The 57213-nt window shown below is 46.0% G+C and overlaps 1 protein-coding gene and 1 long non-coding RNA gene across 5 annotated transcripts; one reads left to right on the top strand and one right to left on the bottom strand.

Moving 5' to 3' along the window:
- The first annotated feature begins 10916 nt into the window (after positions 1-10916).
- Positions 10917-56297, top strand: BNIP5 (BCL2 interacting protein 5). 3 transcript variants are annotated; one of them, XM_061398008.1, is made up of 11 exons: positions 10917-11966; positions 40932-41557; positions 44160-44224; positions 44458-44698; positions 45750-45881; positions 47399-47460; positions 47758-47995; positions 48818-48949; positions 49764-49828; positions 51429-51671; positions 53397-56297. In XM_061398008.1, the coding sequence occupies exons 2-11, from the start codon at positions 40936-40938 to the stop codon at positions 53430-53432; spliced, it is 1836 nt and encodes a 611-aa protein (XP_061253992.1). In that variant the 5' UTR covers positions 10917-11966; positions 40932-40935; the 3' UTR covers positions 53433-56297. The 3 variants fall into 3 exon arrangements, with proteins under 3 accessions (XP_061253992.1, XP_061253991.1, XP_061253990.1); XM_061398007.1 differs by lacking the exon at positions 10917-11966 and adding an exon at positions 33549-34018 and having other exon boundaries at positions 53397-56296; XM_061398006.1 differs by lacking the exon at positions 10917-11966 and having other exon boundaries at positions 40852-41557.
- On the bottom strand, positions 37226-43844 carry LOC133236162 (uncharacterized). 2 transcript variants are annotated; one of them, XR_009732761.1, is made up of 5 exons: positions 43673-43844; positions 42999-43083; positions 40836-40998; positions 40196-40246; positions 37226-37498 (listed from the first exon to the last, which is right to left on the bottom strand). It is a non-coding gene; the product is annotated as an uncharacterized LOC133236162 (long non-coding RNA). The 2 variants fall into 2 exon arrangements; XR_009732762.1 differs by lacking the exons at positions 42999-43083; positions 43673-43844 and adding an exon at positions 42277-42757.
- Positions 56298-57213: the final 916 nt, after the last annotated feature.

Below are 57213 nucleotides of genomic sequence, written 5' to 3'. Positions count from 1 at the left end.
TCACATGAGAAATGCTGGGCTGGAAGAAGCACAAGCTGGAATCAAGATTGCTGGGAGAAATATCAATAACCTCAGATATGCAGATGACACCACCCTTATGGCAGAAAGTGAAGAGGAACTAAAAAGCCTCTTGATGAAAGTGAAAGAGGAGAGTGAAAAAGTTGGGTTAAACCTCAACATTCAGAAAACGAAGATCATGGGATCTGGTCCCATCACTTCATGGGAAATAGATTGGGAAACAGTGGAAACAGTGTCAGACTTTATTTTTTGGGGCTCCAAAATCACTGCAGATGCTGACTGCAGCCATGAAATTAGAAGACACTTATTCCTTGGAAGGAAAGTTATGACCAACCTAGGCAGCATATTCAAAAGCAGAGACATTACTTTGCCAACAAAGGTCTGTCTAGTCAAGGCTATGGTTTTTCCAGTGGTCATGTATGGATGTGAGAGTTGGGTTGTGAAGAAAGCTGAGCGCCGAAGAATTGATGCTTTTGAGCTGTGGTGTTGGAGAAGACTCTTGAGAGTCCCTTGGACTGCAAGGAGATCCAACCAGTCCATTCTGAAGGAGATCAGCCCTGGGATTTCTTTGGAAGGAATGATGCTAAAGCTGAAACTCCACTACTTTGGCCACCTCATGTGAAGAGTTGACTCATTGGAAGAGACTCTGATGCTGGGAGGGATTGGGGGCAGGAGGAAGAGGAGACGACAGAGGATGAGATGGCTGGATGGCATCACCGACTTGATGGACGTGAGTCTGAGTGAACTCTGGGAGTTGGTGATGGACAGGGAAGCCTGGCGTGCTGCGATTCATGGGGTCGCAAAGAGTCGGACATGACTGAGCGACTGAACTGAACTGAACTGAATTGATTCACAGCAGCATTATTTGTAAAGCAAAAAAAAACAAAAAACAAAAAACCCAACCCAAAGAAACAAATAATGGAAGAATGGATAAACAAACATGGCATATCCATACAGTGGAATGTTATTTGGCCATAAAAAGGAAGAAAGTTCTGATACACGCTATAACATGGATGAAGGTGGAAAACATTGTGCCAAGTAAGAGAAGTCAAATACAAAGGTTACCTATTGTATGATTCCTTTTACATGAAATGTCCCGAACTGGCAGATCCGTAGAAATAGAGGGCAGATTGGTGGCTGCCAGGGGCTGGAGGGAAAAGGGAACGGGGAGCGATGATTAATGGCTATGGGACTTCTTTTCAGGGTGATGAGGACCTGAATGTCTTCTTCTCATGAATATTTAATTCTTATGGAATCAGATGGTATTTCTTTGCAACTTTTCTGTCATTTTCAAATTTCTTTCAGGGATGAGCTATCTGATTAAAGTGCTCTTAGGAAAGTCATAATAAGCATGATTCACGGCTGCACTGCCCTTTGCCTACCCTTTTCTTTCTTGTATCTCACATGGGCCTGTCAAGTATAATATTTGTGAGTTTTATCAGTCTGGCTTTAGTTGGAGGAAAACAGAAAGTCCATCAGCTAATTTTAGCAGAAAAGGAAGCAGGGGTTTACAAAGTCATTGAAAGGGCTGGAGGAGTAGGTTCCAGGTGGGACCTCTAGGAATGTTCCAGAACACCACCACCAGACAGCAACATGCTGGAATCTTGCTGCTACAAAGAACACAGGTTCTCTTTAACCCTGCTTTGTTCCAGCAGCATCTTCATCCACAGAAATTTGCCCTTATCTAACTTGCTACTTCCAAATCATGGGCCAGGGCATGTGAACTGTCAGATCTGAACTCAAACCGGAAACTCATAACTGTAAGTCTGGGAAATGTACTCTTCAGTTTTCCAGCCTATGAGGTAGAGGAAGAGACCTTGGAGGAGGTTGGGATACATGTGAATGGGGTCAATCCATCAGGACAATCAAGATCTTAACATTTAGGGACTTCCCTGGTGGTCCAGTGGTTAAAAATCTGCCACAGGGCACATGGGTTTAATCCCTGGTTAGGGAACTAAGATTCCAAATGTCACGGGGTAACTAAGCCCAGGAACCACAACGACAAAACTCATGAGCCACAAACTAGAGAGAAGCCCACAGGCTGCAACTGAAGAGTCCACAGGCCGCAATGAATGCCGCGATTAGGACCTGACGCAGCTAAATAAATATTTTTTAAAAGACCTTCACATTTACTAAAATTTAAATAAATTTAACATTTAATACATTAAATTATATTTAACAAGGTTCAGTACTTACTTGAGCTAAATAACGGATGATCCTTTTTGTGTGTATCTGTAAAATTTGTATTTGTTTTGTGAAATGACTTTTTCCCATCTGTGGAATCTAGAGATTGACCCCTGAAGCGGGTCCTTGGAATCTGGAGAAGTGGTTTCCTTTGCGAAGTGCTCATATCTGACTCTGAGTGCTTTGCATGGCTGACACTGAAGTGAATAACTGCTTTCTCTACAGGAAGTGAGACACTCCTGTGCATAATATATGGGAAGCAAGAGCTTCCTTGTATTCTCTTGAGCATAATGAGCACTTCCTGGAGGAAACAATACAACTTGATAAATTGAATATTTTTTTCAATTAAAGAACCAGCTGCTCATGAATAAACTCAAAAGCCTAGAAGTATTTGAGAAGATGCTTAATTTCATTAATAATTGAATAGTTCAAATGAGAGTGGCTTATGGATCGACAGCAATGAACAGGCTCAGAGGTGTCAGGAGTGGGAAGAAGCAGCCATTCACAAACCACAGCTGGAGATGTGAAGAAGTGCAAAGTTTTGGAAGAGAATTTGGTAGTCTACCAAAGTTTTAAACATGTCTTCCTTGTAACCCAGCCATTCTATTTCTAAGGATATACCTTTCAGAAATATTCTCACATAGTACAAACATATATTCAAGGAGATATTCTCTGAAGCACTGTGTTATTGTCACAAAAGCTTAGGAAAAATCCAAATGACCAGCAATGGGGTTTGGATAAATAAATACAATGAAATACCACACAGCTAATGTAAAGATGCTGGGCTGGATGAAGCACAAGCTGGAATCAGGATTGCTGGGAGAAATATCAATAACCTCAGATATGCAGATGACACCACCCTTTATGGCAGAAAGTGAAGAGGAACTCAAAAGCCTCTTGATGAAAGTGAAAGTGGAGAGTGAAAAAGTTGGCTTAGAGCTCAACATTCAGAAAACAAAGATCATGGCATCCGGTCCCATCACTTCATGGCAAGTAGATGGGGAAACAGTGGAAACAGTGTCAAACTTTATTTTTTGGGCTCCAAAATCACTGCAGATGGTGATTGCAGCCATGAAATTAAGAGATGCTTGCTCCTTGGAAGGAAGGTTGTGACCAACCTGGATAGCATGTTAAAAAGCAGAGACATTGCTTTGCCAACAAAGGTCCGTCTAGTCAAGGCTATGGTTTTTCTAGTAGTCATGTATGGATGTGACAGTTGGACTGTGAAGAAAGCTGAGAAAGCTGAGCATTGAAGAATTGATGCTTTTGAACTGTGATGTTGGAGAAGACTCTTGAGAGTCTCTTGGACTGCAAGGAGATCCAACCAGTCCATTCTAAAGGAGATCAGCCCTGGGTGTTCTTTGGAAGGACTGATGCTAAAGCTGAAACTCCAATACTTTGGCCACCTCATGCAAAGAGTTGACTCATTGGAAAAGACTCTGATGCTGGGAGGGATCAGGGGCAGGAGGAGAAGGGGACAACAGAGGATGAGATGGCTGGATGGCATCACGGACTCCATGGAGTGAACTCTGGGAGTTGGTGATGGACAGGGAGGCCTGGCGTGCTGCGATTCATGGGGTCACAAAGAGTCAGACACGACTGAGCGACTGAACTGAACTGAATGTAAAGAAAAGTAGATTCATAAGTAGTGACGTGAATGGATATGTGGACACTTCTGCAGGCACAGGGCTGAGGGTCTTGGTCTTTTGTCAAATGGAGACGCTATCCTGGTCTATGAATATTTGGAACTGGTGAAACCCTGATTCAGAAAACATGGCACAGCAAGGCTTGGGTTGATTTTGTTATATAAGATAGTTTATAAAAACTGTATCAAGGAATTAAACTGAAAGCATGGGATATTCACTAGTCTTTATGTCTTCCAAGGAATTAAACTGAAAGCATGGGATATTCACTAGTCTTTATTTCTTCCACTAAGCCATGAGAATTTTACTTACTTCTCAGAATCTCAAGTGAGAAAGGAAATGTTCAACTTGGATCTCCTTATTGTCAACCATCTTGGGTTAAAAGCGGAGGGAGTGTTACCTTTGGAAGGGAGGGAGGGACCCAGCTGTGGACAAGCTGATGTAAGCCCACCTCCTGGTCTCCTCCCCTCTCCTCTGCCTGCCTAAGTTGAGCTGGGAGTTCCAACTTTTTAAAGTTTCAAGGAGAAAAGTCATCCACAGAAGGCTGAGGAGCCAGTGTGGGTAAAATGTAATTTTCTTCATGTCACCTTGAACAGGAAATACAGGGACACTGCTGAACACCCCTCCTGAGTACTGACTGCTTCTTGGAGTTCTGAACATTTTCACACACTAAGTTTAAAAAAAAAATCATCTGTGGTTTAGAAGGCAGAAAGGAGTCTTCTTTTCTCTTTGGCCAAAAACTCCTTTAAGATAGTTTATTTGTCTTTGTGTTTATTGTGGAACCACCAAAAGAACATCTTTAAAAAAAAAAAGCAACTTGTGGAACAGTATATGATGAACGTTCCCGTCTGTGACAATAAAAACAACAACAATGAATCACAGAAAACAGCATATACTTTTTGCTATTAAAAGTACCCCATTCTGGAGAAGAAAATGGCAACCCTCTACAGTATTTGTGCCTAGAAAATCTCACGGACAGAGGAGCCTGGTGGGCTACAGTCCATGAGGTTGCAAAAAAGTTGGACACAACTTAGCAACTAAACAACAAAATAATAAAAATTGGTTCATTAATTGTAACAAATTAGTATTGTGTCATATTAATGTGATATGTTAATAGAGGAGACTGAGTGTGAGGTATATGGGAACTCTGTACTATCTTCCCAACTTCTCTGTAAACCTAAAACTTCTAAAAAAATTAACTCTAGAAAAATTGAAAAAAAAGTCCCAGAAGAATATATTCAAAACAGTGACTCTCTCCCACATGTGGGGGTGTTATGGGGTCCTGGTATTTTAGGTCATACACAGATAAGTATTACACAGTGCAACGGCTCTGCTCCCAGCAGTTGGCCCAACAGGCCTGCCTGTCAGTATGGCTTTTGTTTTGATAAGACCTTCAAATTCTGTTCTGGATAGCTTCCTGGTGAGTGGAGTGACCTTCCTTATCAACGGAGAGTGCAGTCACCTGCTAATACTAAGGTCCGCCTATTCCTTGAAACATAGCTCCTTCTTGGTTTGGACCCTGGTACCTGAAATCCCACCATCTGATAACTTTCCCAGGGGAATTTCAGAACCGTCAGGAAGAGGCTGGCTCTCAAGTTTCACCTTGTGGGCAACCTCTGCAGGTGGAAACCTGCTCCTACCCCAGACTTCTATAGAAAGTCAGTGCTAAGAACAAAAGTCACTAAGGACAGAAAAGCCTGTGAGTAATGCTTTCAGTTCAGTTCAGTTCAGTCGCTCAATCGTGTCTGACTCTCCGCAGAGAGAGAGTAATGCTTTGGGGATCAACCTTAGCTTCACTGTTTTCGATGTTGGTTTTGCATTTTTTATTTCAAGATGAACTATTTTCTCTTTTATTTCATTTTATTTGCTCATTTTTTAGAGTCCATGATGGGAACACTTTGAAAGTAACAGGATGGTACTATCATCTACCTGGCATGCACTCCTTCTACTGGACAGTCAGGCTAATAAAGTCAGTGCTCCTGAGGGCTTCCTCGAGGAGGAGGGGGAATCTCAGTGGGTTTGTGACTCAGAGAAGACAGACAGCTGAGTCGTGAACCTGGACTTGAGTTAGCTGGGTAGGGGTGCCCAGACCTGGAGACCTAGACTGCTGAATGACTGTGTGTGAAAGTCTGTATTAGTTCCCTGTAGCTACCATAAGAAATTGCTACAAATCTAGGGGCTTAAAATAACAGAAATTTATTCTTGCACAGGAGATCAGAGGTCCAAAATCAAGTTATCAACAGGGCTGTTTCCCTTTGGAGGTTCTGAGGGAGATCCCATTCCATGCCTTTCTCCTAGATTCCAATGGCAATCTTTGGCATCCCTTGGTTTATAGATGCTTCACGCCAATCTCAACGTCCATTTTTACATGGCTGTCTTCCCTCTATGTGTCTCAAACAGCCTTTTGCTTTTCTCTTATAAGGAGATCTGTCATTGGGTTTAGGGCCCACTCTCAATCCAGATAATCTCATCTTGAGGTCCTTAACTACACCCCAAGACTTTTTCCAATAATGTCACATTGCATAGACTCCAGGGGTTTAGACTTGGACACAGCCTTTTGGGGGTCATCACTCAGCCCACTAAAGAGAGGGACACATTGGAACGGAAGATAGTTGCTACTCTCAATGCCCTTCAAGCTACTGCAATTATTCATGGCATGTTGCAAAACTCTCTTTGCCTAGTAATTTGCATAACCTCCTATCTGTAAAAGAGGTCCCAGCTCCCAGGGACTAAATTGCATTGTTTCAGCCAGTTCAGACCTGGCAGGAATATGGGTGTAATGAAGCCCATTTGCAGAGGAAGAAGGGATGCTGAATAGAAGGAGAAATAGACAAGCATTTGCGGGTAGGTGGCCAGCTCCTGAAGAATAGGGCCTTCTTGAAACCCCTCTCCTCCCTTCTGCTTGTTGTCAGTCCCAGGCCCTTCTGCTGGTGGGGATCTCTCTCCTTACCAACCCTCCCAAATGGGAAGCTTTGATTTGGGTTTGTTCAGTGGCCAGAAAGCCAGAGCCACTGCTTGGCATTCTTTTTGGGAGGGAGGTAGTGACAGAGAGGGCCTGGCCCGCAGCCAGAATTTCTCTGTGAAACTGAAGCCCTGGGTGACATGTTTGAGGTGCCAAGTGAACAGGAAGGAAGGTTTCTGTGAGACACAGCAAACTGGAAGCTGTCATTGGCGGAGATACTCCAGGAATCCTCCCTTTGAACCCCCATTGATAAGGGCGCAGGCCATTTTCTCATTATTGCTGGTTTTTGTTTTTATGTCAACATTCCTTTATCGAACCATGTATACTACTGAAATATAAAGAAATCACAAGAGTTTACAGGAAGATTACCAAGACTAATGTCATTAATTCAACACAAGGCTTCATGTACTGAAACAATTCACCTTCATTATCAGCACAGAAATGTAAAACTTTGAAAAGCTAAATAAAACAGTCTCAGTTCAGTTCAGTCGCTCAGTCGTGTCCGACTCTTTGCGACCCCATGAATTGCAGCATGCCAGGCCTCCCTGTCCACCACCAACTCCTGGAGTTCACTCAGACTCCCATCCATTGAGTCGGTGATGTCATCCAGCCATCTCATCCTCTGTCGTCCCCTTCTCCTCCTGCCCCCAATCCCTCCCAGCATCAGAGTCTTTTCCAATGAGTCAACTCTTCACATGAGGTGGCCAAAGTACTGGAGTTTCAGCTTTAGCATCATTCCTTCCAAAGAAATCCCAGGGCTAATCTCCTTCAGAATGGACTGGTTGGATCTCTTTGCAGTCCAAGGGACTTTCAAGAGTCTTCTCCAACTCCACAGTTCAAAAGCATCAAAACAGCCTACTTAACTTCAAATCCTGTTCCATGAACATCTTTAACAATTATTTGACATAATTTTAGGTGCTATATGAATAGCAAATAATTTAACAATAACTTTAACAAAACGATTTAACTAAAATAAAAGTATAAAATTCTGGTCAGTCATACTTTTTTTTTTAAAGTCAGATGGTAAAAGCTATAAATTATTGAGTTCCCTGCCCCCTAAACATCTGGAGTAACCCTGTATACAATGAAAAAATGTAAGTATAAAATATTATTGTTAAACTATTAATTGCATAAGGAAAAAATGTAGACTTCACCATAGCAAAGATGACTACTAGCTTTGGTTACTATTAGATTCAACCACCATTCAGTCACTGAGTTTTCTGAGTACCCACAACAAGCCTGGCACTATTCTAGGCACTGGGAGACAATGAACAACAAAAATTAATAGTTTTTAATCATCATGGGACTTTTATTCTGCTGTGGGAAATAGACAAAAACAAACACAAAATAATAAGAATCGTAAGTGTGGTAAATTCTAGTAAGGAGACAAACAAGACTTTGCCAAAACCTTGAAAGCTGAACTGTGGAATTCTAAAACCTAAAAATAAAAAATTCATGAAGAGTTACATCAAGATGACATAGATTCTGGACCTTTGCTAACATATTAGAAAACTATAGATACCGGGGTCCAGCCCCGGTGGAGTCAGGGGTTTTGAAGGTGAGACGGCTTTGGCGATCAGGATACGGTAGAATTAAAGATATAGTGATCAAATAAGGATAGCTCAGTGAGAAAATTCAGTGGAGAAAAGAGGCTGAATAACTTGGTTTACGTGGAAAGCTAATAAAATTCCAAGATAAGGAATTTACGTCACCTACGTAGGCCGCAGGCGTCCTCCCGTTCTCCCAAAGGAGAGGAGACACTAAGGCCTCCCCAGTCAGATCTTAGAAGCCCAGGCATAGTTAGTAGGCTTGACAAGCCTCCACATTCCAGATGGGAATTCAGCCAGAAGGTGAGAGAAAGAACGACATGGGGACACCAAGTTTCGGTGAACAAGGCCCGCACTTTATTTTCCAAAGTAGTTTTTATACCTTAAGTTGTGCATAGAGGATAATGGGGGAAGGGGGTAGAGTCAACAGTAAGCCAGGCTTTCTTCCTGCAAACTTATCATATGCAAAAGTTTAGGTGAATTACATCATCTTCTGGCCAAGAGGCCTGTTAACATTTTAAGATCCTTTCTTCAGAAAACTTATTTTTCTCTAAAGGTGATTATTCTAAAGTCAGGCGCCACCCTCCAAAAGCATTAGATAAAGTTACATTCCTATAGGGCAAAGGTGTGGTGGGCTATAACAAGAAAAGAATTAACTCAAGGGTCCAAGGTTACAAACATTAAAGCTACTACTTACATTCCTATACACCAATTATATTAATCAATACACTGCCAGGGACACAGTAGGTAAGGGCTATGGAAACTTAGCAGCAAACATTGGCCCAACAAGTGAAAAACCCTTCACTAATACAATTTCTAATCAATCTTTTAACTGCTCAAAGGAATCTGTATTAAGACAGTTTAGAACATCTCATGCCTTTCATGGTTGGGAGGCTGTGAACAATCACATATGGCCGGAAGAACCTATTCAGGCAGGCTAGAGGACTTCCAAAGGAGTTTGTAGGTTGAAACACTCTTGTCACGCCCAGGAACTTTATTAACTGGAGCTGTAAGTTAACTCTTTTTCAGAGAGAGGTGGTGGGGGACAGCCCCCCATAAAGTCAGAGGTATAGGTGAGAGCACAAAGTAGTAAAGTAGGCAGACTCTGGTTTTGGGGGTAGATGCTCGAGAATTGCCAGGGGGACTCTGGAGGCTCATCTGCGCGTATGCCGAGCCTCCTTCCTCATGACCTTTGTCACGGGTGGAGTTCCTCACGCTGGCTCCCAGCATATAGACACTGCCAGTGGAGAGAGAGATCAATCTTTCACTGTCAAAGCTATGAATGGCATTACTCAGCAATATAGTAGCCTCTTAAGATAATTAACCTCACAGTTCCACAGAGTTAAAAAGTTTGTAAACACAATTAAAAAAAAAAATAAAATTAACAGGTGCCTAAGGAGATAGGACAACCAAGTGTAACGTGGCATCCTAAATGGAGGGACTTCCTTGGTCGTCCAGTGGTTAAGACTCCATGCTCCTAGTGCAGGAGGCCCAGGTTCCATCCCTGGTTAAGAAACTATATCCCACAAGCCACAACTAGAGACCACGAATACCACAGCTAAGACCTTGTGCAGCCAAATAAATAAATGTTTTTAAAAAGAAGAGTAAAAAATATCCTGAATGGAATACTGAAACAGGAAAAAAAAAAAAAAGAAGGAAATCTGAATAGGCTACAGACTTTAGTTAATAATGTATCAAGACTGGTTCATTCATTGTAACAACTGTACCATACCAATGTAAGATGTTAATCACGGGGGATACTGGGTGGGGGTATCTGCATGATCTTAATTTTTTTGTAAATCTAAAACTGTTTTAAACAAAACCAAGTATACTTTTAAAAAACATATATAAGATGGCTTCAGGAATTATGGTAGAAGGAAGGGAAGTTAGTAAAAGACTTAAATTAAATGATAAGCCATAAAACTCTGCAATGTGAATTAAAATATAACTCAAAAGGGACTTCCCTGGTGGTCCACTGGCTAAGACTCTGGACTCCCAATGGAGGGGGCCCCAGTTTGACCCCTGGTCAGGGGACTAGATCCCACATGCCACAACCGAGAGTTCGCACGCCACAACTGAAGATCCTGCATGCGACAATGAAAATGGAAGGTCCCTTGTGCAGCAACTAAGACCCAGCACAGCCAATAAATAAATACTAAAATACAACTCAAGAAATTCAAAGGAGATGCACAGATACTTATGACCTCTATTCATCCTAAAATCTTTCTAGGACAGAGATCAATGGATTTTTCATACAAACTAAATAGCTCTGCATCAAAACAGGCAATAAGTGCACAGTATTTTAGATCCCTATTTAATGACTAATAGACTATATAATAGACTATATTTTACGTATGGCACTGTCCTGAAATTGTCATAAAATGCCTGGACAAGGATCAACCTCATAGGTCTAACTACATTATTTCCTTCAAGAAACAAGTTTACTTGTTGTGTGTTTTCCAGGTCTCCTATAAATTTATCACACTTTGATAATAAAAAAAAAAAATTAAAAACAGAATGAAACAAGTTTATATTTACTTCAGGAAAAAAAAGCAGAGGACACCTAGTAAGGGGGCAGGGAGAAAAGATTATGTATGAAAGGAGAAAAATTATTTCCCAGGTCTAACTGGAAGGAATTACATAAGGCAGTACATACTTAAATCTAATTGAGATAACTAGATGATGAATCTATTCCTTCTGTATTACTCCTAACCCCAAAAGACATCCTACAAAACAAAGATGTCCCTTATTCTAAAGTCTTCTCTCACAGAAATCTTAAATATATAATTGGAAAATACTCAAGAAGAAATGGAATAATTAACACTTCCCCAGTAATTCTTGTTTGCACCACTCTGAGGAGAATCAGACACTGCTTCGTGTTGAGACGAGAAAAAGGAAAGGAAAGGTGTGAAAAATTCCAAGTAGGCCGACGAATTACACTGCATCACGACTTCCCCTGTGGTCAATGCAGGGAACCTGGTTCAATCTCTGGTCAGGGAACTAGATCCCACATCCCCTACCACAACTAAGACGCAGCGCAGCCAAGTAAGTAAAATAAAAATAAACATTTTTTAAAATTGCATCTGGCACAGATTAGGAAAAGCATCAACGTTGCCAAAAGAACTGTCAAGGATGCAAGTCAAGAGAAGGAAAGGAGGTTTTCCAACAGGCCACAGCCTAACCCAAGGGGTAAAAATCGCCACCGCCCCCACGGCTCCCTCACTCCCCAACCACACCATCCTCAAGTCGCCTCCAATCCAAATACACATCCTCCATGGTTGGTGGTTTTAGTCGCCAAGTCGTGTCCGACTCTGCATTGCAGGCAGATTCTTTACCGACTGAGCTACAAGGGAAGCCACATCCTCCATAACCCACACCAGCTCCCCATCCAGGGGGAAACAACCCAAGTAGCGCCCAGGACCTCCACTTCCCTCCTTCCACAAGATTCGCACTTCTGGGGGCCAAGACTCTGGGGAAAGCAGAGCCCAGACCGCACCCTCCCTGAAGGACGAAGAGGCCGGATCCGGAGCGGGGCTTCCCGGGTGGGCCTCATGGAGCTGACCAGCCGGGATAAGAGCCAGGAGCTGGCTGGGGTTCGAGCAGGGAGCGGGGGTGAGTGAGTCCAGTGCCCCGAAGGGACGCTCAGGCGGCGGGGGCTGGGCGGGGAGAGGGCCGGGTGGCGGGAAAGGAGCCGGCGGAGCCAGGGACGCGAGGTCGAAACCCGCCGGCGGTCGCGGCGATGAGAAACCGGCGGCCGAAAGGGGTGGGTGAACGCGGGCGGCGGCTGGGGGAGGAGCGGGTGCTCACTGCTCTGCGCCCCCGCGAACGCCGGCTGGAATCTCCTCAGCGGCGTCCGGAAGTCTCCACCCGCGGGCGGGAGGGAGCCGGCGGGGCTGCCGCCGCCGCTCCCGCGCGCCGACGGAGAGGCTCGCGGAAGGGCGGGCGCCGAGCTCCCGCGGCCCCTGCAGGCCCGGCGGCGGGCGAGGCTGAGGGCAGGGCTCCTCTCTACCCAAGCTGGCAGCCCTCGGCGTCGTCCGGCACCGAGCGGGGCCTGCGGTTAGGAAAGGAAGAAGGGAGCGGCTGGAAGCAGCCAAGAGCGTGCTCGGGGTCCGGAGGCTGGAATCGCTGCCGCCTCAGCGTCTGGTCGCGAGACCGCGGTGTGGGCGGCGGGGCCTGAGCGCGGCCGCGTCTGGCGTCTCTTCCCGAGCGAAGCCTCGGCTGCGGCCGCCAAGTGCGCCCCGCGCAGCTAACGTCTGGTTATTATTTCTGTTCCTACAAAGTCTTTTATCCAAATTTATTTATCTACCTTTTTTTTTAAGTTCTTTTGTTTGCTTTTTTAAGTGGAATTATTATATGTAATGCTTTAATGCGTCTGGAAAATATTTTAAACTACAGTGTAGATCCAAAACGATCCTCCTCTGATTTCCGGCCAGTTTCTCCAACATCATTTACTGCATCATCAATCCCCTCTTCTTTTTGGTTTGTGAGCTTTCTTTCTCAATAAATTTGTATGTTATTTTGTATGGCTTCAGAGCTTATTTTTTTCCTTGATTGATTTGCCCATTAATTCTTCTGGATGCAGCCTGATTTACTTCTTTGTAATACACTTACTATCTAGCAGAGAAAACATGCCCTCCTCATCTTAATTATTTTTCTTTTCCAAAAATTTGTAAACTCACTTGCTAATTTTCCAGTGATATAGAGCTAGGGGAATTTTTGTCAGTTTTAAAATTCTGTGTCAATTTCTTTTGAATTTTAACTGGATATATGATGGATTATGAATTAACAGAGTTGACATTTTTTTCATGGATGTTTCTAAATTTTCTCATGTCTTTTATATCATTCATGGATCTCATGCATTTCTTCTTTAGGGTAACTAGAATATTTAAAAATTGCTGTCGTGGCTAGGATATTTTCTGCTATCATATCTTCTAATTGGTTATATAGAAATATAGTAAATAGAAAAGTAACAGTAAATAGAAAAACGACTTTTTTGTGTGTACATTTATTTGGCACACAGACTCTTTTGTGTTATTCTGAGTTTTTAGTAGGTTCCAATTTTCTGGCTGTATAATATTTTTACAAGTGATAACAATATTGCCTTCCTATATCTATATCTGTATCATCCATATCTATAAAGGATTTCAATATAAAATGAATGAAAATATGAAATGGAGAATCTCACATATGTGCCCTCAGAATAACAACTTCAGAACAGAGAGACTGGGACTTCCCTGGTGGGCCAGTGGTTAAGAATCCACCTTGCATTGCAGAGGACTCAGGTTTGATCCTGGTTTGGGGAGCTAAGTTCTCACATGCTGTGGAGCAATTAAGCCCACATGGCAACTGCTGAGGCCACACTACAACTAGAGGGTCAATGTGCCCCAAGGAAAGATCCTGTCTGAACTTAAAATGTTGTTTTAAAAAAGAAAAGAGAAAGTGATTTCCATTAAAGGTCTGATTTACAGGAGACTGAGACATCTTACCAATGAACATTTGTCAAGAATCTCTCCCCGTTCTCAAGCCAATAAGCTTACTGTTTGGTCTCTGGTTGGACTTCCCTATCTTTGCACTCCTTGCCCATAAATAGACTCCTTCCCAAACCATCAATTAATTCAGGCTACAGCATGCATTTCCCAAATTGCAATTCCTCTGCTACTCTCAAATCTAAAATTTCTGGTAATTTGAGATTGCCTCAGTTTACCTCCTTATTTAGGTTGACATTGAATGGTGTCAGAAGTGGGATCCAAGGAAGAGCACCTCGGGAGGGATAGTGACTCTCATCAGTGAGCAAGGTACCTGTGCTGAGCCCTTGTGATCAGTGCTTCTTAGAGTCGCCTCTTCCGGCTTGATGAGTCTGCTCTTGGATTTCAAGCTCCCTCCCTTAGGTCACACTCTCCAAATCTATTTAGGATTTGGATAAGGACAGATTGTCCTTCCAGTGAGTGATCTTTTAGTTTTTGAATTAGAATACACTTGGATTTTCCTGAGAGCAAACCAAAAAGTAAAATTGGCAGACACAGATTGAACCCCTAAATGCTGCCAGAGTGCTCGCCACTTGTGTATGAGAGACAACCATCCTCAAGGCACAAGGTTCCTGTGTAAGAATAAAGTGGTCACAAGTGAGTAGATTTCCCGATAGGTCACTTACCACTCACAAGAAAATTCCATGTAACAAGGGACACCAGGGCACAGGTTGGACAAAGAGGGCAAAGGCTGTCCGCCAGAAAAAAGAAGTATCCCATGAAAGTCACACTGTGAACAAAACTCAAGCCCCAGCCCTAAGCATATCCCTTTGGCTATCTAGGACTTTGTGTGCTTGCTCTTGGAGAAAAACTCCAAAAATGGGATCCTAGTCATCTAAAGGCTTTAAGGTTGGCTCCTCTTTAGGAACCCCAGCCAGTTTTATGTTTAAAAATTACAGTGTCTCCACATGTGAATGGACTAATCTTACTGATGACAACCTAGAATTATTCTGTCCATTATGAAGACTGTTCCAATTAGACAAGATCATTCATTTAAGAGATGTGCTTGAAGGCAAGCGTTCCCAAACCAAATAGGATGGATACATATTATAGTTGGTATGCAGACGCCTCCAAAAACTTCAAAATTCCAAAATTTGAAAACTTCACTGAAAACTTCATTGTGAAAGGCTAATAAAAATTAAAGATATAGGCTAATAAAAATTAAAGATATAAGTACCTATAACAAAAGACTATGAAGACTGATGTAACGCCTACTGCTGCCCTCTGTCCTCCTTGACTTGGGTACTCATTCTACCAATTCTCCTCTGAATTGCCTTTCCACTCTGAAGAGACTACAGGACTGTAAACAAAAATCCACAGAATTAGTTATCCTCATATCCACCCTCAAAGAATGGCCCCCACATGTGTCTGTCCCAGATTTGACAGGATTCTGAGGGGTTTTCTGGTAAACTGCTACCAATTATTCCCTTAAATAGCCAAGGGGAAACTAAATTTAAGAGTAATGGTTAAAACTCTGAGCATCCAATTCAAGGGGCATAAGTTCGGTCTCTGGTCGGGGAACTAAGAGCCCATATGCCATGTGGCATGGCCAAGAAAACAAACAAACAAAAGTAATGGAAAACCTTGCCAAATTTTGGTAAAGACCAGAATTACACTATATTTTAAACCCCACTCACTTTGGAGCCTACACACTGGATCCTAGGAAAACTGGCAGAGACCAAGTGAAGGGTCAGAATTCGTTTAGAGTCAACATTCCTGAATCTGTCTATCCTAAGAAAGAGAAGAAAATAGAATTTCATGTTGTCCCTTCCTTTTGGAATCCAGATACATTGGTTATTGAATTTTCTCTCCTGAGCTAGCTGTTACCTTCTTGTTTGTTTCATTTTGTGTCCTGAGAACTTGGCTTGGCATTCATCAGGTTGGGGATCCCCAAATATAGCCAGACAGAAATGTCTGTTGCACCCCATTTGTGGCTAGGTATGGCTAGATAGAGATGTGGATTCCACTGCATTTGCAGCTTGAATCCTTTTGCCAGCCCTCAAGAGAACTGTCTTTCATTTATGTGGTTATCTTTGGGGATGGCTCTGGATCCTGGGAAGACAATCCCTTCTGTACTCTCTTTGGGGATGCCTGTATGTGTTTATGCCATATATGTCTTTCTCCCCCTGAGGAATCCTGCTTACTGCTGAATGTGTATCTTTTTGCATGTGTTCTTACAAAACTGGCATTGTTGTCTTTCCAATTTGTATTTTTAATTTACATAATGTTATTTGGTACATCTCATTCTCTTTTTCTGGAGAAGGCAATGGCAGCCTACTCCAGTACTCTTGCCTGGCAAATCCCATGGACGGAGGAGCCTGGAAGGCTGCAGTCCAGGCGGTCGCTAGGAGTCAGACACGACTGAGCGACTTCACTTTCACTTTTCACTTTCATGCATTGGAGAAGGAAATGGCAACCCACTCCAGTGTTCTTGCCTGGAGAATCCCAGGGACCGGGGAGCCTGGTGGGCTGCCGTCTATGGGGTCGCACAGAGTCGGACACGACTGACGTGACTTAGCAGCATTCTCTTTTTCACTTTTTTCCCCCTGGTAAACACTGCATCTCTAGGATACTTCCACATTTCTGTCGGTTGCTTCTAATGTGTAAATAATTCTCCAGGGTGTCCATCCACTACCTCTTATCTGTCCTTCTCCCAGGATCTTTCAACTCCCTGCTACCACAAATGGTGCTGCCATGGATATCCTTGTTTCAGTTCAGTTCAGTTCAGTTCAGTTCAATTCAGTCGCTCAGTCGTGTCTGACTCTTTGCGACCCCATGAACTGCAGCACGCCAGGCCTCCCTGTCCATCACCAATTCCTGGAGCTTGCTCAAATTCATGTCCATTGACTCCGTGATGCCATCCAGTCATCTCATCCCCTGTCATCCCCTTTTCCTCCTGCCCTCAATCTTTCCCAGCATCAGGGCTTTTCAAATGAGTCAGCTCTTCACATCAGGTGGCCAAAGTATTACAGTTTCAGCTTCAGCATTAGTCCTTCCAATGAACACCTAAGGACTGATCTCCTTTAGGATGGACTGGTTGGATCTCCTTGCTATCCAAGGGACTCTCAAGAGTCTTCTCCAACACCACAGTTCAAAAGCATCAATTCTTCAGCGCTTTATAGTCCAACTCTCACATCCATACGTGACCACTGGAAAAACCATAGCCTTGACTAGACGGACCTTTGTTGGCTCTGCTTTTTAATATGCAGTCTAGGTTGGTCATAACTTTCCTTTAAAGGAGTAAGCGTCTTATAATTTCATGGCTGCAATCACCATCTGCAGTGGTTTTGGAGCCCAGAAAAATAAAGTCTGACACTGTTTCCCCATCTATTTCCCATGAAGTGATGGGACCGGATGCCATGATCTTGGTTTTCTGAATGTTGAGCTTTAAGCTGACTTTTTCACTCTCCTCTTTCACTTTCATCAAGAGGCTCTTTAGTTCCTCTTCACTTTCTGCCATAAGGGTGGTGTCATCTGCATATCTGAGGTTATTGACATTTCTCCCGGCAATCTTGATTCCAGCTTGTGCTTCATCCAGCCTGGCATTTCTTATGACGTACTCTGCATATAAGTTAAATAAGCAGGGTGACAATATACAGCCTTGATGTACTCTTTTTCCTATTTGGAACCAGTCTGTTGTTCCATGTCCAGTTCTAACTGTTGCTTCCTGACCTGCATACAGGTTTCTCAAGAGGCAGATCAGGTGGTCTGGTATTCCCATCTCTTTCAGAATTTTCTACAGTTTATTGTGATCCACACAGTCAAAGGCTTTGGCATAGTCAATAAAGCAGAAATAGATGTTTTTCTGGAATTCTCTTGCTTTTTTGATGATCCAGTGGATGTTGGCAATTTGGTCTCTGGTTCCTCTGCCTTTTCTAAAACCAGCTGGAACAACTGGAAGTTCATGGTTCACATATTGCTGAAGCCTGGCTTGGAGAATTTTGAGCATTACTTTGGTAGCCTGTGAGATGAGTACAATTGTGTAGTAGTTTGAGCATTCTTTGGCATTGCCTTTCTTTGGGATTGGAATGAAAACTGACCTTTTCCAGTCCTGTGGCCACTGCTGAGTTTTCCAAATTTGCTGGCATATTGAGTGTAGCACTTTCACAGCATCATCTTTCAGGATTTGAAATAGCTCAACTGGAATTCCATCACCTCCACTAGCTTTGTTCTTAGTGATGCTTTCTAAGGCCCACTTGACTTTGCATTCCAGGGTGTCTGGCTCTAGGTGAGTGAGCCCACCATCGTGATTAACTGGGTCATGAAGATCTTTTTTGTACAGTTCTTCTGTGTATTCTTGCCACCTCTTCATAATATCTTCTGCTTCTGTCAGGTCCATACCATTTCCGTCCTTTATTGAGCCCATCTTTGCATGAAGTCTTCCCTCAGTATCTCTAATTTTCTTGCAGAAATCTCTAGTCTTTCCCATTCTGTTGTTTTCCTCTATTTATTTGCACTGATTGCTGAGGAGGCTTTCTTATCTCTCCTTGCTATTCTTTGGAACTCTGCATTCAAATGGGTATATCTTTCCTTTTCTCCTTTGCTTTTCACTTCTCTTGTTTTCACAGCTTGTGTATGTGCCCTTAAACAGCTTTGTGAGAATGGCTAGGAGTGGAATTGCTAGTCCCTGGAAAGTAGACATCAGTTTTCACTAACACGGCCTGATTGTTGTCCAGAATGGCTGTACCAGTCCATATATTCCCTATCTGCCTGCAGAGTATGGAAGTTTTCTGAATGTTGAGCTTTAAGCCAACTTTTTCACTCTCCTCTTTCACTTTCATCAAGAGGCTCTTTAGTTCCTCTTCACTTTCTGCCATTAGGGTGGTATCATATGCTTATCTGAGGTTACTGATATTCCTCCCGGCAATCTTGAGTCCAGCTTGTGCTTCCTCAAGCCCAGCATTTCTCATGATGTACTCTGCATGTAAGTTAAATAAGCAGGGTGACAATATACAGCCTTGACGTACTCCTTTCTCAATTTGGAACCAGTCTATCATTCCATGTCTGGCTCTAACTGTTGCTTTTTGACCTGCATACAGATTTCTCAGGAGGCAGATAAGGTGGTCTGGTATTCCCATCTCTTTCAGAATTTTCCACAATTTGTTGTGATCCACACGGTCAAAAGCTTTGGCATAGTCAATAAAGCAAAAGTAGATGTTTTTCTGGAACTCTCTTGCTTTTTCTGGAGAAGGCAATGGCACCCCACTCCAGTATTCTTGCCTAGAGAATCCCAGGGATGGGGAAACCTGGTGGGCTGCCATCTATGGGGTCACACAGAGTTGGACACGACTGAAGCGACTTAGCAGCAGCAGCAGCTTGCTTTTTCTATGATCCAATGGCTGTTGGAAATTTGATCTCTGGTTCCTCTGCCTTTTCTAAAACCAGCTTGAACATCTGGAAGTTCATGGTTCACATACTGTTGAAGCTTAGTTGGAGAATTTTGAGCATTACTTTGGTAGCGTGTGAGATGAGTACAATTGTGCGGTAGTTTGAACATTCTTTGGCATTGCCTTTCTTTGGGATTGGAATGAAAACTGACCTTTTCCAGTCCTGTGGCCACTGCTGAATTTTCCAAATTTGCTGGCATATTGAGTGCAGCACTTTCACAGCATCATCTTTTAGGATTTGAAATAGCTCAACTGTAATTCCATCACTTCCACTAACTTTGTTCATAGCAATGCTTCCTAAGGCCCACTTGACTTTGCATTCCAAGATGTCTGGCTCTAGGTGTGTGATCACACCATCGTGGTTATCTGGGTCATTAAGACCTTTTCTGTATAGTTCTTCTGTGTATTCTTGCCACCTCTTCTTAATATATTCTGCTTTTGTTAGGTCCATACCATTTCTGTCCTTTATTGTGCCCATCTTTGCATGAAATTTTCCTTTGGTATCTCTAATTTTCTTGCAGAAATCTCTAGTCTTTCCAATTCTATTGTTTTTCTCTATTTCTTTGCGCTGATCCCTGAGGAAAGCTTTCTTATCTCTCCTTGCTATTCTTTGGAGCTCTGTGTTCAGATGGACATATCTTTCCCTTTCTCCTTTGCCTTTTGCTTCTCTTCTTTTCTCAGCTATTTGTAAGGCCTCCTCAGACAACCATTCTGCCTTTTTGCATTTCTTTTTCTTGGGGATGGTTTTGATCACTGCCTCCTGTACAGTATTTCAAACTTCTGTCCATAGTTTTTCAGGCGCTGTATCAGATCTAATCCCTTGAATCTATTTGTCACTTCCACTGTATAATCATAAGGGATTGATTTAGGTCATACCTGAATGGTCTAGTGGTTTTCCCTACTTTTTTCAATTTGAGTCTAAATTTTGCAATTTGTGGTTCATGATCTGAGCCACAGTCAGTTCCTGGTCTTGTTTTTGATGACTGTATAGAGCTTCTCCATCTTAGGCTGCAAAGAATATAATCCATCTGATTTCGGTGTTGACCACCTGGTGATGTCCATGTGTAAAGTCGTCTCTTGTGTTGCTGGAAGAGGGTGTTTGCTATGATCAGTGTGTTCTCTTGGTAAAACTCTGTTAGCCTTTTGCCCTGCTTCATTTTGTGCTCCAAGGCCAAACTTGCCTGTTACTCCAGGTATCTCTTGACTTCCTACTTTTGCATTCCAGTCCCCTATGATGAAAAGGACATCTCTTTTGGGGGTTAGTTCTAGAAGGTCTTGTAGGTCATCATAGAACTGTTCAACTTCAGCTTCTTTGGCATTAGTGTTTGGGGCATAGACTTGGATTACTGTGATAATGAATGGTTTCCCTTGGAAATGAACAGAGATCATTCTTTCATTTTTGAGATTGCACCCAAGTACTGCATTTTAGACTCGTTTGTTGACCTTGAGGGCTACTTAATTTCTTCTAAGGGATTCTTGCCCACAGTAGTAGATATAATGGTCATCTGAATTAAATTCGCTCATTCCGGTCCATTTTAGTTCACCGATTCCTAAAATGTTGATGTTCACTCTTGCCATCTTCTGTTTGACCACTTCCAATTTACCCTGATTCAGGGACCTGACATTCCAGGTTCCTATGCAATATTGTTCTTTATAGCATTGGACTTTACTTCCATCATGTCAAATCCACAACTGGGCGTTGTTTTCACTTTGGCTCCATCTCTTCATTCTTTCTGGAGTTATTTCTATTTCTCCAGTTTTTTCTGGTGCATATTGGGCACCTACCAACCTGGGGAGTTCATCTTTCAGTGTCCTATCTTTTTGCCTTTTCATATTGTTCATGGGGTTCTCGAGGCAAGAATACTGAAGGGGTTTGCCATTCCCTTCTCCAGTGGACCGTGTTTTGTCAGAACTCTCACCATGACCCGTCTGTCTTGGGTGGCCCCACAGGGTATGGCTCATAGTTTCATTGAGTTAGACAAGGCTGTGGTCCATGTGATCAGATTGGTTAGTTTTTTGTGACTGTGGTTTTCATTCTCTCTTCCCTCTGATGGATAAGGATAGGAGGCTTGTGGAAGCTTCCTGATAGGAGAGACTAACTTTGGGGGAGATCTGGGTCTTGTTCTGATGGGCAGGCCCATGTTCAATAAATCTTTAATCCAATTTTCTGTTGATGGGCAAGGCTGTGTTCCCTCCCTGTTGTTAGGCCTGAGGCCAACTGTGGTAGGGGTAATGGCAACCTTCTTCAAAAGGATTTATGCCTGCCCACACTGTTATATTCAGTACCCCTGACCCCACAGCAGGCCACTGTCGACCCACGCCTCTGCTGGAGACTCCTGGACACTCACAGGCAAATCTGGCTCACTGTCTTGTGAGGACACTGCTCCTTTCTCCTGGTTCCTGGTGCACACAAGGTTTTGTTTGTGCCCTCCAAGAGTCTGTTTCCCCCAGTCCTGTGAAAGTTCTGTAATCAAATCCCACTGGCCTCCAAAGTCAAATTCTCTGGGATCATCCTCTTATGCCCCACTTTCCCCTGCACCATTATTGCTCTGGGCTTCCCAGGTGGCGCTAGTGGTAAAAAACCCACCTGCCAATGAAAGAGCCACAGGAGCCGCAGATTTGATCCCTGGGTTGGGAAGATCCCCTGGAGGAAGAAATGACACCGCACTCCAGTATTCTTGCCTGGGTAACCTCCTGGACAGAGGAGCCTGGCAGGCTACAGCCTATAGGGTTGCAAAGAGTTGGACAAGACTGAAGCAACTTAGCACGTGTGCGTCATTGCTCTAAGTGATTCTGCTGCATCCCTGAGAGTAGCTTGGAAAACCCGAAGCATATGACCCTCAATATTAACAGGGTCAGCAAACTATCATTTGTCACCTGTTTTTGTATGGCCTGAGAACCTTTGAGAGTAGTTGTTACATTTCTCAGATGGTTGAAAAAAGTGTTTTTAAGAATAGTATTTCACAAGATGCTCAACATCACTCATTATTAGAGAAATGCAAATCAAAACCACAGTGAGGTATCATCTCATGCCAGTTAGAATGGCTGTCATCAAAAAGTCTACAAACAATAAATCCTGGAGAAGTTGTGGAGAAAAGGGAACCCTCTTACACTGTTGGTGGGAATGCAAACTGGTACAGCCACTATGGAGAACAATGTGGAGATTCCTTGAAAAACTGGGAATAGAATTGCCATATGACCCAGCAATCCCACTACTGGGCATACATCCCGAGGAAACCAGAATTGAAAGAGATACATGTACTGCAATGTTCATTGCAGCACCATTTACAATAGCTAGGACATGGAAGCAACCTAGATGTCCATCAGCACATGAATGGATAAGGAAGTTGTGGTACATATACGCAATGGAATGTTACTCAGCTATAAAAAGAAATGCATTTGAGTCAGTTCTAATGAGGTGGATGAAACTGGAGCCTATTATACAGAGTGAAGTAAGTCAAAAAGAGAAACACAAATACTGGATATTAATAAATATATATGGAATTTAGAAAGACAGTAATGACAATACTACATGCAGGGCAGCAAAAGAGACACAGATGTAAAGAACAGACTTTGGACTCTGAGTGAGAAGGCGAGGGTGGGATGCTTTGAAAGAATAAGGTTGAAACATGTATATTACAATATATAAAATAGATGACCAGTGCAAGTTCAATGCATGAAGCAAGACACCCAAAGCCAGTGCTACAGGACAACCCAGAGGGATAGGGTGGGGAGGGAGGTGCATGGCAACCCGCTCCAGTACTCTTGCCTGGAGAATTCCATGGACAGAGTGGGCAGGCTGTAGTCCATGGGGTCACAAAGAGCCAGACATGACTGAGTGACTAACACTTCCCCAAAATAGTTGGAGTAATCCTCCCGCTCATTAGCCTATGAAATTACCCAGCCCATAAAATCTAACCACACCACATTTTGAGGCTGCACTCACCCTCTGTGATGGTCCATGCTCCGTGGAGCGTATTTCTCTCTGAATAAATCCACTTCTACCTATCACTTTGTCTCTCACTGAATTCTTTCTGCAATGAGACATCAAGCACCTGAGTTTCATTAGGTCCTAAAGGTAGGTGTGTGATGTCAGTTGGAAGACCGTGGGTTTTGGCTGGGTGTGAGTCCTAGCCATCTGGGTTAGAGTCTCAAACTGGGTTTTTGCTGGGTTCAAGCCCTGGCACATGGGGTCAAGTCCTAGTCTGAGGTTAAAGTGTTTTAGTTCCATCCAAGCAGAGACCTACAAAGTGAGAAGGAATTGGCCATGTGAAGATGGATAAAGGCAGGTGGCAAGAAGAGCATTCTGGGCAAAGAGAACAGCATGTCCATGGCCAGAGGGATCAGATCATGTTGTTGGAGGAACAAGGAGATGTTTGCATTGTCATTTGCATGATAGGCTTGTGCATGCTAAGTCGCTTCAGTCCTGTCTGACTCTTTGCCTGCCAGGCTCCTCTGTGGGCTTCTCTAGATCTAACATTGCCTGTGCCCACGTGCCTGCTGTGTGCCCTGGGCTAAGTGCACACGTGAATTGCCTCCTCGAAGTTTCCCAGTGATTCTGAAAGGTCAGTATCACTTATTCCAGATGAAATAAATATTCATATTCTAAGGCAAGTCAAGGAAAATTTAAACACAAATACTTTTCTCTGCCCTTTGGCCACCTCTCTCCCCTCTACTGTGCATCGTGCATCAACCAAGCCTCCCCATTGGCAGAAATACCTGTGAAACAAGAGGGCAGGGGCAGGGCACAACCTTTAAAAGAATGACATAGCCAGAAAACACAACATAAACTGATCAGAACCAAGTAGGCCCAAGAAGGTGCACAAGTTGACTTCCACTGGGTCTTGAGCCTCAGTATACTCTCACTGTAACACATCAGCAAGCTAAGTAGCACGCCCACAGGCACCACGACAGTGCCAAGGACGACCATAAAGGTCAAAAAGTGGGCAGTGGCCCAACTTCTGGAAATTCTCACCCCTTCCCCCATATCGTTGGAATACTCCTCCTGCTCATTAGCCTGTGAAGTTACCCACCCCTATAAAAACTGACAACCCCATACTCTGATGCCATACCCCTTTCTGGGATGGTCCACACTCTGTCTGTGGAGTGTGTTTCTGTCTAAATAAATCCACTTTTACCTATCACTCTGTCTCACTGATGGAGAAGGCAATAGCACCCCATTCCAGTACTCTTGCCTGGAAAATCCCATGGATGGAGGAGCCTGGTGGGCTGCAGTACATGGGGTCGCTGAGGGTTGGATAAGATTGAGCGACTTCACTTTCACTTTTCACTTTCATGCATTGGAGAAGGAAATGGCAGCCCACTCCAGTGTTCTTGCCTGGAGAATCCCAGGGATGGGGGAGCCTGGTGGGCTGCCGTCTATGGGGTCGCACAGAGTCGGACACGACTGAAGTGACTTAGCAGCAGCTGTCTCACTGAATTCTTTCTGCCATGAGACAGTGAGAACCCGAGTTTCATTAAGTCCTGACACCAAGTGTGTGATCTCAGTTAAAAGACCATAGGTTCAAGTCCCAATCTGAGTTACATGCTTTCACCTGCTCAACCATAAACAGCAACATTCTCCTAACACCAAGACAACTCCTTAAAAGATAACCTTCCTTTTTGATCTTATAAGGGCCACCCTGACCCATGACCTACCACTTGTTTTGTGTCACCCATCAATAGTACATTATTAATGTACACCTGTGTTGGCTCAGATGGTAAAGAATCTGCTTATAATGCAGGAGACCTGGGTTCGATCCCTGGGTCAGGAAGATATCCTGGAGAAGGGAATAACTACCCACTCCAGCATTCTTGACTGGAGAATTCCATGGACAGAGGAGCTGGTGGGCTCCTGACTGGTGGGCTGTGGGGTCACAAAAGAGTCAGACATGATTGAGCAACTAACACTTTCCCTTTTCTGTCTCAAAAACGTATATAACTGTGCTTTGACCTCTAACGGGTGGAACAGTCCCCAGAGTTCTGCAAGAAGCTGTTCCCGGGTTATAATCCTCAGTTTGGTTTGAATAAAATTTTCCACTTCTTTCTTAGAGTGACTGATTAATTTTTTTGTTTAAATTCCCATTGTACAGCTGTGAAAATTGAGGTTCAGAAGAACAATGGAGTGCCATGGTTAATGGCATGTTCTGGAGACAGATTGATTTTAATCTGCCATTTAGCAGTGTCCCTTAAGCGTTTATCATTTTGAGCATTCACTTTGCATATCTGCAAAATAACACTATATACTTTATAAACGTTATTATGGAGTAAAAATAAATAATCCATGTAAAAGCTCTTATTACAGGGCCTGACAGATGGTGAACATTTCACAAATGGCTGTTGTTCTTACTATTCTCAATATGCCCTCTGGGGCTGAGAAGCTGGGCTGTAGTGCAAAGGTCAAAGCCAGGTCATCATCATGACCACCTGAGTCAGCTACTTGCTGTGGAGACCTAGAAACAGCTGAGGGAGGGGAGATTCTGGGAGCCACTGAAGGGAGAGAAAAAGTAACTGGGACAGGGAAGTGTAAATGGAGATTGAGATTCATTGAGCACTTCAGGTGCAAGACCTAAATTCAGTCATTTTGCACAGGAACCAAAAGAATATATATATATATATATATTTTTTTTTTTTTGTCATGCTGAGCAGCTTGCAGGATCTTAGTCCCCTGATCATGAATCGAACCCAGGCCAGGCTACCACAACAGGCAGCCAAGTCCTAATCACTGGACCGCCAGGAAATCCCCCAAAAGATTAAGACCTTCTGACTGCAGGACTTTGGTCCTTGGTCCTTACCTGGCTTGAGAAAGAGTGAGGTCACAGTCTCTCAGGGACCTCTCATCGAGGAGAAAGAAGACATCCCTCCAGGAAACTTGGAGCCCAAACACAGAGTGGGGGCTAGACTTTGCCCTGGTTGATTCCAGGCAGAGGGTGTGGCTCTGGGAAGGAGGGTGCATTCTCGGACTTGCTCTTTGCTCTTGGAAATCACCAAAGGCACACGCACAGTATTTCCATAACGCAAATTCTCTTGCCAGGTTGGGGGCAGATTTGTGGGAACTGAGTTTCCAAACATAGACAGGTGTGAGTGTCTCTTGTGAAAATTCTTCTTCTCAAATATATTGCTTAGAGCTGCTCTCCTGATAGCTCCTGAGACTGGGGCCCTCAGTCCTATCCATCTCTCTTAGCATGTAATACCTGCATTTTCACTCAAGACGAAGTTTATCTTCTGTGTCTCCACGTTGCAAACCCAGGCCACACAAGAGGGTAAATAGACTTTCTAAATAAACAAATATTCAGACTCTCAGGGGGCAAAAATATCCATTTTGTGAATATATTACCATTTATTTATTTACTCATCTCATTGTTCTGGGGCATTTGGGTAGTTTCAAGTTTCTGAGTCTTTGGCTATAACAAATAGTGCTGATGTAAGGCAGTTCTACAAACGTTGTTTTGGGGTAGCACGTGCATTTCTGTCATGTATGTATCTAAGAGTGGACATCCCAGAGTCCCAGACTCTGCGCTCCCAATGCACGTTCCCTCCCAAAGGTCAGGGACCTAGATCCCAGGTACCACAACTAAGAGTTCACAAGCTGCCACTAAGAGCTGGTACAGCCAAAAAAGAAAGAAAAATATTTAAAAAGACAAAACAGTGGAGGTGCTGGGTCAACTCTACTAGATATTAGTACTCATTGGACCCACTCCCGCGTTCTTGCCTGGAGAATCCCAGGGACGGGAGAGCCTGGTGGGCTGCCGTCTATGGGGTCACAAAGAGTTGGACACAACCGAAGCAACTTAGCAGCAGCAGCAGTACTCAGTTCTCCAAAGTAGCTGTGTCACTGTCCACTCCCACCAGCGCTGCATCTGATTGGCCCGCGTCCGCTCTGACTTGGTGTCACCAGTTGGAGAGTTTACAGCTGTAGCCACACACAGCAGCATGGCTGCACCTCAGAAACAGAAACACGGAATAGAGTGAAAAAAGCCAGACGTAACAGAACACACGCCATGTGACACAGGATAGTGGTACCCATGAGAAGCAGGAGGGGGCACTTCTGGGGTGCAGGTGATGTTCTGCTTCATCCAGGGGCTGCTTACACAAATTTACGCCCTGAAAATTCACCAAGCTGTGTAGTCAGGATTCATGCACTTTCCTGTGTGTTATACTTAAATAAAAATTTCTAAAGAAGTTCTCTCTCAACCTCCCCCTCTCTCTCCCTCTGTCATCTTTCCTCATAGTACTTGGTTGGGAACTGTCCCCACCAGTGGCCCCTTCTCAGCCATGCAACCTGTACAGTTGCACAGGTCCCACACTCAGAAGGGCCTGCAATTGGTTTCATGCTCTGCCATCTTTGTCTTGAAATTTTTGGTGCCCAAGGGGCCTTTTGTTTGCTTTTGGGACTGAGCCTCAGATATCATGCAGCCACCCTGGCCACGGGCACCCTCAGAATCTACACAGAACCCCTTCCCAGGCTTGGTCTCTGAGGACAAGGTCAGGGTGCCCCTATTCCTGAATAGAGAACATGCCAAAGGCCCAGTTTGGCCCCAGGATGGTTCTCCCTCCTGCGGGAACATGGAATTGCACTTCCCTGTGGATGGAATTCCTGGGTCATAGGGTAGGTTTGGCTTCCCAGGTGGAACTAGTGGTAAAGAACACGCCTACCAATGCAGGAGTCATAAGAGGCGCAGGTTCGATCCCTGGGTCGGGAAGATCCCCTGGAGGAGGGTATGGCAACCCACTCCAATATTCTTGCCTGGAGAATCCCATGGACAGAGGAGCCTGGCAGGCTACCATCCATAGGGTCACACAGAGTTGTACATGACTGAAGCAACATAGCACACACACACGGTAGGTTCAGCTCTCAGTTTAGTTATTATGGCTCATCTGGTCATTTAAATGGTGCAAGGAAATACTCGGTAACAATTGATGAGACCCTTTATGTCCAGGTCCTAGGGAGAGCGTACTCTTAGCTGGGGAAGGAAGGACTTATGGAAGAGGTGGATCTTGAGCTGTGCTTTGTAAGACTTGTTTATACCAGGAAAAAAATGAAAATTCCAGTGGAGAACCTAGTGGATTAAAGGTTTAAAATTAGATATTAACATATACATGTTCAATAGATAATGCAGAAATAGTCACCCGAGCTGGTAGTCGAGGTTGAAAAAAAGTGACTTGTGAGGTTGCATAGATAGTGCGACTCTTAGCAACTCTGCTGTGTTGCCTTATAGGTTTTAACAAGGCTTTTTAAAGAAGTGATGACTTAACTGTCACGGTTTAGTGTTTTTGTGCAGAGTGTTAGTTTAGTAGCAGTTTTAGACATTCTTTTGCCCATATTAGTCAGTTAACTGTTGACTGTTATGTCCTTCCAGGAACATAGGTTTTGTCCATAGTGAACAGAGAGCTAGGGGCTTCTCTGGTGGCTCAGTGGTAAAAAAATTCAGCTGCAATGCAGGAGACACAGGAGATGCAGCTTGGATCCCTGGGTAGGGAAGATCCCCTGGAGGAGGGCATGGCAACCTGCTCCAGTATTCTTGCCTGGGCAATCCCACGGACAGAGGAATCTGGCGGGTTACAGTCCATAGGGCTGAAAAGAGTCGGACACGACTGAAGCAACTGAACACGCTTGCATGCACGAACAGAGTTAATGTTCATAGTAAGATAGTGCATGAAAGAGTTGTGAAACAGTTGACGCACTAAGTGCTAAATCGGTTGTTGGTCAAGGATCCTATCAGACCAGAGGAGGGCTCAGTGAGGACCAAGTTTGCGTAGCCCTAACTTGAATGACAAGTGGAACGTATATTGCTACAGTTAAGAGAACAGAGGTATGGAGATGGAAATGACCCTGGTGTGCTCCTAGGTTGATAAGAGCAGAAGATACACATAGAAAGGAAAAAGGAGATAGAAACGTTCGGTTACTGAGTCCAGGTCACAGTGGCCTTGAGAGCCAGGACTGAGGAGAGGACAATATTAGTGACCGTGAGAACTGAACCAAAGGCCTAAACGCAGCACGTGATTTTCTGTACATTTTGCTCTTTTATCACGGCTTTCTTAAATGGGCATCAAAGGACTTTTTTTTTTAAGTTTTGAGTTATTTTCTATAACTGTTAGGGTAGCTTTGTGATTTTATGAGGGGATCTGGTTTGGAAATTGACAAAATGAATAATTCCTTTTTGTGTCCTATTTCATTTCACTTGGTATAATGAGTTGGTTTCATAAGACTGTTAATATCAGCTTATATTTAGATATATAATATAGATAGCCTGAAAGTACAGAAAAGATATTTTTCATTTAGTTCATTACAAACTAACTCTACTTAGGGATAATTTTGTTTTGGATAGTTAAGCTACTTGTCTAGTCACTATTGCCATAAACTTAACCTAAGATGTATTTAGAGCAAGGATTCCTTTTTTAGTGTCATGAACCTCTTAGCAGTTAGTTGAGATCTCAGGCTGAATTCTCAGGATACTGTTTCAAAATGTATAGTATAAGTAGGATTACAAAGGAAGCCAATTGTATAAAAATAGCTACAACAATATAGTTGTTAGTCATATCCGACACTTTGCAACCCCACGGACTGTAGTCCACCAGGCTCGTCAGTCCATGGAACCCTCTGGGCAAGAATACTGGAGTGGGTAGCCATTCCTTTCTCCAGGGGATCTTCCCAACCAGGGTCTCCTGCATTACAGGCAGATTCTTTACTGTCTGAGCCACCAGGGAAGACACAATATTTAACAAGTTGAATGATATATTTACTTCTTTATCATATGATGCATGAGATAGAGGCAGTTTACAAGCCATCCTAATGAACATAAGCAAGATACTAAGAGCCTAACAGTCGTAAAGCAACATGAAAATACACGATTTCTGTTAGTGATTAAATCACAGAAGTGTGGTTAAATGTGGTTTGTTGCCTACAATAATAATTGAAGGACAAGCTAAATTTCATGACAACAAAGATAATTTTACCTGCCCCAGGTACAAAGGTCTGGGGTTAGGAACCCTTAATTTAGGATAGTTTGAAATGCTCAATGATATTGCTTCTCTCATTTTCTCCTTATTGCTTTCTCTTTAATCCTGAAAAATACAGTCAACAGTTCACATAAAACATGTTCATACTATTTTGGGTTATGATGCTTGAGCAATATCCTTTATTTTAATAATAGCTATGCAATTATCTATATTTACCTAAGTATGCTTTAGGAAATTATTAGCAGGTTTCATTATATTGCAAACATGTGTAACAGAGTCCACAGTTAAGATTAAGTTGGCAATCAGGTGTATTAATCTGGTTAATTATTGATGTTCTTTATTTAGGGTCCAATTAATGTAAAAATAGTCTAATGATGTGGCACATTTTACAAAACTGTATACTGAAATAGCAAATAGTATTCTTGCCTGGAAAATTCCACAGACAGGGGAGCCTGGTGGGCTGCAGTCCATGGGGTTGCAAAGAGTAGGACACGACTGAGCAGGCACACACAGTACCAAAACTCTAACTTGTTAAGCACGAATTTTTAACAAAGAAACTGTGCTCTGAAAAGCCTGGTCAGATGGGAGAAGAAATTGACGTACTTTTTAAAGTGCTGTAGTAATTTAAATGTCCTTCTTATGAGACCAAGTGTACACCTAGTTCTAATATAGGTGTTTAAAATTATTGGCTTTCTTTTCAGTTTATAAACGAGAGGAAGATTTATTCTGTCAGCGTCATATGTACAGTCACTGTTAAAATGCTGACTTTGGCTAGCAGTTAGGTCAGTTGAAACTTACATTTATTGTTACTTGATTTTGCTGAAATTTTAGAAGATTATCTTTCTCAAAACATACTAATTTGCTTGATGGAAGGATTTATTTTGTTTTTCTCACCTTATTTAGAAATCACTAATTTTGGAATCAGATTCTTCACCTGCTAAAGAAATGTGAATTTTTTCTTTTTTAAAAAATTTGGCAGCATAGTTTGTATGTACTTGTTAAACCAAAAATCATTGTAATTATTTGTTGACTCTTGCAGCCTTTTGAGCTTTCCTGGTGGGTCAACAGTAAAAAAAATCCACCTGCCAATTCAGGAGACATGGATTCCATCTCTGGGTTGGGAAGATCCCCTGAAGAAGGACATGGCAACCCACTTCAGTATTCTTGACTGGGAAATCGCATAGATAGAGGAGCCTGGCAGGCTACAGTCCATAGGGCCTCAAAGAGTCGGACACGACTTAGTGACTAAAAACAACCAACAAAGGGCAGGTACATGCACCATACCCCAGATGGCTCTCTGCCCTGTGCTTCCATCTGCCTTCAAAAACAAGAATTGTGATAAAATATACAGAACATAAAATTGACCATAGTAACTATTTTAAAGTCTGTAGCCCAGTGGCATTAATTTACATTGTTGTACAACCATCTGCACCATCAACCTCTAGAACTTTTTCATCTTCCTAAACTGATACTTTGTACCCATGAAACACTAATTCCCCATTCTCCCCATTCTCTTCCACCTGCTTTTTTTTTAATTTTATTTTATTTTTAAACTTACATAATTGTATTAGTTTTGCCAAATATCAAAATGAATCCATCACAGGTATACATGTGCTCCCCATCCTGAACCTCCTCCCTCCTCCCTCCCCATACCATCCCTCTGGGTCATCCCAGTGCACTAGCCCCAAGCATCCAGTATCGTGCATTGAACCTGGACTGGCATCTCGTTTCATACATGATATTTTACATGTTTCAATGCCATTCTCCCAAATCTTCCCACCCTCTCCCTCTCCCACAGAGTCCATAAGACTGTTCTGTACATCAGCGTCACTTTTGCTGTCTCGTACACAGGGTTATTGTTATCATCTTTCTAAATTCCATATATATGCGTTAGTATACTGTATTGGTGTTTTTCCTTCTGGCTTACTTCACACCTGCTTTTATATATATTTTTTCTTGTTTGTGTCTCTTCCCAGCTACATGTACACTCCATGGACTGTAGCCCACCAGGCTGTCTGTCCATGGGATTCTCCAGGCAAGAATACCGGAGTGGGTTGCCATGCCCTTCTCCAAGGGCATCTTCCCGACCCAGGGATCAAACCCAGGTCTCCTGCATTGTAGGCAGATTCTTTACCAACTGAGCCACCAGGGAAGACTGCAAGAGGGCCAGGAGGGGGCACTGTCTTCAGAATAAAGAAGAGTATGTATGATGCACCCAGGACCTGGGGAACATGGTTAACAAAAAGCTTTGTTAAATAAAAATATGGGATATAATTTAACCCTTGTTTGAAATCTGCCTGGTTCTTGGACTAATAAATTCTCTAAATTCAGTGTTGAGCCAGTAGCCAGGCAAAGTTGGATCTAAAACCTCTTTGCTGATGGAGTGGATAAAGCATTAACTCTGCTCCACTAATAAAATATTGACTCTTTGTTAAGTACTTACCAGGGACTAGGTACTCAATACACAGAAGGGACTTAGAAAAGTACTTGTTGTTGTTCAATCACCCAGAGTCATGTCCAACTCTTTGAGACCCCATGGACTGCAGCTCAATATATTTTTTTTTCTTTATGAGAAGTATCACATTTGGCTCTGCAATCATCCTCAAAGGTGGTCATTCAGTTCTGAGTGAGAAATAAATTCAGAGATGTGGTGTCCCCTGCCAGAGGTCACACAGCTGGCAGATGGTTCCAGGTCTGGGTGATTCCAAAGCTCAGTGGGTTCAGTATTTACTTTGCAACACTTCCCCATGTCAATTAACCAAAACAGGATTTCTGACACATTTTACTTTCGTTTGAATAAAACTAGTTTTTCCTGATTACAAGCATGTATAAGTTCTTTTTTTAAAAAAATTCAAGCATGGGAATTCCCTGGGAGTCCAGTGGTGAGGACTTGTTGCTTTCATTGTGGAGGCCTGGGTTCAATCCCTGGTCGGGGAACCAAGATCCCACAAGCCACAAGGCATGGCCAAGGCATAAAATAATTTAAAAATAAAATAAAAAATTTAAAAATTAAAACATTCAGGCACTACAGAAAATGAAACTATTAATTAAGACTTCTTAGAATGTTCTGTCAAGACTCACGGTGACCCTACCAGGGGTAGCAGGATTTGGAAAGCACGTTCCTCATCAACTCCTCCTTCCATGTTTTGTCTCCAGGTCAGGGATTTTATGTTACATTCAGTGACCTTTCTTTCTTTATCATCCCCTCCTCGATGTTCTCTGGAGAGAACAGAGGAGGGTGTGCAGATGCTGAATCTACCTCCTCCCATCTCCCCACTTGTGTTTCCCATAAGAACTTCTTGTTTTCCATTCTATGTACTGGGCTTCCTCCAGCCAGGTCTAAGTTTGTTTTTCTGAACATTGGTTTCATCCTGGGTGTAATAAGGAAGTTGTCAAGCGAAACTGTTTTTTCCGGAGTAGCTGCAGTAAGCCTGCTATCTCTGGGGGAGCAGGAAGCAGCACTTGGGATAGGATGGGCGGGTGGCGGGGGCAGGGGCCGGGATTGGCTGTCCATGAGCTCACCCCCTGGGCGGCATGATATATAAGGTTCTGACCAAAGCATCTTCTGAGACAGCCTGGAAACTGGCAGCATCATCTCCCTGGGAGAGCTGGAACTACTACCCCTCATTGGATACACCTTTCAGCAGACAGGGAGTGGTGCCCAGACGTGGGCAGTACCTGACGCGAAGCCCCTTGATTGGGAGCTCCCGATCACAAGTGTCCTGCGACAGGAGCAACTTCCATGCTCTGAAGCTGACTGAATGATACTCTCCTTAGACGACTGGAGTAGTAGGTGGGTATCTTGGGGTCCTGAAAGGAGGGTAAACCCCGAGTCCAGTCCCAACACTGCTTCTAGCTTCCTGGTCTCTTCATCTCTAGAAAAGTACAAAGTTCAATGACATGATTTCAGCCAGGTGTCATGCAAGGAGCTGGGGACTCACCTGGATTTAGAAGCTCTGAACTCAAGTCCCAGCCCTGCTGCTTACTTGCTTAGCAGTCCTGAGCAGGGAACTTCACTTCCCTGGGCCTCAGTTTCTTCATCTGTGGAATGGGGGCAGCATTACATACCTCTCCTGCTCATTTCCCTGTTGGATGTTGTGGAGGTCAAGTGACAGCTTGGCGTGAAGGTATATAGTAAAGAGAAAGTTTGCAGAAACAGAGGTGTTATTACCGATGGTCGGATGAAGGTTTTATCACTTTATATTTCTTGGAAGCTAGTCCAAGGACAGGGAGATCTTATGAAAAGAGTTCTGGTGGCCTGCTGCTCCAACAGGGATTTTAGGGGCAATTATAACATTGCATGGCCTGTGGTCTGTGGTCGTGGATAGAGGACAAGATGGGGTGAGGATGGGATGGGGGTACCTGCACAAACTCTAGTGCTGGATGGAGGGGTGCCGTGGTCGTTTTTGGAGTTCTCCTGCTCTGTGTTGATGACCCTACTGCCCCCACAATCTGCCCCACCGCTGTGTCTCAGAGTCTGAAGATCCACAGTTAGGGAGTTCATTGTTTTGGGTTTCAAAAGATCCTCAAAAGATGCAAATCCCAACCTTTTGGAAAATAGGTACCAGGTGATGTGTGTTTGATGGTGACAATCAGATTGGGCAGATGGTCCAAGTCTAGCTCTTGACATTGAGCTGCAGGTTGGCTCTGGCAGAGCTGACCCCAGCTTTCCAGCCCCAGGCTCAGATGCCTCTTTGATCTGAAGCTTCATGCAAAACCCCACTGGGCTCTGCTGTGGTCAGGCCATGGCTGCAGCCCTTCGTCCCTGCCCAGCCTCACATTTTAAGGTGGCCAAGGACGAGCTGGAGAGTTCTCAGGGACAGATATCCAGGCAGGAGAAGGGTCCAGAAGCAACGAGATACGAGGACACATCTAGAGACCTGGGCTGTTGGGCGATGGGCTGGCTGGAGGGACTCGAGGTGAGGTAGCCTCTCCTCAGGGCGTGAGGGCCTGCCGCTAGCCAGGTCAGCTCTGAGGAGTGTGTGTGTGCTAAGTCCCTTCAGTTGTGCCCAACTTTTTGTGACTCTATGGACTGTGTAGACCACCAGGCTCCTTGGTCCATGGGATTCTCCAGGCAAGAATACTGGAGTGGGTTGCCATGCCCTCCTCCAGGGGATCTTCCTGACCCAGGAATCGAACCTGCATCTCTTATGTCTCCTGCATTGACAGGTGGGTTCTTTACCACTAGCGCCTCCTGGGGAGCCCCCTGTTTAGGGAGGCCTGTCCTTAATTCCCACTGGCTGATGGTGGAACTGTCTGCCTTGAACGGTGGTGAGCTCCCACTGCAGGGAGTGTCCCAACAGGGGAGGCGAGCGTACAAAGGAGCCCTACACTTCTCAGGGTTCTTCCAATTCTAGGAACCGCCTAGGGACCCCATGAAGGAGAAGGAATACCTGGATTGTTCCCACTTAACACTTGGGAGGCAGGTGTGAGAGCTGGATGGGTCCAGTGTTGAGGGAAGAGATGACCACCTTGTCCCCCACTCCAGTCCTCCAGTGGTTGTTGGAGTTGTCCTACCAGAGGGTGTGGGCTGTGGGTGTGGACCAGTCATCTTGAGAGCCCAAATGGAAGACTTTGACCTCAAACAGGCACTGACCTTCGGTGTTCGGAGTGTCCATGGGCTCACTTGTGCTGATGAGTAGGAACCGTGAGCTGAGCGTCAGCCCTTGATTCTCCTACTCACCGACTGGCTTCCGGCCAAGAGTCTGTGAGTCCCACCCTGTGTCTACAATCTTTGCCTCTGGGACAGAAATGTTAATACCTGGGCACACGTGAGTGTGTGACTCCAGCCGTACAAGTCACAGCAGGCACGTGTATGGACATGGTTATCAATGTCAGCATGAAATAGCAGATTTGTTCACCCCTAAGTGTGTATGTGTGTGTGTGTGTGAGTGTGTTTACGGGAGGCCACTGTGCTGGAAAAAGAATTCAGAATCCAGAGAAGTGGATTCAAGCCCCGTCTCTCCCTGCTTCTGGACTGTGAGACCCTGGGGAAATCTCATAATTGTCAGAGCCTCAACCTCCCACTGCCAGCCTGGCTCATTGCCAGGCTGGGGCCAAGTTGAATTGAGAGCTTGTGGATGGAGGATGTGCTGGGTGCCCTGTGGCTGGTAAGCTGATTGTGTTTGTATATTTGTTCCAGAAACACTGAGAGCCTCCCAGGCAGTGTGGACACAACAGAAACCAGGCAGACTCGGGCCCTTTCTCTGGACCTTGGATCGAGACAGGGAGGGCAGAGGGCAGACGGATACCCGGAGAATGAGGCCCTGTATTTACACTTGCGGCCCAGGAGGGAAACTTTAGGGTGTTATGAGTTCTCGTAGGTTGACGGTACGAGAGCATGTTTCGGGGTCACATGAGCATCTTAGCCCGACTGGGCTGCCGTCACAAACTCTCAGAGACGGGGTGGCTTAGAGGCAGCAGGGATTTGTTTCTCATGGTTCTGGAGGCTGAAGTCCAAGACTCAGGCGCCCACAGGTTCGGTGTGTGGTGAGGCTTCCTGGTTCCGAGACCGGGTCTCTCTATGTGCTCACGCGGTGGAAGGGGTGAGGGAGCACTCTGAGATCTCTTGTATAAGGGCATTAGTCTCTTCCATTCGGGCTCTGGTCAAATGACTTAATTATCCCAGAGGTCCTCACTTGTATTACCATCCCACTGGGGATTACGTTCCAACATATGAATCTGAGCGGGACACAAACCTCCAGTCTATAGCAGTGAGAGTCTGTGGATGTGACCCTGGGTCCACACCACGCTCCCTCGGAGTGGCCGGCTGTTTGTTGTATCTATTGTTTGTAGTCCAGGAGTGGAGAAGGGGAGCAGCTAAACTCCCTCTAGGGAGCGGTGACAGAGCTGTTACAGAGGAGCTTGGCAGTTGCGTGAATTAGAGAATGATGTATAGATGAGGTCAGCGTATAATTTAGAAAATAAACCCCAAATGGCAGCACACGTGTGAAAAACTGGCCAATTTCCCTTTCCGCAGTAACTCAAGGTCCGCTCTGTGCACTTTCTCTGGTATTTTACTGCTGTTTTTAAATACGTCATCAGTACATGTCAGAAGTCCTGCAATCGGCAGATCGTTGGGGTGTTACGGGTATTTCTGAGCAGACTAGGACTTTGCTCTGAAATCCACTTTCTGTCAAGGCAATGAACAAGTTGATAAGAGCAGCTGGGTTTCATGCAGCCAAGGTCTGCAGCTGTCTCAGGGTTACCATCTGGAGGCGTGACCTGGACAGGGTGGAATTCCCCGACGGGCAGGCAGAACTTAGATGATGTCCTAGGCAAAGCAGGGATACAGGACAACAACAAAAAAAAAGAGGAAGGAAAAAGAAAGATTTGCTTTGATGAATTCTGGATAGGCAGAATTTTATAATTAGAAAGTCTGGAAAGATTTAATTTCAGCACGCACAGAATCTGTGTGTGTGTGTTTGTATGGTGTGGGTAGTATGTGTGTGTGTGTGGGGGGGGGGGTGGTTAATATTAAAACACAATCTTCTCAGGCAGGGCTTAGAGACTTTAAAAGTCTGAGGACACATCTGCCCCACAGATCTTCCAGGTGTCTCCTTGGAGGAGGGTAGGCCTTTAAAAAAAAATGTTTATTTCTTTATCTGGCTACACCCTGGAGTTTCTCTTCCCTGGGGAACACTCTTGGAATGCCAAGGTCATGCTCCCCTCCCCCCACCCCCCACCTCGCCCTGCCCCTGGGGCCGCTGCAGCTGCTCCTCCTCTCGGCCTCCCTCCCCTTCCTCTGGGCTAGGGAGCATTGTTGTTTCAGGAAAGCTAGGGCCAAATCAAGGCAGTTTTCTTGAAAAAACTGCACGAAGGAAAACCACTGTCAAGTAGAATTGTCTTGATGCTCTGATTAGAAGTAGCAGAGTGTCCTTTGAATGTGGTAGGAGGACACTGCCACCATCAGCAATGGGGGAAACCGTTTCCATAGCAATGACAGGTTTTTTCAGTAATAACTGCGCCTCTTTTCTCTTTCGTTGAACAAAGATGCCAGGCCCTCTGTGTGGGAGACCCCCTCGAGCCAAGTTAGTGCAGGAAGCAAAGGGGCTGGTTCTGTTACTGAGCAGCTTCTCTGCCAACCTCATCCAATTTGCCCGATCACAGGAACATATGGAGCTAGCAGAGAGCACCCTGACATCATTCAGTGAATATCTCTGTTTCTTCCCCCTTTTTCTTTTTGGCCAGCAGCTGTGGGATCTCAGCTTCCCCACCAGAGATGAAACCCAGATGTAGCCTCGGCAGTGAAAGCGAATCCTAACCCCTGGACTGCCAGGGAAGTCCCTCAAGGAATATTTCTGGCTCAGCTAACTTTGATCTTAACATCAAATAGAACTTCGACCTCAAGTTATCTTCTCTTTAAACCATGTGCTATTAAAGAGAGAGAGTAGGGACTTCCCTGGCGGTCCAGTGGTTAAGACTCCGCCTTTCCAGTCCTCGGGGTGGAAAGTTCGATCCCTGGTAGGAGAACTAAGATCTCGCATGCCACAGGGCACAGGCAAAAAAAAAACCCAATAAAATTAAAAATAACTAAATAAATAAAGAGTGAGAGTAGCTATCAGGGGAATAGAGAATTATTGCCCTCACCACGTACACCCTGCCCATGTGAGGGCTCCAGCTGCATTTCGTTCCCTAGCACCGAGCACTTCCTGGTACATAGTGGGCGCCTGTTAAAGGTTTGCTGAAAGAAATTAATAAGAAAGCAAAATATTTTCTTCTATGATTTCTTATCCCACTTAATGCCACATTTTGGATGCATAACTGTAAGGCGGTTTCTGAGGCTTTCAAGAACATTAGACAACTTTCAGATAAAATAACATTGCTGAAAGTTTTCACGTAACTCTATCGCTTCTTTAAGGAACCTTGAGCAACAAATAAATCCATACAAACTGCCTGTTTCCTCACCTCATTTCCTCCAAGACTGCAAGCATGTGGATGCCTCGCCGGGTGGTACCCACTGGCTTCTGGCCATCCTCCCTACCCTTCCTCTTGAAACTCATGTTTGAAGGAAGAAAGGCATCATTGACTGCTAACTCTCACCTTCAAATCTCTCTGTATTTCCCTGTGCCTTTTCTTCCCTCTCTTTATGTATCTTCCTCACATTCACACGGATCCTTGCACATCTGAAACTACAATTATAGCTTCTCATTTTTGTCTCTAAGCTGGACATAGTAATAGAATACATTTTAAAGTAATGAATCAGTTGGGAAACACAGAAGATATAATGTAGATACATTAATGCTTAATACACTAATAATAGTAAATGCATGATGAAGCTGTATTACAAATTAGAGTGCTGCTGCTGCTGCTAAGTCGCTTCAGTCGTGTCCGACTCTGTGCGACCCCAGAGACAGCAGCCCAGCAGGCTCCCCCGTCCCTGGGATTCTCCAGGCAAGAATACTGGATGGGGCTGCCGTTTTCTTCTCCAATGCATGAAAGTGAAGTCGCTCAGTCGTGTCCGTCTCCTAGCGACCCCATGGACTGCAGCCTACCATGCTCCTCCGTCCATGGGATTTGCCAGGCAAGAGTACTGGAGTGGGTTGCCATTGCCTTCTCCACAAATTAGAGTAGGCAACCCATAAATCTAAACTGCATAGAAATCTCTGGAACTCAGGACTGAGATTCCAAACCATATTTCCTTTTTCTCTTAACTTCCACCAAAGGGCAAAGGGTTTCTGAACAACTTCAGGAAAATTGGAAAGCCTCAGGAGTTTCAGATTAAAGGCACACAACTCAAGTGCTCTGCCCACACCCCAGCCTGGTTAAAATGCTGCCCAGAAAGAGGAGGTTGTTTTTTCTTTTCCATCAGTAGTTGCTTCATTTTGAATGGAGAACGGAAGGGTCCCGGCTGCTTTAAGATGGAGCGGGTCCAAATTCATTTATTGTATGTTAACTACACACTCTTAGGTATTGTTCAGTTTACTAAATGCTCATTATACATTTATTCCTTTGTTTAATAAGTACTTACTATGTGCCAGTGATGTGCCAGGCATCTTCGTAGGTACTCAGGAAACAAGACCTAGCAAAACAGACAAGAGGGGAGGCAGAGAGGCTCAGGCAACAAACCGCTAAACATGTGAAGAAATCTTGCCAATAGGAGGGCCCCTTTGGGAAGGTAGAGCTTCTCTGGTGGCTCAGACAGTAAAGAATCTGTCTGCAATGAGGGAGACCCAGATTTGATCCCTGGGTCGGGAAGATCCTCTGGAGAAGAGAATGGCAATTCAATATTCTTGCCTGGAAAATCCCATGGACAGAAGAGCCTGGTGGGCTACGGTCCATGGAGTTACGGAGAGTTGGACACAACTGAGTGACTGAACACACACACACAGACACACCAGTGATTAGGACGTGGCACTTTCACTGCTGAGGGCATAGGTTCAATCCTTGGTCAGGGAACTAAAATCACCAAACTCAGTCTCGTGGACTACAATCAATGTGTTGGCAGGGTGTTCCTCCTGGAGGTTCTAGGGGTCTAGCTGTGAGATCTGGGGCATGACCTCCTGTGGATCGGTTTCCTCCTCTGGGACACGGGACAAGGATACTCGACCCTCCCAGGGATGCTGAGGAATTTAAACAAAACAACGGCTTTGAGAGTTGATAGTACTCACATGACGGGTGGGTTGGATGGGCACACAGGTCAGCACCAGTAGCCACCTCACAATCTCTGAGGCCTCTTCTAAGGGAGCTGTCTGTTTCGGTTGTAGTGCAATGGAGCCTCCGTGGAGCCCGAGGAAGCCTCTGTCGTGGAGGAGAGCCAAGTCTCTGGACAGGCTGCAGAATGCCCAGAAGGATTCAGAGTCGTGGGACTGCCAGGGCCCTTCCCTGCCCACCGGCCCCTTCAGGGGAGGTCTTTGTCGGACGGCCAGTGATGGGGCCAGATGTCTCAAGAGTCCAGTTCAGTCTGTGGAGGCTCAGGACACCACAGCTGCTGCCCCCAGCCCAGAGGAGACCAAGGACCTTCTCAGCGAGCAGAGGCCTCTGCAGGACGCCAAGAAGGACAAGGCCCAGTGGCAGGCCCCGCAGGGATGGCTGAGGTTTGTGGTGAACTTATTCTTCAGGACAGGCCCTGAGGAGCCCAAGGAAAAGACCAACAAGAAGGCAAAGGGGAAGGAGGGCCCCTCCGAGCCCACAGAAACCCCCGAGAGCCTGGGCGAGCCAGCTCCCAGGAAGAAGGCCCACAGCAAGAAGGCCAGCCGCAAGAAACACAGTCAAAGGAAACGCAGTGCGGAGGAGGCCAGGGGGGCCCGAGACCAGGAGGCCGAGGGCCAAGAGGCCAAGGCGGCTGAGGCCTCACGCAGCGAGGGGGCTGACCTGGGCCCAGCAGCCAGGGGTGAGCAGACTGTGCCTGTTTCTATGGTGACCCCACCCCCATCCCTACCCCAGGGGCTGGGGTGCTCTGAGCTGTTTCCTCAAACCTCTCAACAGAAAGGGACTTGGAAGGTAGGGCTACCATCAGGAACAAAATCTCTTCTTAGAGGCAGAGGTGCAGGGGGGCTGAGAACTGGAGGTGAAACCCCAGTTCCACCACTCACCGGCTGGGTGACCTGGGGCTGGAGACTTGCCTCACTGAGCCTCGCCTCACTGAGCCTCAATTTTTTTTTTTTTTCATTGATACAACGGAGACTATAACAGGTAGCCGTAGTCCAGAGCTGGCATACAGCAAGGGCTTCATAAGTGGCAGATGCTATTATTGTTAAGTACTCAGAGTTGAGGAGCACAGCCAGGGAGAAATATGAAGGCAGAGGGGAAGCTGAGCAGGAAGCTCTATCCCTCAACATTAATCTACGTGTGAGGCCTGGGGTAGATGACAGGGAAGTAGAAACAGCTGGCTGCTGGTTCTAGACTTGATTCCATCAAGTTTGGGATAAGTTTGCTGTGTGACCTTGAGCAAGTTGCTATCCCTCTCTGATATCTTTGATTCTCATTTGTAAAATGAGTGAGCTGGTCCCTAAGGTGCCTTCTGTTTCTGATGTTTCGTGTCCTAGAGTTGAATGTCCCACAGGCAGCTGGAGGAAGATGGAAATTTGCCCTACAGGACTCAAAACTCACCATGTTTTTCAGGGGGAGAAGAAATCCAAGGAAGATCCAGGATACTTGGGGGTGGGAGAGTGGAGAAAGATGTCTGGGCTGAGGCAGCCTCTTTTCAAATGGAAACCTAGGAGGGTTTCTGATTGTTTTGGTTAAGCCAAGAGCTGGCTCCAGCAGTGCCTGGCCTGCTGTGAATTCCTTGCACTGTGTTGATTAACAAAGTCAGAAGAATCTCACTGACACCCACACACAGTCCCACACACTTGGTTTCATCTTTATTATCGGTGGAGAAGTCTCTGATTTCCACCAGTTCTTGCTCCTCGAAGGTGGGGGTGCTAGAGTCTGGAAAGTTTCTTTCCAAGCCGTAGGTCACCAGCAGGAAGACAAGCTCAGAAAGCTCGATATTACTGTTTGCAAACAAAATGGATTGCTCCAGACAACTGATTGGACCTTGGATGTTTAGACCTCACAAAATGCATGTGCCAATTTTGACCTTGGCTCTTCTGGTGCTTCTGGTCCATTTATGTTAGAGTTTCACAGAAGGGAGTCTCAGGAATTAGACTGGTCTCTGGAAAATGCTTCTGCCTTATGTGTTAATGAGCATGGGAACTTTTTAAGTCATTTAAAATTTATAGAAGGAATATATACATATATATATATATAAACACCCACATATATATACATAAATATTTAAATATATAGAAGAGTGGAAAGAATAGTTCTGTGCACATTCACATACTTACAATTGTTAATAGTCAGCCTTGCTTCATTGTTGCTGAACCCCTTTAAGTAAAGTGATGCTTCATCCCTAAATACTTAGACAGACATCTGCAAGAAATAAGGACAGTCTCATACACTACCCCAGTCTTGTTATTGCCCTTAATAAAATCCATAAGGCTGTATGAATCTAATTTCCTACTAAGAAGGGGCATATTTTAAAAGATATGAAAATGGAGGAGCTATGCATCTGTCAAGGAGTAGCTCAAAGGCATTTAATTGGTTATTTTGCAGGAAATCTGCAGGATGATTGTTTTCTCACGTGAGAGGGAGATGGCTGGTAGACTGAGTCAAGGAACAAAAGCCTAACAGGGTTTATAAATGAGAGGCAAGGGGTAAGAACATCTGCAGACAGTCTGGGAAGAGGGGATCTTGTCTGCACCTTCTTTTGTGTAATCTGATCAGCTGCAACTAGCAGAGGCCACTCTGGGCACACTGTCTTTGGGTAGGTCAACTGGAATATCAAAAGAAAACCATTTACATCGTTTGGGCTTCTGTGTAAAGACTTGGCAGTGTGGTTGGGGCACCAGCGTGGCAGGCTATCTGTGTCCTGCCTGCTGGAGTGCCTCTGTCCACCTCAGATGGGCTGGTGCTCCATCATTTCCCTGGCTGAAATTTTGTGGGTCAAATCATCTCTAACCTTGTAAGGTATTTCCAAACGTAGTCTCCTTTGACGGCCTGACAGCCTCCTGAGGGATCCAGGATGGGACTTATGAGTCACATGTCACAGAGGAAGTGACGAAGGCCCAGAGAGGTTAAGACACTTACCCAAGGTCACACAGCTTGGGTCACAAACTCAAAGTAGATGTTTACAGATCTGCAAAGTTCAAAGGAAATTGTGGGGTACAAGTTGAATGCCTGAAGGACTGACTCAAAACTTCTGCGTAAAATTGCACTAGGCTTTGGCCTAGTACCCTTCACCTGTGGCCCTTCCAAGCCTTTCTTAGAAGGACCAGGCCCTGGGATTGTGCTCCCCCATCCCCAGTCTGCGGCCTAAAGGAGCTGTTTTAAGAGGACCCTCACTTAATCCAGAAGTCCCAAGTTGGTCTCAGAAGGCCAAGGCAGTCATTAAAAAGAGTCCTCTCTGCGCCTACAAAGATTAACCAGGTGTATTGGTTTTCTTCTAGAGGATATCATCATCCAGAAGATAGTGGAGCTGCTCCAAAAAGTTGGAGACCAGTGGGAGGATGAGGTGAGGCGCGAACCGTCCGCACAGATGCCCAGGGGCATGCTGCCCTCCCTCCTGCTCGCTCAGACCCTACCTGTGCTTGAGGGCCTCCCTGCTCCCCTGCTCCGGCCTCTGTTACCAGCCGTGCCTGGGGCCACCCTGAAGCCCTTGAGTGCTCCTCGGCTGCTTCTTGGGGACCTTTCCCCTCTCCTGAGGGTCAGGGGCCTGACTCAGTTTCTCTCTCATCTCTCCCACAGCAGCATCAAGCCCTTCAGTCTGTGGTGACCCCACGAAACCCAGCACCAGTCGTCAAGAAGAAATCCCAAGAGAAAATGTCTAGCCTCAAGAGAGCCTTTTCTTTTAAGAAATATGGCTCCGAGGAGCCCAAGAGAGCAGGGGCCGCCCGTGTTTCCAGCGCAGAGTCCCGGCAGCCCAAGAGGCCCAACTTTCTGCCCCTGTGTGTGGGCGGCCATCGGCCCTCCAGCTCCAGCCTCCCCGGTGAGCAGGCTCACGGTTACCATAGCAACACTGCCTCCCGCGCTGGAACCTTCCCTACGGCTTGAATTGGCCATGTGCAGAGCTGCCGTCCCAGTTCTAAATTTCGCTCTGCCCTGAGCAGCGTGGGGAGGGCAAAAGGAATGCCAGAAGGTCACCTCCACACACCACCCCTCATCGTCTAGGCAACCCAGCTAAGCCCCCGGTGGAAACTGTGTTCAGAGAATTCCACCAACTAGCGTGGTCTCTCTGCAGCCTCAGCTTCCACACCCTGGCAGCGGGTAGCACGTGCAGAAGGGAACTGGAGCCTGGGAGGCAGGAGATCCAGGTGCTGGGCTGTATAATCCTTAACTCTGTGCCTCAAATCTTCTCGCCTGTAAAAATAAGACATTTTCTGGCTGTGTGTCTGTTGGCCACCAGTCCTCATCTTAGGAAGTACACCTTATTATCTCCATTTCACAGATGAGGGAACTAGGGTTTCGGGAGGTAAAATCATGTGTGTGGTCACGGGGCCCATCACGATGGAGCCAGAGTTACCGGGAGAGAGGGTCTTCCTGGTGTCAGGGAGGAGCAGCCTAGCAGGTCATCCTGGCCAGGGGAATTCACATTTTAAAAAGGAGGAAGCAATGTTGAACTAGTAAGAGTGGATCCCCGGTGGTGGGATTTCAGGCCACAAGGGAGATATTTTCATGTAGGCGGAGCCTGGCTGCAATCGGTCTAATTCAAGCCAGGGCATCAGGCATCTATCTACTCTCCAGTTCGCAGGTGAAGCCAAGATGGTGGCGGGATGAGCTTCCAGGGGAAGAGGGGGGTGGTGGTGGTGGTGGAGAAGCCCAGGACAGGCACAGCTGTACGGATGGACGTGCAAAGGGGTGAGGGAGCTTGGTCTTCAGTACAGCGGAGCCACAGCCCTGCCCAGCAGCCCCCTGCCACCCCAAAAAGGCCTCTGCATGCGCTAGCCATGGAGCGCACTCTGAGTCTCTGCTGACTTCTGTGCATTAGTCAACACCCTCAGGCTGGTGAAGCTCACCCACCGTTTCCTCTTGCTTTTTAGGTGTGGAAGAACCTGAAGTCCAAGAGGCTGTAACTACAGATGGTAGAGATCCAAGTCCCTTTGAGCTTTGCACCCCAGCAGAAAGTGGGGGACCCGACGAGGACCTGCAGCAGGACAGAGCCACAGAATTCAGTCAGTACCCACTCTTCTCTTCTCAGAGGCCCCTTGGAAAATGTCAGAAGAGAAACTGAACCAGAGATAGGCAGTGACCTGTCCTTTCCTGCCTCTGAGCACTGTGGGCTGGGGAGGCAGCTCGGGGTCCAGAACACGGGCCCTAAGCCAAACTGAGCCTCAGCTGTAAAACCACAAAAGTAATAATGCCCTCCTTGAGGAGGCCGACACTAGGAGATGCAAGGGAAGCATTGGCCTGTGGCAAGGGCTCCGTAGAAGGTACATCTTTAGAACCTGGATTTGAACCTGAGCTCTGACCTCTCCAGCTGAGTGATCTTGGACAAACTCCTTCATCTCTGGTCTCAGTTTCCTCATCTATAAATTGGGGATAAGAATAGTACCCACTCCCTAGAGTTGGTGGAAGTTCTCAATGAATTAGTGGCGATGAAGCATTTAGAGGTGTACCTGGGAGCTGCTAAAAAAAAATGTCAGCTGCAGTTTATTGTGACTATTAGTGTTGTCATGTAACCCGGCTTGAGAGCAGAGCCTCAGGAGAAATAAAGAGGCTAGGAAGAGGGGGCGAGGCCTTAGGAGAGAAGCTGAACTGATGGTGGCTGCCACCTTTATCATTATTATTTTATCATTGGTGGAGCCAAGCCTATAGTCATGTAATCACTGTCCTTTCTGTCTGTCTGAAGATCAGCTCTACCTACCTCTCCCATTTTGCCTTCTTTGCTTTTCACAGAGGACGTGCCTTGAAGGAGAATTGAGAAGGGCCCCTGATCTACCTAGAAGTGGAGGAAGGAACAGGGAGCGGGGATTTGGGACCAGAAGGCCTTGAGACACCTTCCCCTGGAGGCAGGGGTCTCGGCTGTTTTCCTAAACATAACAAGGCACGTCTAGGCCCTTCCACAGCAATGAATGAATAAGTGAATATGTTCCCATGGTATGAATAAGTGAATGAATAAATGAATATGTTCTCAGGGCTTCCCTGGTAGCTCAGCTAGTAGAGAATTTGCCTGCAATGCAGGAGACCCTGGTTTGATTCCTGGGTCAGGAAGTTCCCCTGGATAAAGGATAGTCGACCCACTCCAGTATTCTGGGGCTTCCCTGGTGACTCAGATGGTAGAGAATGCACCTACAATGTGGGAGACCTGGGTTCAGTCCCTGGGTTGGGAAGGTCCCCTGGAGGAGGGCATGGCAACCCACTCAAGTATTCTTGCCTGGAGAGTCCCCATGGAAAGAGGAGCCTGGAGGGCTACAGTCCACGGGGTCACAAGGAGTCTGACACGACTGAGCAACTAAGCACATGTTCCCATGAAACCAGCTCTACCCTCAGGCCACCTCTGGGGAATCTGTGGTCCCCACCAAGGGTTGGGCCAGGGATGACCTCAAATGCAAGCTCATTAGCATCCACCCTGGAGGCCTGTGAGAATCGCCCAGGGAGCCACCGGGTCTTAGGAAATGAAGACTAACCACAGAAAAGCTTTTCTCAGCACTCAAGTGTGAGCATCCCCTTTGTTCTTTTTTTTTTTTAGAAGAATTCATCCAGAAGATCATTGCCCTACTCCAAGATGCAGAGGAGCAGTGCAGAGACAAGGTGAGGAAGACTTTCCCCACGTAGACCCTGACCCTCACTTTGGACACCCCCCACAACCTGGCACAGCCCCTCCCCCAATCCCACATCTTGCTAGAGCCTGGCTCCCTTCTCCCCTCCTTCCCGGAGCCTTCCCTAACTGCTGCAGGCTGTGCTCGTCTCCCCAGCTCTGAGCATCATCACCCTTCTCCCCTAACCACACCATCTGGCCCACAGTGGGTCTCCGTTTCTGGGGCTGCTGGTCTCAGCTGACTTGTAAAGTCAGGGGCCCTGACTCAGTTTCCCTTATCTCCCCTGCAGCAACTTCAAGTCCAGGAGCCGGAGGTAGCTGTAGAAAACTTGGCCCCAGCCTACAGGAAGAAATGCCAAGAGAGAAAGTCAAACTTCAGAAAAGCCTTCTATAAAAAACACAGCTCCAAGGACCCCAAGAGAGCGGGGGCTGCAGGTGCTGCCAGCCCAGACTCCCGGCCACCCAAGAAGCCCAGCTTTCTGCCCCTGTGTGTCGGTGGCCATTGGCCCTCCGTCTCCAGCGACTCTGGTGAGCAGACCCAGGGTTGCCATGGTAACAGAGGCTGCCTCTGGCCCCGTGGCTTCCTCCAGGGCAGGGCTGGCCAGATGTGTGGTGTACCGTTCAGTCTTGACTTTCACTCTGAGCAGAGTAGGGCGGTGTGGGGGCACAAGAGAAGAAAGGAGTTGGTTGATGCCAGGATTCACCCCCCACAACACACACTTTCCCCCAGCCCATCGTAAACACCTAAAAACAAATATGGTATGAGAGCATCACCATACATAAATCAGAATCACCTGGAAAGGTGATAGAGAAATAGAGACTCAGGTTTGATGAAGTAGGACGTGTCCTGGGCCTCTGCTTTTTCACTACACTAAGGTGTGAGGACCATTGGGGTACAACAATCCCCCCCAACATTGGCAGAGTGCCCGCTGCATGCTGCGTTCACACATACTATCTCATTTAACCCCCCTTACAACTCTCCCAGTTGACAGATGGAAAAAGTGAGGTTCAGACAGGCTAAGGGACTCAGCAAAGGCATGCCAAGTTAAAGGGGAAGGGGGCTCACTTGCTGAGACTTGTTGGCAGGCCTGCTTGCTTTTCTCCCAGATATAAGGAGGCAGAGGGGGTAGGTGGAAGAGAGAATGCGATTCCTGGAGGGACAAAGAGCACTGTGAACTCCTCTGAGGCAGGTCCAGGGGGGCTGGGGCTTCCCTGAGGAGCCTGGGAAACCAGGACCCCTCTTAAACCAGAGACTTTGGACAGCTTCTTGTCAGAACCTGGGTTCAGTGATGTGCTGGTGGATTTGAGACAGGTGCAAACACATTCACACCAACTCCTCTTTGCCCTCAGATCCGGAGGATCTCGAATTCCAGGGGTCCCCACCCACAGAAGGGGAGCCAGTTGGAGCCCCAGAAGCACCCTCCCAGGCCAGAAGCCACAAGCCGGAAGCGGGACGTCAGCCGGATGGAGCGAATGAATCCAGTTAGTGTCACCCTGCTCTCTCCTGGGACAGCTGCCCCGGGGCTTCCCCTTTGCATGGCTTTCACAGGCTGAACCCTAGTAGGGAACTGGGAAGGCGGCTTTACAAATACCCTAGGAGACTCTAGAAGGGCAGAGAGGACACAGGGTTGACCTTTGAACTGGGGCAGAGTTGCAGGTGGACAGCCTTCTTCAAGTAGAGAGTGTCTGTCCCTTCTGTGGGATGCACTTTCACCCCCACGGCATGCCACTGCTTCGAGTGAATGTTTCATGTAAGACTCCGAGCTTGCTCTGGATCTCATAACCAGTGGCCTACTGCAAACAAGCTCCGGTACGCTAGGGGCATGGGGTCCAGGGGAAGCCCTGATTTGTAGCCTTTGCAGATTTCTGTGGTATAAAATTCCCACCCTGGCTGATTTCAAGTCGCCAATAGTTTATAACAATGGGTCTCCAAATATTCCGAATATTCATAATTAAGTCTTGGTAAGAGCCGCACCACCCACACGCCATTGTTTACGGCCCAGGCTGATGGTGCAGGCTATTCTGCAGCTTAGATAAGGTCTCAGTTTCCCCATCTGTCAAAATGGAGCTGAATGTGGTGGCAGGTGAGGCTCGGCAGGTCCAAGAGCCTTCTTTGTCTATAAAGCAAAACGAAACAAAACCCTCATGCTCCAGCTCTAGTTGAGGGGAAGATTTTTCTTTGCTCTTCATAACTAATCTGTGTGCTGTGTTTTAGAGGCAAAATACTTCTGGGATCGATGGATGGGTTATTGCAGAACTTGTCAACAGTCCCTCAATCCTTCTTTATTTTTCTTAGAGGAACTGATCATCCAAGAGCTGGTGGCCCTTCTCCAAGAAGTGGATGGCCAATTGGGAAAGCAGGTGAGGAGTGCTAAGTCCCTCCAAGGACTGAACCGGAGTTCAGTCCCCATCTGGGTGACCGTGGCCTGCCCCATAACTTCTGTGAGCCTGTTTTCCCTTTTGCAAAATGGAGTATAAATACCTACTTGCCAACTTTAGTGCATATATAGAATATGACAGCCACACAGCAGAGGAGATCAATGTTAATTTAAAATAACGGAAAGCTCTGTGTCTCCACCTGCCAACCAGGACTTCCCCCTGTCCAAATCATCCTTGAAGTTCAGCTCAAGGAAGCCTCCTTCCCCAAGTCCCTCTGATTTCGTCCTCTATCTGCCCTTCACTTTGTCTTGGCACACGCTTCAGCAATTATAAGGCCTCTAATTCTTTCAAGCTTTTAGAGTTCCCTCTATTGCTAGATAGCTTGTAACATAAGGTTCCTCGCTTTTGAAAACCTCACAGTCTACTTGGAGAGACAGACACAGATCACATACAAAGAGGCAGGTCATAGATGAGTGATCAGTGTGGTGGTTTAGTCACTGAATCATGTCTGACTTTTGTGAACCGGTGGACTGTAGCCCACCAGGCTCCTCTGTCCATGGGATTATCCCAGCAAGGGTACTGGAGTGGGTTGCCATGCCCTCCTTCAGGGGATCTTCCCGACCCAGAGATCAAACCAGCATCTACTGCATTGTAGGTGGTCTCCCGTATTGTAGGTGGTCTCCAGCATTGCAGGCAGATTCTTCACAGCTGAGCCTGTAGCCAATGTTATTGGTACCTCTTCTGGCACCACAGATCACCTGGCCCAGCTCCCGACTGCCAGCACCTGCATCCTTTTGCCTGAAGACTGGCCCCTCCAGAGCCATTTACACCCATACAATAGGCCAGTGTGACACTCTCCACCTTGCCAGGAGCAGCCCTCAATCATCGGCTGATGGGAGCTGGTGTGTACATACCCCAGCTCCCTCCCACCTTGAGGGGATAACTGGGGGGCTCCCAAAGTGCCCCAAGGGGATCGGGCTCAGCTGCCAGCCGGAGGGGGTGCTTCCCATTCTTGCCCCCCTGTCTCCACTCCCCCATCCGTGTCTGCCTGGATCACTCACCACAGAAGGGAGCTGCATCTGAGTCCTAGTCTTTGGATCTGCCTCTGGGGGAACCCAACCTAAGACATTTAGGTATTAGGAGGAGGAGGCTTAGGGCGGGAACTGAAATTCACCCAATATCCACTTTTCACAAAACATTAAACTATCTCACTTAATCCTTTCCCCCCAACAATAGTGTGTTGGGGGAAGGTATTATTACTCCCATTTTACACATGACAGAGGCTCAGAGAGGTCACACAGCTAGTGAATCCTATTTAAGCATCCATTATCTGAATCCAAAGACCTGGATTTTGTCTTTTGGGTTTTTTTTTCCCCACTTTGTAGTGCTGCTTGGAGCTGTACCTTGCAGAGCAGATTCTGACAGGCCAGGGAAGGTGGAGGAATTTAACAAGGCGTGCTGTCCCAGGGACAGGGAGGTGCCCAGCCTGACCGCGTGGGGTTGGTGGAGGAGGGGGTGCTAGTGGGAGGGGAGTACCCACCTGCCAGCCACACTGATGGCCTGCCTTCATTTCTGCCTCCAGATCAAGCGACACCCAAGCTTTAAGAAATTTTTATACGAGCCCTCAGTCTCTTCCCTCAGAAAGCTGGTAGCCACGCTGCGCAGCCGAGGGGCCCACACCACTGAGCCCAAGAGAACCTACCCATTCGTTTTTGGCTTGGGAAACCAAGGTGCTGGCAACAATTACCACACCGTCCTCAGTCTCACAGGCCTACACTACAGGAGACCCAGCTACGGCCAGTTCCCATACGAGGAGGCCCAGCAGGTGAGAACCGGCCCCGTGGCACGGGGCGTGACAGACTCAGATCACAAGGACCTGCTTTGTGTCCTCTCCCCTCCTCTGCTTAGTTCAGGGCTTGTGGGGTCCAGCTCAAATGCCACCTCCTTGTCCAGGCCTTCTGAGACAATTCTGCACCACAGGGGTCTTTATCTTTCCCAGCCTCCCCGCTTTACCTGCTAATAAGCTAATTAGCATCCTCCTTTATTTGGCTCTGGTCTCCAACAGGAGGGGTATTTTCATACTTCTTGATATCAGTATGGAATATCGGACCAGCTACTATCTTAGCTTCACCCTCTTGCTGTTTCAGGGCTTGGGCTGTTTGGCTTGCCAACTGAGACGGTCATAAAATTTAAAGAAAAAAGTACAGTAAGATTACATAAGGGATGGTGAGGTAGATGAGAAGGCTCCCTGGGGCTGTTTGGTTCTGAAAGGCTTCTCAGAGGACATTCTTCAAGGACCTTGCCTTGACTAATTATGAATAGCCTCTCTTCTGCCATCACTCACTCTTTTGATTGATTTCAGGCTTTCCCTAATAATCCTTCCTTCCCTGAGGCTCTGGAATGGTCCCTGTAGACAGAAAACTTATTACTGAAAACTTATTATCTTTTTTAAAATCTGAATTTTCTGCTGGACTCTTAAGTTCTCCCCGCCCTTTTCAAATTCACTTAAGATGACCAGCTTACAAACATTTAACCACTTCTAAAGTGCAGATGGCAACCCACTCCAGTATTCTTGCCTGGAGAATCCCAGGGACAGGGGAGCCGGGTGGGCTGCCGTCTCTGCTGTCTCTGGGGTCGCACAGCGTCGGACATGACTGAAGCGACTTAGCAGTAGCAAAGTGCAGAAACTACTGAGGGAAATTGTGATTTTAAAGCAATGAAACGTCCTATTGGAGTTCGCCAAAGTGGACCAGAACTTCCAGATCCAAATGGTCCCCTGGGGAACCAGACCTTTATTGCAATGATGTCAGTCTTACTCAAACCCTTTGTCTCCCCCTGGAATTAACTTTAGAAGCTGTTGTGATAAGTCTCTCAAGAAAGCAGGCCTTATTTCATGATACTTGTATCTCATCATTTCAATGGCTTTCCTGGTGGGAACCCGTTATGACTTTAGACCTCTCTTTTCTCAGACTCACTGTCTTCTCCTGGAGACTAGGGACGATTTGCCCTCTAAGGTGGATTAGGTAACACCAGATGGAGTGATCTGAGCTCTTTGTGGAAGATATTATAGAGACATCAGTTCTGACATCCTCAGTAGCCCTAACACTGTATCTTCTGGTTTTGCTAGCCATTCATTTATTTATTCACTCATCCATCCAATCAGTACATATTGAGAGCCTCCTATTAGCCCAGCTGTGTAAGATGCCTGTGAAAGGTTCTGAGGGCCTGTGAAAGGTTCTAATGGAAAAAGACAGACTGTTGACTGATAATAAAAGTAAATATCAATTAAATGCCAAATTAGCGCTGTGGCCAATAAAGCAAGTTGGTTCTGGGAGCCTTCCAGAAGGTAGCAGGCATTGATTTTGACCTTTGAGGATGGAGAGGCTGTAGATGGGGAGAAAGGACCAAGAGGACACTGCAGGCAGGAGGTACTCTGTGAGCAAAGACCCAGAGGTGGGAGCTAGTGGGTTAATGAGAAGTCTTGTTATCAGGGTGGGACCCATATGTAATTGGACTATGGCTAAAATCTGTGTTCTTTTTCTCCTCCCAGAACATCACAAGTTCTCAGATCCAGAGTCCAGATTGAAAGCTGTGCTTTGCACTCAAGTTCCCTTGAACTATGCAAACATTAGTAGCTTCAGCCAGGAAACCCTGAAAACGCTCCATGTTCTCCCAATCCAGTGCTTCACAGACATGACTGAAGACAAGCGTGGACAGCCATTCTGTGTCCATGCACCACCGTGGGCTCATTGAGATAGAGAATGAACAAGGTGTTCGTCTACAAAACTGGAGGCAAAGGCCATGGGGGAAAATGCACTGGACTGGGAATTAGGAGACCAGGACTCCACGTGCTGACCTACCTCCAAACTTGCTGCAAAACCCTGTATGAGTCCCACGTCCCTTCTCCTCTCCAGACCTTGGATTCTGGGCTGGATTAGTGACCCATCAGACCCCTTCTGGTTGTGTTATGCTAAAATATCTCTAAAGAGAGATAGCAAGTGCTTTCACTCTGTGGCTAAATATACCCACCCCACATAGCTGGAGGCAATCTTTAAGTTCATTCATGACCGAATGAATGAATGGAACTCCTGAGATCCAGGCAATTCTGCCAGATATTCTCTGGGAGGCCTTGGTCCTCAACTGGAATTGTGAGACCAGTGGTTCTCCTCTGACTTGGTAGTTGGAGAGGAAATGGGGAGTTACCTCAGTAGGCATTGGTCTAGAGCCCTGGACCAGAAATCAAGGCCTCTGCATTCTGGGGCCAGCCTTAGGGCCTAGTGCTGACTTATGTACCCTTGTTTGTTTGTTTATCATGTGTTTTCTTGGTTCATCAGGGCTAAAAATATGCCCATGTCATGTAGAAGAGCTGCTGATACTTTTTTCAGATGTTAGTTTTTTAAATAAGTCTCTTGCTTCCCTGATAGCTCAGTTGGTAAAGAATCTGCCTGCAATGCAGGAGACCCCAGTTCGATCCCTGGGTTGGGAAGATCCCCTGGAGTAGGAATAGGCTACCCACTCCAGTATTCATGGGCTTCCCTTGTGACTCAGTTGGTAAAGAACCCGCCGGCAATGCGGAAGACCTGGGTTCAGTCCCTGGGTTGGGAAGATCCCCTGGAGAAGGGAAAGGCTGCCTACTCCAGTGTTCTGGCCTGGGGAATTCCATGAACTGGATAGTCCATGGGGTCGCAAAGAGTCGGACATGACTGAACGACTTTGACTGACTTTAGTTTTAAAAATACATCTATGCTTAGTCTCTCACCTGAACATCCACATGCCTGTGACAGCTGTGCAGCTACAGGGATCATATAATCTATTCAGCTTGCCAACAGTACTTAGTGCCCATATGGATTTGTAGACCCTCCCAGGAACCCTGCAGCCTCTAGATGGGGAAGCAGCAGAGTGGGGTCAACTGGCCTTTCTTAGAATCCTCTTAGCCCTTTGTCCATTGGAGAAGGAAATGGCAACCCACTCCAGTGTTCTTGCCTGGAGAATCCCAGGGACGGCAGAGCCTGGTGGGCTGCCGTCTATGAGGTTGCACAGAGTCGGACACGACTGAAGCGACTTAGCAGCAGCAGCAGCCAGCAGCCCTTTGTCCTGTAATTCTACAACCGAGAAATGAAGCTGATGCCTTTCAGCTCTGCCATCTCATGTTTTGCTTGTTTAGTCGCTAAGTCATGTCTGACTCTTTGTGACCCCGTGGACTGTAGCCTGCCAGGCTGCTCTGTCCATGGGTTTCTCCAGGCAAGATCACTGGAGAGGGTTACCATTTCCTCCTCCAGGGGATCTTCCTGACCCAGGGATCAAACTTGCATCTCCTCCATTGGCAGGCAAATTCTTTACCACTGAGCCACTTGGGAAGTCCAAATAATCCATGCAATGATATTTAAAACTAAATTTGGAAATTGAATGGGGTTCAGTCGTGGGGATTTGCCAAAAGTCACTAAGAAAATCAGCACAAAGAGTTCTGGAATTACACAGTGCCATGTCTATATATGTTGCTAATCTTATGATAGCTACAATCTGGGTAGTTTTCAGGAAATGGGAGAGGGCTTCAAGCTAGATTGCCAGGGAGGGTTGAATGAGTGTGCACTGCTCAAGAGCACCAAACTGCAGGAGACATTGACTCCTGAGACATTGTGGATTTATAGATTTATGATGATGATTTTCCAGCTGATGGCAGAAAAGTATCTTGAGAAATGGCCTCCTTTTTGTTTTTGCACCAAAGCAAGGTTTTGTCTTCTACACAGCTCAACAGTTCCAACAGCCTGGCTCAACTGGTCAACTGGGCATGTGTCTATTATCTGCATGAATGCTTGACAGGGCTATGAACACAGCCCTCTAACACTGCCTAGAACACATGGCCATCGGGGAGAGGGTATTAGAACCTGGATGGCCAACCCATCCTTGTTATCCTTGGTGGACACTGTCTTGCTCTTATAACGAGCCCCATAGGGTAGAGCTGAGGTGGGGGAGAAGCCAAGGGCAGAGAGACTTGGGCACTTAGCAGGAACTGGCCTCAAACTTGAGGCAAAGTTTTAGATTCTGAAAGTCATTTAGTGTTATTGCTGCTCCCAAGAAGTGGGGGAGGTTTATTTATTTTATGGATTCATTTTAGGCAGTGTTTAGGAACACAGCACTAAAATGTGAAAGATCAGAATCAGTTTTGAGAAGAAGGTCAGGCACCTTCTGTACAGAGTTTCTTATTTGAAATGATGCTGTTTAAGTTATGTAAGTATTTGGTATGAGTTTTCGATGCTGGCATCTGAGTCTCATTTTTGTACTGTGTTATCTGAGCAAATAAAGAAACTGGTTTGCACAGAAGTCTGACTTGGATTGGATTATTCACCGTGGAAGCAAGATGGAGCCACCTGCCATGTCCAGGCCAGTCCAGAGCCTGCAAGGTTGCGGGGGTCTGCCTCTTTTTCCCTGCCTGGGGGCCCTGTCCAGATGCTATTCAGGTGTCCCATCCTTGTGGTGCCAACTTGCTGAGGCAGTGAAAAAAAAAAAAAAAGCTGCCCTGTTTTGAGCATTGGGTGACCTGGGTTTTAATCCAGCTGCCTTCAGGCTGATGACCTTGGAGACAAGATTCTTGCCTTCCAGACCCGCCATTCTACAACTCTGTGATTCTTCAGGTGACAGTGAATTGTATGTCCGGGAAAATCTGGGCCAGTCCTAATGCTGCCTCATCTGTCCTATTGATTCCTAAACTCTGGTACCCAAACTCGGCCACTCAAACCAGGATAAAAATGGACAGAATACAGCGCCTGGTTTTTGGTCCAGAAAATGTGGTCTCCATTGAAAGTCATCTAAAGCCTCCTTTCCCCTGTCTCAGATAACATGTGAGTTCTTCCAGCGGCAACCTGAGGAAAGGGAACTTGTATGCATAGCTTGTCTTCTTTCAAAAGTTAAGTTTCCTTTCCCCAGCTCTTGAAGGTGTGCCTTAATGCTCTGAGAAGGGCAGGAGACAGCCACACTACCATTGTCTCACGGACTAGGACGCTGAGGCTGGGAGTGCCCCAGGTCACATAGCCAGCGACAGACAGAGCCACCGAGGGCGCTGTTCTGAGAGCCTCTGTAGTGCCCGCCCACCCTCAACCAATATTTATGTGTCGGGTCTAGTGCTAGCTCTGTGGAATCCACAGATGCAAGACACGACCCCTGCCCTCGGGACACTCACAGCCCTCACTGGCTGCAGTGCCAGTCTTGTGCCAGGAGGAATACAGGACCGTGGGGTTCCCTCCACTCACCTTGGAGGCCTCAAGAGCACTGAGGCACAGGGGAGACCCTGCTGCTTTGAAAGGCTTTTGAAAGGTGGGCGAGTGATAACAGGACATAATTAACTAACCTCTTAGTGTCCTGACAAGTCA

The sequence above is a fragment of the Bos javanicus genome, chromosome 23 (genome assembly GCF_032452875.1).
Source record: "Bos javanicus breed banteng chromosome 23, ARS-OSU_banteng_1.0, whole genome shotgun sequence".
NCBI lineage: Eukaryota > Metazoa > Chordata > Mammalia > Artiodactyla > Bovidae > Bos > Bos javanicus.
Note: the sequence above shows the minus strand (reverse complement) of the source record. Positions and strands in the feature narration are given on the sequence as shown.

What these genes read in the sequence shown, in the direction of transcription:
- BNIP5 (XM_061398006.1), top strand. Translation starts at nt 40,852, where the DNA reads ATGGGCACACAGGTCAGCACCAGTAGCCACCTCACAATCTCTGAGGCC. An exon ending in GAGACCAGTGGGAGGATGAG is followed by an intron (nt 44,225 to 44,457) that starts GTGAGGCGCGAA and finishes TCTCTCCCACAG; the next exon opens with CAGCATCAAGCCCTTCAGTC. An exon ending in CTCCGTCTCCAGCGACTCTG is followed by an intron (nt 47,996 to 48,817) that starts GTGAGCAGACCC and finishes CTTTGCCCTCAG; the next exon opens with ATCCGGAGGATCTCGAATTC.